At 43.5% G+C, this 72089-nt stretch overlaps 1 long non-coding RNA gene across 2 annotated transcripts; it reads right to left on the bottom strand.

Annotated features, from left to right (window-relative positions):
- Nucleotides 1-29000: 29000 nt before the first annotated feature.
- LOC141987585 (uncharacterized) lies at nt 29001-69045 on the bottom strand. 2 transcript variants are annotated; one of them, XR_012639582.1, is made up of 3 exons: nt 68982-69045; nt 68752-68837; nt 29001-29798 (listed from the first exon to the last, which is right to left on the bottom strand). It is a non-coding gene; the product is annotated as an uncharacterized LOC141987585 (long non-coding RNA). The 2 variants fall into 2 exon arrangements; XR_012639581.1 differs by lacking the exon at nt 29001-29798 and adding an exon at nt 47228-47339.
- Nucleotides 69046-72089: the final 3044 nt, after the last annotated feature.

Raw genomic sequence — 72089 nt, 5'->3', positions numbered from 1 at the left:
TTTTAAAGAAACATGACATAGAAATACCTACAGACGTGTCCTGTCTGATCCTGCAATGTAAAGTAAATGGCACCTCCCAGAAGTACTCAGCACCTTGAAGGATTGGTCCTTGGTTTGTATTACAAATCTTCTGAAAAAAGCAAACAAAATAAAACAAAATACTCTAAAATGGATTGATTCATTTTTGTTGTTGTTCAGAGTCCATGGAAACTCTGGCTTTCAGTTTGAAACAAACAATCAATAAATCAAATATAACATCACAAGTTGCAGAGCATTCCCTGGGAAATGTGCCTCATTGTTGTTTCTACCATGTCATTTAAAACAGAGTTCTTTGTCTTTGGCTTGATGAGTAGGTATAAAAGCAATTATTCCAAAGAAAACTGTCAGATAAAGCAAACTCATTTCATGTCCTATAATGACAAGGTCGAGCACCACACAGAACCACTTTTAGATTTGCTTTGAGTAAGCTCAGCTGAAGAAAAGCTTGCATCACAATAAAAAAGAGACATTGAAGGGTTTGGATGAGTCACATTCAGCCTCACCTGAGAATACATGTAGATAAAAGAGTGCAGCTTTGATGGAAGCACTGGTGAATTGGTTATGTTTTCATAATGACTTCTTTACATTATTGAATACAATGGGAACTTTAAAGCCAACTGAAATAACAGTTTCTCATAAAAAATTAACAAAGAATTTATGGAAATGTAGCAAAAGTCCCAAAGCAATTAGCTTAGATTTCTCTAGAGTCTGAGAAAAGCCTGGATAATTGCAGGCAGAAACTGCATAAAGTGGCTATTTTCATTATCACAGGATACAGAAAGTCCATTTTCATCACAGTGGGACATAATGATGTTAAAGCTAACATGGAAATATGTTTAAAAAGGTTGAGACATAGTTTACAAAATGGTTTGATTTATGTGACTTTTGAGATCCATATTAAAGACGCTTCTTAAAGGGACTATGAAGGTTTTACCTACTATTTTCAAAGACTCCTGCATATTAAGAGAAAAAAATAGATTGGCATTTCAGGAAGCCAATTACCAACAGGATGCACAAAAATAATTTAATTTGTCCTTGAATTGGAAAGAGCTGAATTGTACTGCAAATTAGCACATGAATATACATTTGAAAGCACCCATTATGTATGTTTATAGGTTCACCTATGACTTTTGTATTCTTGTGCTGAATCGCTCTGAAACAGCAATTCTGGCCCTGAAGGATTGCACCAGAAGTCGACCTTACAACCTTAACAATGCTCCACAGTGCACCTGTAGACATATCCTAAAATCGTCTATAAATAGTTGGTTGGTTTTATAAATAGTATATGCAGGGTATTTTTGTTACTGTTCTCTCAGTGTGTGAAGCACTCTCAGCAATCAATAAGAACTTTCCACATGAACGGGATAGCTATATTTTGGCTTGTTGCCTTCACTCAAATGGTTTATATTAGGTAACACAAGCAGCCTTTCATAAGTGCTCTTCGCTGTGTCACACACACTGATCTGGATAGTAGAAATTGCTACACCAATATTGCACCCGAGTGTAATATTTGCACCCCAGTGCAAATCTCTAGTGTAGACAAGCATAAATCACTGGTACAGTGGTTTTCCTCAGTGCAACACCAGTACAGCTACATCAGCGTAACAGCACCTGTCATTAATTTAGGTCCAGCTTCCCATGGAATAAACAAAGTCCTGTATATACTGATACATAACAATAGAAAATTTGTCTTATAATCAGCTTTGCATAAATTACATTCTCACCATGATAGCCTCTAATATATTTATGAACAAGAAGGCAAAACAAATAATATATTTTAATTTGGAGACAATTAACATGTCTCCAAACATGGCACATATATGTATATAAAAATACTCCCCTCCCCATTTATGTATATGTATGCAAGTGTATTTGTAGTGTCAAAAGAACATAGTATTTTAGTTAAATACATTGTGCTACCACACCGTTACCTTAATTCTTAAATAATATATAATAAATTACACTTATATGCAATGCTTACAGTATTTCAACATCTGGTTAATGTTTTGATATCTTTTTTAAATTAAAAATTGTTTTTTGGCCAGTTTATTTTTGAGAGACAATCTTACTCACTTAGGAAGGAGTTTGCTTGAAACCATTCTAAGTATCAGGCTTCAGAGTAGCAGCCGTGTTAGTCTGTATTCGCAAAAAGAAAAGGAGTACTTGTGGCACCTTAGAGACTAACCAATTTATTTGAGCATAAGTTTTCGTGAGCTACAGCTCACTTCATCGGATGCATTCTAAGTATGCTTCATTGACATTAAACACCCTTGGACCTGAAACTTCTGAATGTTTTAGATACTAGTAGGTTTGAATAAAATTATTGCTCGGGGGCGGGGGTAGTTTAAAATCTACTTGTAACATGTTTTGATTTACAGATTATAAATTCAGTTGAGCAGCAAAGGAACATATTTGGGGATTCGCATAAACAAATACTGTGGATTAACCTAAAGTGACACAATTAAAAATCTGCCTACTACTTGTCCTCATTGATTAAATGGCCTTAAGAAAGTGAGTCTGATGAAATGGAAGCCATTAGCATTCAGCACACCTCCTCCACTCCTTTTGATGGTTGACACATTCCCTAGAGTGGGAGATTGGACGGCTGATAAGCTAACACTGAATTATAAATACTTTGTGGAATGTCACTGGCAAACGAAAGATCTACTGTTTTGCTTGCAAAACAACAGTATGCCTTAACAGCACAAAAATGGGACACGGTGCAGAATTATTTCATCCTCTGTGCTCAGAATAGAAATAAATATATATATATCATGCATGCATTTTTATGGCACAGATCAGCTCATAGTGCAGCACATCTTGTTCTGAGGTACAGTATCATTGATCAGGAAAATAAAAGCGTCTCTCTAGGACTTTTTCAATGTTGTCAGAAACGCAAACAAGCATGGTGTGATATCTCCATTGTATGTGTTGGTGAGTGACTTTCCGAAGCTGGGTTGGGAAACAGGGAAAGGGCAGGGGAAAAGCCTATCTACCCTGGGATTCAAACTGAATAAAGAAACTGTGCATAAACTTTAGTAGTCAGTGTGGACTGGGTGAAAACATATTAAAACTGCTTTGAAAAAAATGTGTTCTCCTTTGACAACAAGCTGAAGAAATCCCCAGTTTGGAATGCATACCCTTAGATATCGACGCAAGTAACACATACGACACGAGATTGCTTGTGGCATTCACTGACATGCTCCCCACCATGGAATGGCACTTTTGGGCTCGGGAAACAAGCACTGAGTGATGGGAATCACATCATCATGCAAGTCTGGGATGACAAGCAGTGGCTGCAGAACTTTCGGATGAGAAAAGGCACTTTCATAAGACCGCATGAGGCACTCTCCCCCACTCCGCGTCATAAGGACACGAGATTGAGAACTGCCCTGACAGTGGAGAAGCAGGTGGGTATTGCAATCTGGAAGCTGGCAACTCCAGACGGCTACCGATCGGTTGCTAACCAGTTTGGAGTGAGGAAGTCGACTGTTGGAATTGTGTTGACACAAGTTTGCAGGGCCATTAATCGCATCCTGCTCAGAAGAACCGTGACTCTGGGTAATGTGCGTGGTATTGTGGCTGGCTTTGCACAAATGGGTTTCCCTAATTGCGGAGGGGCCATAGATGGGATGCATATTCCAATTCTGGCACCAGCCCACCTAGTCTCTTAGTACGTTAATCAGAAGGGCTATTTCTCTATGGTTCTCCAGGCGCTTGTGGATCACCGTGGGTGTTTCATTGACATTAATGCAGGCTGGCCGGGAAAGGTGCATGACGCACGCATCTTTCGGAACACTGGCCTGTTCAGGAAGCTGCAAGCCGGGACATTTTCCCAGACCAGAAGATCACCGTAGGGGAAGTTGAAATGCCCATTGTGATCCTTGGAAACCCCGCTTACCCTTTAATGCCGTGGCTCATGAAATCCTACACAGGGAGCCTTGACAGTAGCAAGGAGCGGTTCAACAACAGGCTGAGTCAGTGCAGAATGACTGTGGAGTGTGCTTTTGGCCGTTTAAAGGGCCGCTGGTGCTCTCTGTATGGGAAGCTGGACCTGGCTGATAACAGCATCCCCACGGTTATAGTTGTGTGCTGTACCCTCCATAACATTTGTGAAGGGAAGGGTGAAAGATTCACTCAGGCATGGAACTCAGAGGTTCAACACCTGGAGGCTGAATTTCAACAGCCAGAGAGCAGGGCTATTAGAGGGGCCCAGTGCAGGGCTGCAAGGGAGCAATTTGAGGCTGAAAGCTACCAGTAATGTCTGGTGCCCTGCATGGGAGTGAAGTGCAGTGGTTCCAATGTTAGTAGGAATCTGTGTTTGCTACATATGATACACTGACTTGCAGTGGCTGTTGCTTTCCTGGGCTACAGTATCTTTTATGTTACGCAATAATAAAGAATGTTTTCACTGCAAAAAAATCCATTTAATGAAAAGAAAATGCATTTATTGAAAAGAAACAACTGCTTGGGAAACACAAAGGGCAAAGGGGTGGGGTGGGGAACGGTACAATCACAGGTTTGCGTATGTCCTGTTATCATACTCAGCCTTCCTGTTTGGAGTGCTGTGCAATGATGGCTATACTGCATGGTGATGGGGGTTGAGTGCAGTGGGTAAGGGTTGTAGTTCTCAGGGCTGGGTGGTGAAGCTTCAGGTGTTGGAGGCAGCTGGTGGCGATAAGAACCCGGATGTTGGGGAAAGTGGGTTGGAGGTGAAATGGGAGCACAAGGGAAAGAGTTTTGGGACAAGGGCTGCAGGGGAGGGGGCAGCGGGCGCGGTAGTGCTCCACCTGTATGGCTACGAGCGCCTGGATCGAGTCCGCTTGGCGTTCCATGATGCTCTGTGCTTTGGTGCCGATGATCCGCATTCTGCTGGCGGACCCTCCTTTCACTCTCCCTCCACTCCTGCACTTTTTGATTTTCATTAAGGGAGTGCTACATGATTTAATTCAGCATGTCCTCTTTGCTTCTACGTGGCCTCTTCCTGATTCTTTGCAGCCTCTCGGCTGGTGATAACACGGACGGCTGAGATCTCAAGGTTGCATCTGTAAAGGCAAAATGCAGCACTTAACAGAGGCAGCATTGTTCACACCAGACAGAGCAATGATTCCCCTGTACTTAAGGAGGGCAAGCACAGTCTACACAATCGCATAATTTGCCTGTCCCAAAGTGAGCACATTTAACCACCCGGGAGCCCCAGAATGGTGAGTAAGCACAGGGTCAAGGGGGACTGATTCTTTCATGGCTGTACTGTCCTCTGGGTTTCTGTGCCTGGGGGAGAGCCAACAGCTGCAGGGGGCCCCTATACTGAACACTGTCCCCAGATTTTCCACAGGAGTTCGTCCTGGAAGATATCTCGCTGCTGAGGGTGACCTGGGAAGCAAGGGAGGGTCTTCTACTACAATGCGGCTTCCGCCCTGGCCCATATGCAGTTTGCCTGTGTGCAGCAATGGTGCCCCTGCCCCTCACGGCACAGTGGTGCGGACATGTTAGCCTGACTGGGACAAGGAACACAGTGGCTCTCCCACAAAAACTGCGCAAGTGCATTGCCCAAGTTCTGGATGAGACCTTTGAAGACATCACTGAGGCTGATTACCGTGATGTGAGAGAGCACATCAACGCCCTATTCCACATCTAGGAATGCATGCAGTCCTAACCCTCCTTACCCCAAGAGCCCGCACTGAATAATTTCCTTCCCAAAATAAAAGCCACTTACCGGGAACCTCCTCTGGTTTTTGTCCTTCCCCAAGCACCAGCCGCCATGACCGGCTACCTTTTATCCTGGCTTGAGAACAGCTTCCAGTCTTCATCCTCCTCAGCACCCTCGCTTCCGCTTTGCTCCTCCTCCTCCTGCCTTTTTGGACTGTGCTCTGAAGTGTCCATGGTGGTACTCGGACTGGAGGTGGGGTCACCCCTAAGTATCGCGTCAAGCTCTTTGTAGAAATGGCAGGTCATAGGGGCAGCACCGGAGCTGCTGTTTGTCTCGCGGGCTTTGCAGTAGGCATTCCGCAGCTCCTTCACTTTAACCCTGCTCTGCAGAGCGTCCCGGTCATGGCCCCTTTCCATTGTGTCCCTTGATATCTGCCTGAACGTATCGTAATTCCTATGGCTGGAGCGCAGCTGGGACTAGACAGCTTCCTCCCCCAAACACTGATGAGGTCCAGCACCTCGCCATTGCTCCATACTGGGGATCATCTGGTGCGTGGAGGCATAGTCACCTGGAAAGATTCGCTGAGAGCACTGGCTGAGCAAACAGTAAGGGGATTTTCAAAATTCCCAGAGACTTTAAAGGGCGGGTCTGATGGTTGGTCACCTAAGCGCAGGGCAGTAGAGTTCAAAGTGATGACCAGAGTGGCTAGCACAGGCATTGTGGGACACTTCTGGAGACCGATCAGAGCGCACTAACAGACCAGAGTGTCCACACTGGCGCCGTGGCGCTCCAGCGGGGGTGCACCAAATGTTATTCCACTCACCAAGGGGGAGTACCAGGAGCGCTCTAGCAGCGGAGTCAGAGCGCTCTATGTGCCTTGCCAGTGTAACCCTTCTGCCAGGCCAAGTTGATAGCAGCAAGGGCCGGGTTCAGTACACAGGGGTTCCCTCTCATCAAAGCAAATGCAAAACTGGCTCGAGCGTCCACCCAGTGACGTGGGAAAATCTTACACACACCCCTGGGCGCCTCAAAGAGGCAATACTTCCCCTCTTGCAAGCACAGAGTCTCGGTGTAGCAGAGAATCTTTAATAACATGAGGTAAACGACATCAACATTAAATTGGAAAAACACCACAACTAGGGTTCATCAACCAAACCATAAGCAAAGACCCACCCCAGCAAATTGGGCCATGTCCTTTCCCTCGGGTTCTTGAGTCTAACAACCCAAACATCTCTTGAGTCCAGCAACCCAAAAATCACCCAAAGTCCCAAAAGTCCAACAGCCTAAAAGTCCAGCCTCAGAGTTCAAAAGTTCATCTGCAGAGCGTTACTCCCCAGTCTGGGTAAAAATGTGTGTGTGTGTGTGGGAGGGGAAGAGGTAAGGGGCACCTTACATGATCCGAAGCTGACTGCCCTGCAGCTCCATAGGGCTTCACTCTGATCCACTTCGCTCTGCTCCACCAGCCATTCCACAAACCACTCCGCAAGCAGCTCCCACCGTCCCGCGAACTGCTCCGCTCCGCTCTGCAATAGATCTTCAGGCTCTCCCCTACTTAACACAGTGCTCAGTGATTTCAGCTCATAGTAATTTTAGCTCTTTAGTGATTTCAGCTTGTAGTAGTGGGAGCCTCAGTGCTGGTGCACCATAAGCCCAAAGTGAATTCAGCTCAGCACCTGTAGCTAGACTCCTAATAGACCCAAAATTAGCTCTGATGTTCTACAGTGGAGAAAGACAGCAGTGCAATTGACATTTCAGGTCCTCATAAAGGGGCCCACACCACCAGGTACTAATATCTATCCCCAACCTCTCTCCATTCACAGAGTTTTGGAACCCATGTCCCTTGCCTAGTGAGTGCTACTTAGTTGATGGCGAGTCCCTCCATCATAACAAAAGGCCAAGTACAGTTCCACTGTCCTTGATTCCCATAATCAGGATAATAACAATTTATTCTTCCTGCCCCAATAACAGTCTCTGAGGATCCCACAGCAGCCAAAGTGACCACATAGGCAGCTATGGGCTCATTCTAGGCAGGGAGGGTGTGCCTATGCAAATGAGATCAGCCCCTGAAGTTCTTTTCCACAACTTGTCACACCTTACCACCAGATGTCAGGGTGGAGCTCATCCTGACTCTGCTTACACCAGTGTGGACGTGTAGTGAGCTACTGCGCCCAGGGCTCCTTTAATGCACTGTAACTCGCAAGTGTAGCCAAGCCCTTAGTGTTAGCTTGTTGTGTAGTTCCTGGTAAAAAGTGTGTGTGTATGTGTCTGTGTATACATACGTACATACACACACACACACACACACACATATATATATATATACAGCACTGCGTTTTAATTGTAGTTAACTAGTTGTTGTTCCAATGCTGTGGTTAGATCTATGCATTGCCCAGTGCGGGTTTGTTCTATTACTGGTTATTAGAATCAGGCTGCTATATTTTCATGGTGAGGAGGTAGTCCAGGTAGCTCAAGATCAACTATGAAATATCAATGTTCATTCCTACTCAGGATATCATGTAATTGGGGTTATTTTGGACTCCCACGGAGAGAGATTCTCAAAGGTCTCCAGGCACCTAACTCCCACTGATTTCAAATACCTTGCGTTTCTGCCCCAAGTCTGTGATACATACCAATTGATATTTCTTCTTCTTCTTCTTATTGTTGTTGTGATTACAGGAGCACATAGAGATCCTAGCAAATACTAAGGCTCCATTGTGTTAGGCACTGTACCAATATACAATAAGAGACAGTCCCTTCCGTAAAGAGCTCACAGTCGAAATAGACAAGACAGACAAAGCAAAGGATGATGGGGGAAGGAAGAACACACAAGCAGAGTGAAGATGTGCAAATGTCAGGTCAGGGCCATGATTTTTGTTGTTTTCTTTCAATGTTGGGTTGCTGTTGTTTTAAAAAAAATTGGGTGGGGTTTTGTCAGGAAGGGCTTGGCTAAAGGGAGAGAAACAAACAAACAGAAAAAGAAAGCAGGGACATTGAAGGGAGGGGGCAAGGGTCTTAGGGGAAGAAGAGAGTATGGAATACAGGCAGAGCGACGTTGAACTGAAGAGACCATGATGGATGGGGACTGGGATGGGAGGAAGTTGGAGGGAACAGCCGATCAGCAGAGGGGAGAGAATGTCCAGTCTCAGAACAGTCAGGCACTGATGATATCATTGGAGTTCTCAGGTCCCAGTTACAGCTGTTTGTCTCTGCTTTTGCCAGCCCAGCTTCTGGCTGGCTCTTCCCTGCAGGTTCTCTTTTCCGCCAGCTCACATGGCTGGGGGAGGGATGGAGACATATGGGCCTTGATGCTTCAGAGTCAGGGTTTGCCCATCCCCAATTGTGGATCCAGGGAAGCAAGGTGAATCCCAGCGGGATCTCAGCTTCCCCTTCTCGGTGCAGCTATATAAGAACTCCTTAGTGGATTCTCTCCAAAATCTCTGATGTCAAGAGTAACCCAAAATAAATTATGTTGTGTTAAAGATAGGATGGACAGTTAAAACTGACATATATAGTCCCCACCACCTAACTGGTCCACTTGTACTTTCCACCCTATTGGCAGAATTACACTATCTGGTGCTCTACCATGATTTATTAAATGGATTTAAATAAAACATTTTAAATATCCTTTTGTCTTTATTGCGGTATTTGCAGATTCCCTCCCTCAGCTCCCAGCTGGCAATGTCAGGTCCCAGAAAGATTTGGAAAAAACCCAGCATCTCCCAGAGCATCTTCTAAAACAGGCATTTCACACAGATTTTATCCATCGCTTCAAGACAGAGCACTCGATAGTAGTGACATGGGGTTTCCGAAAGCAATCAGATAAACAAAGAATTAAAGAGTGGGAGGAGCTCAGCAAAGGGAATTGTATTTGATACTAATGGGTAGATGAAAAAAAATATTCATGTGCATTATGCAAACCTATGGGGCTTCATACCCAGAGTTTGAATCCTTGGAGAGAAGCCCCAAACCTCTCCAGTTATACCCTATGGCTAATTTGCATATAATAAATAAGCCTTTTGAAGAGAATTTCTATAAAACTGCTAAACATAGAGAATTTTTAGAGAGGTTTTTCTGCTGCTAGTGCCATTTCTAATTTAACAGCTGTTGTGCAAATGATTAAACTACTTTACAATGATTTTAGAGGAGCTGCAAGTGCTAGTTTAAAAAGCCCAGTTTAACCCTTTCTAAACCTCAAGTCTTCAGTGTCTAGAAGTTACTAACTAGTAATAACTGTAAGCATTTACTCCTTTTCTGCAGAAGAAATGATCCAGTGCACTAAAAAACAGAAAATAGCAGCTGTCATGACTCCAGTATTATGTCTACATTTTATGTTTGGCTGGGTTTAGAAAACAAAAGCTTTCAAATATAAAGAACCCCCAAAAATCTACGGCCATGAAATGACAACAAGATTAAAAAGAGTTGGAATTTCCTTTTTTCCTTGTACTCGGCATATTATCCAGTGCAAAAATAACTTCTTTTTTAACACAATACTAGGGCCATGCCTACACTATGAACTTTGGTGGGTGCAAGTTACATTTGCATAAAGCCGTCATAGTATATCACTCGTGTGCATGCACACTTGGCTCCTTGCATCAGCGGTATGCATATTCACCAGGAATATGTGAATAGTTTTGAGCAGGGCGGGGACAGGAAGAGATAGAGTGGAGATGGGGACTTGTGGGCGGGGATGGTGGCATGGGGACAGAGCCTGAGGTGGGATGGGTGCGGGAAGAGGAGGGGCAAGGGTGGGGGCTTGGAGGAAGGGGTGGAGTGGGCGGCAGGCCTGGGGCAGAGGGGGTGGGTGTCGAGCACCCCTTGGGTAGAGAGGAAGTCAGCACCTATGGATTGGACCAACTTTTGTTGGTGAATGAGAAAAGTTTTCAAACTTACACAAAGCTCGTCTTCAGGTCTGGGAAATGTACTCAGAGTGTCACAGTTAAGCACAAGGTGAAACAGATTGTTTAGCATAAGTAGTTAACACATATTTCAAGGGACCATTTAAGGTGAAGCAGCCAGTTAACACTCCTCCAGTCACCGGGAGTGGGAAAGAGGGGTGGGAAAAGCTGAGGACTGGGGCGAGGGGGGAGGGGTACTGGGTTATTGCTTGTTGTAATAAGCCATAAATCCAGTGTCTCTATTCAGTCCATGAGTTTTAGTGTCTAGCAAAGTTATGAGTGTCAGCTCCCAGGCTTGTCTTTTGAAGGTGTTGTGCAGGTTCCCTTTGAGAATGAGAACTGAGTGGTCAGATATAAAGTGATTATTTTGCGAAAAGTGTTCATCCACAGGTGATATGATGTTTGTGTCTTGTGTCATTTTTCTGTGTGAGTTCCTTCGAGAGCGTAGTGATTGTCTGGTTTCACTCTCATAGTTTTTATTGGGGCATTCAGTGCACTGGTTAAGATACACCACATGTAAAAAGAAAAGGAGTACTTGTGGCACCTTAGAGACTAACAAATTTATTTGAGCATAAGCTTTCATGAGCTACAGCTCACTTCATCGGATGCATTCAGTGGAAAATACAGTGGGGAGATTTATATACACAGAGAACATGAAACAATGGGTGTTACCATACACACTCTAACGAGAGTGATCAGGTAAGGTGAGCTATTACCAGCAGGAAAGCGTGGGTGGGTGGGAAACCTTTTGTAGTGATAATCAAGGTGGGCCATTTCCAGCAGTTGACAAGAATGTCTGAGGAACAGTGGGGGGTGCAGGGGGGGAAATAAACATGGGGAAATAGTTTTACTTTGTGTAATGACCCATCCACTCCCAGTCTTTATTCAAGCCTAAGTTAATTGTATCCAGTTTGCAAATTAATTCCAGTTCAGCAGTCTCTCGTTGGAGTCTGTTTTTGAAGTTTTTTTTTGTTGAAGAATTGCAACTTTTAGGTCTGTAATCGAGTGACCAAAGAGATTGAAGTGTTCTCCAACTGGTTTTTGAATGTTGTAATTCTTGACGTCTGATTTGTGTCCATTTATTCTTTTACGTAGAGACTGTCCAGTTTGGCCAATGTACATGGCAGAGGGGCATTGCTGGCACATGATGGCATATATCACATTGGTAGATGTACAGGTGAATGAGCCTCTGATAGTGTGGCTGATATGATTAGGCCATATGATGGTCTCCCCTGAATAGATATGTGGACACAGTTGGCAACGGGCTTTGTTGCAAGGATAGGTTCCTGGGTTAGTGGTTCTGTTGTGTGGTGTGTGGTTGCCGGTGAATATTTGCTTCAGGTTGGGGAGCTGTCTGTAAGCAAGGACTGGCCTGTTTCCCAAGATCTGTGAGAGTGATGGGTCATCCTTCAGGATAGGTTGTAGATCCTTGATGATGCATTGGAGAGGTTTTAGTTGGGGGCTGAAGGTGATGGCTAGTGCTGTTCTGTTATTTTCTTTGTTGGGCCTGTAGCAGGTAACTTCTGGGTACTCTTCTGGCTCTGTCAATCTGTTTCTTCACTTCAGCAGGTGGGTATTGTAGTTGTAAGAACACTTGATAGAGATCTTGTAGGTGTTTGTCTCTGTCTGAGGGGTTGGAGCAATGAGGTTGTATCGTAGAGATTGGCTGTAGACAATGGAACATGTGGTGTGGTCTGGATCAAAGCTGGAGGCATGTAGGTAGGCATAGCGGTCAGTAGGTTTCCGGTATAGGGTGGTGTTTATGTGACCATCGCTTATTAGCACCATAGTGTCCAGGAAGTGGATCTCTTGTGTGGACTGGTCCAGGCTGAGGTTGATGGTGGGATGGAAATTGTTGAAATCATGGTGGAATTCCTCAACGGCTTCTTTTCCGTGGGTCCAGATGATGAAGATGTCATCAATGTAGCGCAAGTAGAGTAGGGGCATTAGGGGACGAGAGCTGAGGAAGCACTGTTCTAAGTCATCCATAAAAATGTTAGCATACTGTGGGGCCATGCAGGTACCCATAGCAGTGCAGCTGATTTGAAGGTATATATTGTCCCCAAATGTGAAATAGTTATGGGTGAAGACAAAGCCCTGGTCTACACTAGGACTTTAGGTTGAATTTAGCAGCATTAAATCGATGTAAACCTGCACCCGTCCACACGATGAAGCCCTTTATTTCGACTTAAAGGGCTCTTAAAATCGATTTCCTTACTCCACCCCTGACAAGTGGATTAGCGCTTAAATCGGCCTTGCCGGGTCAAATTTGGGGTACTGTGGACACAATTCGATGGTATTGGCCTCCGGGAGCTATCCCAGAGTGCTCCATTTTGACCGCTCTGGACAGCACTCTCAACTCAGATGCACTGGCCAGGTAGACAGGAAAAGAACCGCGAACTTTTGAATCTCATTTCCTGTTTGGCCAGCGTGGCAAGCTGCAGGTGACCATGCAGAGCTCATCAGCAGAGGTGACCATGATGGAGTCTCAGAATCGCAAAAGAGCTCCAGCATGGACCGAACGGGAGGTACGGGATCTGATCGCTGTATGGGGAGAGGAATCTGTGCTATCAGAACTCCGTTCCAGTTTTCGAAATGCCAAAACCTTTGTCAAGATCTCCCAGGGCATGAAGGACAGAGGCCATAACAGGGACCCGAAGCAGTGCCGCGTGAAACTGAAGGAGCTGAGGCAAGCCTACCAGAAAACCAGAGAGGCGAACGGCCGCTCCGGGTCAGAGCCCCAAACATGCCGCTTCTATGATGAGCTGCATGCCATTTTAGGGGGTTCAGCCACCACTACCCCAGCCGTGTTGTTTGACTCCTTCAATGGAGATGGAGGCAATACGGAAGCAGGTTTTGGGGACGAAGAAGATGATGATGATAACGAGGTTGTAGATAGCTCACAGCAAGCAAGCGGAGAAACCGGTTTTCCCGACAGCCAGGAACTGTTTCTCACCCTGGACCTGGAGCCAGTGCCCCCTGAACCCACCCAAGGCTGCCTCCTGGACCCAGCAGGCGGAGAAGGGACCTCCGGTGAGTGTACCTTTTAAAATACTATACATGGTTTAAAAGCAAGCATGTGAAAGGATTACTTTGCCCTGGCATTCGCGGCTGTCCTGGATACTCCCAAAGCCTTTGCAAAAGGTTTCTGGGGAGGGCAGACTTATTGCGTCCTTCATGGTAGGACACTTTACCACTCCAGGCCAGTAACACGTACTCGGGAATCATTGTACAACAAAGCATTGCAGTGTATGTTTGCTGGCGTTCAAGCAACATCCGTTCGTGTGTTATCCTCAGGAGAGTGAGATATAATCCATGGTCACCTGGTTGAAATAGGGTGCTTTTCTTCAGGGGACACTCAGAGGAGCCCATTCCTGCTGGGCTGTTTGCCTGCGGCTGAACAGAAATGTTCCCCGCTGTTAGCCACAGGGAGGGGGGAGGGTTGAGGGGGTAGCCACGCGGTGGGGGGAGGCAAAATGCGACCTTGTAACGAAAGCACATGTGCTATGTATGTAATGTTAACAGCAAGGTTTACCCTGAAAGAGTGTAGCCAGTGTTTTATAAAATGTGTCTTTTTAAATACCGCTGTCCCTTTTCTTTTCTCCACCAGCTGCATGTGTTTCAATGATCACAGGATCTTCTCCTTCCCAGAGGCTAGTGAAGATTAGAAAGAAAAAAAAACGCACTCGAGATGAAATGTTCTCCGAGCTCATGCTGTCCTCCCACACTGACAGAGCACAGACGAATGCGTGGAGGCAAATAATGTCAGACTGCAGGAAAGCACAAAATGACCAGGAGGAGAGGTGGCGGGCTGAAGAGAGTAAGTGGCGGGCTGAAGAGAGGGCTGAAGCTCGAATGTGGCGACAGCGTGATGAGAGGAGGCAGGATTCAATGCTGAGGCTGCTGGAGGACCAAACCAGTATGCTCCAGTGTATGGTTGAGCTGCAGCAAAGGCAGCTGGAGCACAGACTGCCACTACAGCCCCTGTGTAACCAACCGCCCTCCTCCCCAAGTTCCATAGCCTCCACACCCAGACGCCCAAGAACGCGGTGGAGTGGCCACCGGCCAACCAGCCACTCCACCACAGAGGATTGCCCAAAAAAAAGAAGGCTGTCATTCAATAAATTTTAAAGTTGTCAACTTTTAAAGTGCTGTGTGGCATTTTCCTTCCCTCCTCCACCACCCCTCCTGGGCTACCTTGGTAGTCATCCCCCTATTTGTGTGATGAATGAATAAAGAATGCATGAATGTGAAGCAACAATGACTTTATTGCCTCTGCAAGAGGTGATCAAAGGGAGGAGGGGAGGGTGGTTAGCTTACAAGGAAGTAGAGTGAACCAAGGGGCGGGGGGTTTCATCAAGGAGAAACAAACAGAACTTTCACACCGTAGCCTGGCCAGTCATGAAACTGGTTTTCAAAGCCTCTCTGATGCGTACCGCACCCTCCTGTGCTCTTCTAACCGCCCTGGTGTCTGGCTGCGCATAACCAGCAGCCAGGCGATTTGCCTCAACCTCCCACCCCGCCATAAACGTCTCCCCCTTACTCTCACAGATATTGTGGAGCACACAGCAAGCAGTAATAACAGTGGGAATATTGGTTTCGCTGAGGTCTAAGCGAGTCAGTAAACTGCGCCAGCGCGCCTTTAAACGTCCAAATGCACATTCTACCACCATTCTGCACTTGCTCAGCCTGTAGTTGAACAGCTCCTGACTGCTGTCCAGGCTGCCTGTGTACGGCTTCATGAGCCATGGCATTAAGGGGTAGGCTGGGTCCCCAAGGATACATATAGGCATTTCAACATCACCAACAGTTATTTTCTGGTCTGGGAATAAAGTCCCTTCTTGAAGCTTTTGAAACAGACCAGAGTTCCTGAAGATGCAAGCGTCATGTACCTTTCCCGGCCATCCCACGTTGATGTTGGTGAAACGTCCCTTGTGATCCACCAGAGCTTGCAGCACTATTGAAAAGTACCCCTTGCGGTTTATGTACTCGCCGGCTTGGTGCTCCGGTGCCAAGATAGGGATATGGGTTCCATCTATGGCCCCACCACAGTTAGGGAATCCCATTGCAGCAAAGCCATCCACTATGACCTGCACATTTCCCAAGGTCACTACCCTTGATATCAGCAGATCTTTGATTGCGTGGGCTACTTGCATCACAGCAGCCCCCACAGTAGATTTGCCCACTCCAAATTGATTCCCAACTGACCGGTAGCTGTCTGGCGTTGCAAGCTTCCACAGGGCTATCGCCACTCGTTTCTCAACTGTGAGGGCTGCTCTCATCTTGGTATTCATGCACTTCAGGGCAGGGGAAAGCAAGTCACAAAGTTCCATGAAAGTGCCCTTACGCATGCGAAAGTTTCGCAGCCACTGGGAATCGTCCCAGACCTGCAACACTATGCGGTCCCACCAGTCTGTACTTGTTTCCCGAGCCCAGAATCGGCGTTCCACAGCATGAACCTGCCCCATTAGCACCATTATGCATGCATTGGCAGGGCCCATGCTTTCAGAGAAATCTGTGTCCATGTCCTGATCAATCACGTGACCGCGCTGACGTCGCCTCCTCGCCCGGTAGCGCTTTGCCAGGTTCTGGTGCTGCATATACTGCTGGATAATGCGTGTGGTGTTTAATGTGCTCCTAATTGCCAAAGTGAGCTGAGCGGACTCCATGCTTGCCTTGGTATGGCGTCCGCACAGAAAAAAGGCGCAGAATGATTGTCTGCCGTTGCTCTGACGGAGGGAGGGGCGACTGACGACACGGCTTACAGGGTTGGCTTCAGGAGGCTAAAATCCACAAAGGGGGTGGCTTTACATCAAGGAGTAGTTCAGGCAGGACTTCATGGAGGGTTCCAATAAGAAATGGTGCACCTAAGTTATTGTTCTTATTGGAACAAGGAGGTTAGCCTGGCCTCTGATTGATACATGGCTAGATCTACCTCGCAGCACCTTCTCTGTGAGTGACTGCAGTGTGACCTAGAGGAATGAGTCCCCTAGACAGGGGAGGAGGCAAATGAGTACAAAACAAATCTGGTCTATTTCTTGTTTTGATCCACTCCATCTATCTTTTACATCTTTGGCTGGCAGCAGACGGTGCAGAAGGACTGCAAGCCGTCCACATCTCATGGCTGCTCGGCAGAAGATGGTACAGTACGACTGCTAGCCATACTCATCTCTTGCCTGCCTGGCAGAAGATGGCACAGTACGATTGCTAGCCATCGTCATCTCTTGCCTGCCCGGCAGAAGATGGTACAATACGATTGCTAGCCATCGTCATCTCTTGCCTGACCGGCAGAAGATGGTACAATACGACTGCTAGCAATCCGTATTGCCTGCCTGCTCACCATTAGACGGTTCAATACAACTGACTGCAGGACTAAAGAGAATCACCTGGTCAAGTCACCAAAAATTTAGTCCCTGCGCCCATGTCTGCCCAGGCGCTCCCAGCCGACGTGGCCAGGAGCACCTCGGACATGACGAGGACGGCTACCAGTCATACTGCACCGTCTGCTGCCAGAAGGCAATGGGTTGCTGCTACTGTGTAGCAATGCCATACTGCGTCTGCCAGCACCCAGGAGACACACGGTGACGGTTACCTGAGCGGGCTCCATGCTTGCAGTGGTATGGCGTCCGCACAGGTAACTCAGGAAAAAAGGCGCGAAACGATTGTCTGCCCTTGCCTTCACAGAGGGAGGGAGGGAAGGGGGGGACTGACGATATGTACCCAGAACCACCCGCGACAATGTTTCAGCCCCATCAGGCATTGGGATCTCAACCCAGAATTCCAATGGGCAGCGGAGACTGCGGGAACTGTGGGATAGCTACCCACAGTGCAACGCTCCGGAAGTCGACTCTAGCCTCGGTACTGTGGAAGCACTCCGCCGAGTTAATGCACTTAATGCACTTCTGTGGGGACACACACACTCGAATATATAAAACCGATTTCTAAAAAACCGACTTCTATAAATTCGACCTTATTCCGTAGTGTAGACATACCCAAAGTCACAACGTTCAGCCACCAGGTTAGCCGTGACGTTATCAGGGATACTGTTCCTGACGGCTTGTAGTCATCTTTGTGTGGAATGTTGGTGTAGAGGGCTTCTACATCCATAGTGGCCAGGATGCCTGACTAATGCCTGACTAATCATGCCTGACTAATCTAATTGCCTTCTATGCCTTCTAATTGCCTTCTATGACGAGATAACTGGTTCTGTGGATGAAGGGAAAGCAGTGGAGGTGTTGTTCCTTGACTTTAGCAAAGCTTTTGACACTGTCTCCCACAGTATTCTTGCCAGCAAGTTAAAAAAGTATGGGCTGGATGAATGGAGTATAAGGTGGATAGAAAGCTGGCTACATTGTCGGGCTCAACGGGTAGTGATCAATGGCTCCATGTCTAGCTGGCAGCCGGTATCAAGTGGATTGCGCCAAGGGTCGGTCCTGGGGCCGGTTTTGTTCAATATCTTCATAAATGATCTGGAGGATGGTGTGGATTGCACCCTCAGCAAGTTTGCAGATGACACTACACTGGGAGGAGAGGTAGATACGCTGGAGGGTAGGGACCTAGACAAATTGGAGGATTGGGCCAAAAGAAATCTGATGAGGTTCAACAAGGACAAGTGCAGAGTCCTGCACTTAGGACGGAAGAATCCAATGCACCGCTACAGACTAGGGACCGAATAGCTAGGCAGCAGTTCTGCAGAAAAGGACCTAGGGGTTACAGTGGACGAGAAGCTGGATATGAGTCAACAGTGTGCCCTTGTTGCCAAGAAGGCCAATGTCATTTTGGGATGTATAAGTAGGGGCATTGCCAGCAGATTGAGGGACGTGATCGTTCCTCTCTATTCGACACTGGTGAGTCCTCATCTGGAGTACTGTGTCCAGTTTTGGGCCCCACACTACAAGAAGGATGTGGAAAAATTGGAAAGAGTCCAGCCAAGGGCAACAAAAATGATTAGGGGACTGGAACACATGAGTTATGAGGAGAGGCTGAGGGCACTGGGGATGTTTAGTCTACGGAAGAGAAGAATGAGGGGGGATTTGATAGCTGCTTTCAACTACCTGAAAGGGGGTTCCAAAGAGGATGGCTCTAGACTGTTCTCAGTGGTAGCAGATGACAGAACAAGGAGTAATGGTCTCAAGTTGCAGTGGGGGAGGTTTAGGTTGGATATTAGGAAAAACTTTTTCACTAGGAGGGTGGTGAAACACTGGAATGCGTTACCTAGGGAGGTGGTGGAATCTCCTTCCTTAGAAGTTTTTAAGGTCAGGCTTGACAAAGCCCTGGCTGGGATGATTTAGTTGGGGATCGGTCCTGCTTTGGGCAGGGGGTTGGACTAGATGACCTCCTGAGGTCCCTTCCAACCCTGATATTCTATGATTCTATGATGGTGTTTTCAGGAAGATCACCGATGGATTGTACTTTCCTCAGGAAGTCTGTGGTGTCTCGAAGATAGCTGGGAGTGCTGGTAGCGTAGGGCCTGAGGAGGGAGTCTACATAGCCAGACAATCCTGCTGTCAGGGTGCCAATGCCTGAGATGATGGGGCGTACAGGATTTCCAGGTTTATGGACCTTGGATAGCATATAGAATACCCCTGGTCGGGGTTCCAGGGGTGTGTCTGTGCGGATTTGTTCTTGTACTTTTTCAGGGAGTTTCTTGAGCAAATGGTGTAGTTTCTTTTGGTAACCCTCAGTGGGATCAGAGGGTAATGGCTTGTAGAAAGTGGCGTTGGAGAGCTGCCTAGCAGCATCTTGTTTATATTCTGACCTATTCATGATGACGACAGCACCTCCTTTGTCAGCCTTTTTGATTATGATGTCAGAGTTGTTTCTGAGGCTGTGGATGGCATTGTGTTCTGCACGGCTGAGGTTATGGGGCAAGTGATGCTGCTTTTCCACAATTTCAGCCCGTGCATGTCGGCGGAAGCACTCTATGTAGAAGTCCAGTCTGGTGTTTCGACCTTCAGGAGGAGTCCACCCAGAATCCTTCTTTTTGTAGTCTTGGTAGGAAGGTCTCTGTGGGTTAGTATGTTGTTCAGAGGTGTGTTGGAAATATTCCTTGAGTCGGAGACGTCGAAAATGGGATTCTAGGTCACCACAGAACTGTATCATGTTCGTGGATGTGGAGGGGCAGAAGGAGAGGCCCCAAGATAGGACAGATTCTTCTGCCGGGCTAAGAGTATAGTTGGATAGATTAACAATATTGTTGGGTGGGTTAAGGGAACCACTGTTGTGGCCCCTTGTGGCATGTAGTAGTTTAGATAGTTTAGTGTCTTTTTTCTTTTGTAGAGAAGCAAAGTGTGTGTTGTAAATGGCTTGTCTAGTTTTTGTAAGGTCCAGCCATGAGGAAGTTTGTGTGGAAGGTTGTTTTTTTACGAGAGTATCCAGTTTTGAGAGCTCATTTTTAATCTTTCCCTGTTTGCTTAGAGGATGTTGATCAGGTGATTCCGCAGTTTCTTTGAGAGCGTGTGGCACAAGCTGTCAGCATAGTCTGTGTGGTATGTCGATTGTAATGGATTTTTTTACCTTCAGTCCTTTTGGTACGATGTCCATCTGTTTGCATTTGGAAAGGAAGATGATGTCTGTCTGTATCTGTATGAGTTTTTTCATGAAGTTGATAGATTTCCACTCCATACGGCTAAATTCAGTGCCTTGCATAATGACAGGTTTCAGAGTAGCAGCCGTGTTAGTCTGTATCCGCAAAAAGAAAAGGAGTACTTGTGGCACCTTAGAGACTAACAAATTTATTTGAGCATAAGCTTTCATGAGCTACAGCTCACTTCATTGGATGCATTCAGCGGAAAATACAGTGGGGAGATTTATATACACAGAGAACATGAAACAATGGGTGTTACCATACAAACTCTAACGAGAGTGATCAGGTAAAGTGAGCTATTACCAGCAGCAGAGGGGGGGTGGGGGGACCTTTTGTAGTGATAATCAAGGTGGGCCATTTCCAGCAGTTGACAAGAACGTCTGAGGAACAGTGGGGAGGGGGGAATAAACATGGGGAAATAGTTTTACGTTATGTAATGACCCATCCACTCCCAGTCTTTATTCAAGCCTAAGTTAATTGTATCCAGTTTGCAAATTAATTCCAATTCAGCAGTCTCTCTTTGGAGTCTGTTTCTGAAGTTTTTTTGTTGAAGAATTGCCACTTTTAGGTCTGTAATCGAGTGACCAAAGAGATTGAAGTGTTCTCCAACTGGTTTTTGAATGTTGTAATTCTTGATGTCTGATTTGTGTCCATTTATTCTTTTACGTAGAGACTGTCCAGTTTGGCCAATGTACATGGCAGAGGGGCATTGCTGGCACATAATGGCATATATCACATTGGTAGATAGACATGTGTAGGACCCATGGATCATGAAAGATGTGCTGTAGGGATTGTTGATTATTGAAGCATGGTCCCTCTTTGATGTGGTGTGTCCTACTCTGTGGGGATCTTGCTTCTGATGATGAGCTTGGGGGGGGGGGTTGTTTGAAGGCCAGAAGAGGGGGTTCAGAAAACATTATTTTTCAGAATGTGGTCCCCATCGAGTATAGCTTGTAATTGATAAATGATAACTCATATGATTGCAGAGTATGGTGGTAGGTGACAACTAAGTCTATGCTGGCGGGGGGTTGGGGGTGGGGGAAGGGTTATTTCCACATTGAAGCAGGCTCCATGATGCAATGGCCCATTCCATGATTCAATCTGCTAGGGCTGTCAAGCGATTAAAAAAATTAATTGCGATTAATCGTGCAATTGAAAAAATTAATCACGATTAACCGTGTGATTAATCTCACTGTTAAACAATAATAGAATACTATTTATTTAAATATTTTTGGATGTTTTCTACATTTTAAAATATATTGATTTCAATTACAACACGGAATGCAAAGTGTACAGTGCTCACTTTATATTTATTTTTTATTACAAATATTTGCACTGTAAAAAACCAAAAGAAATAGTATACTTCAATTCACCTAATACAACCACTGTCGTGCAATCTCTTTATAATGAAAGTTGAACTTACAACTGTAGAATTATGTACAAAAATTAACTGCATTCAAAAATAAAACAATGTAAAACTTTAGAACCTAGAAGTCCACTCAGTCCTACTTCAGCCAATCGCTCAGACAAACAAGTTTGGTTACAATTTGCAGGAGATAATGCTGCCCACATCTTGGTTACAATGTCACCTTAAAGTGAGAAAGGGCATTCTCATGGCACTGTTGTAGCCAGCATTGCAAGATATTTATGTAGCCAGATGCGCTAAAGATTCATACGTCCCTTCATGCTTCAACTACCATTCCAGAGGACATGCATCCATGCTGATGACATGTTCTGCTCAATAACGATCCAAAGCAGAGCAGATTGACGCATGTTCATTTTCATCATCTGAGTCAGATGCCACCAGCAGAAGGTTGATTTTCTTTCTTGGTGGTTTGGGTTCTGTAGTTTCTGCATCGGAGTGTTGCTCTTTTAACACATCTGAAAGCATTGTCCACATCTCATCTCTCTCAGATTTTGAAAGGCACTTCAGATTCTTAAACCTTGGGTCGAGTGCTGTATCTATCCTTAGAAATCTCACTTTGGTACCTTCTTTGTGTTTTGTCAAAGATGCTGTGAAAGTGTTCTTAAAACGAACATGTGCTGGGTCATTATCCAAGACTGCTATAACATGAAATATATGGCAGAATGCAGGTAAAACAGAACAGAAGACATACAATTCTCTCCCAAGGAGTTCAGTCACAAATTTAATTAATGCTTTATTTTTTTAAAGGAGCATCATCAGCATGGAAGCATGTCCTCTGGAATGGTGCCTGAAGTATGAAGGGGCATATGAATGTTTACCATATCTGGCACGTAAATACTTTGCAATGCTGGCTACAAAAGTGCCATGCGAACTCCTGTTCTCACTTTCAGGTGATGTAAATAAGAAACAGTCAGCAGTATTTCCCGTAAACGTAAACAAGCTTGTTTGTCTTAGCAGTTGGCTGAACAAGAAGTAGGACTGAGTGGACTTGTAGGCTCTAGAGTTTTACATTGTTTTGTTTTTCAGTGCAGTTACATAACAAAAAAAAATCTACATTTGTAAGTTACACTTTCACGATAAAGAGATTGCACTACAGTACTTGTATGAAGTGAATTCAAAAATACTATTTCTTTCGTTTATCATTTTTACAGTGCAAATATTTGTAATAAAAAATAATATAAAGTGAGCACTGTACACTTTGTATTCTGTGTTGTAATAGAAATCAATATATTTGAAAATGTAGAAAAACATCCAAAAATATTTAATAAATTTCAATTGGTATTCTATTGTTTAACAGGGCGATTATCGTGATTAATTTTTTAATCGCAGTAAATTTTAATCGACAGCCCAACAATCTGTATCTATGGTGGACTGTCCTTGTTTGGTGAAGGCATTTTTAAGTGTGTTAAGGTGTCTATCCCTTACTTTCTCCCTGGAGCATAATCTGTGGTGTCTGAGTGCCTGGCTGTAGATAACAGAGTTCTTGCTGTGTTTGGGGTGGTGAAGATAGGTGTGGTAATCTGTAGGGTTCCATTGATGAAGCTGTTCCTGGAGTCCAGGAAGTTCATAGATTCATAGATATTTAGGTCAGAAGGGACCATTATGATCATCTAGTCTGACCTCCTGCACAACGCAGGCCACAGAATCTCACCCACCCACTCCTGCAAAAAACCTCACACCTATATCTGTGCTATTGAAGTCCTCAAATCATAGTTTAAAGACTTCAAGGAGCAGAGAATCCTCCAGCAAGTGACCCATGCCCCATGCTACAGAGGAAGGCAAAAAACCTCCAGGGCCTCTTCCAATCTGCCCTGGAGGAAAATTCCTTCCCGACTCCAAATATGGTGATCAGCTAAACCTTGAGCATATGGGCAAGATTCACCAGACAGATACTACAGAAAATTCTTTCCCGGGTAACTCAGATCCCACCCCATCTAATATCCTATCACAGGCCATTGGGCCTATTTACCATGAATATTTAATTACCAAAACCATGTTATCCCATCATACCATCTCCTCCATAAACTTATCGAGTTTAATCTTAAAGCCAGATAGATCTTTTGCCCCCACTGCTTCCCTTGGAAGGCTATTCCAAAACTTCACTCCTCTGACGGTTAGAAACCTTCGTCTAATTTCAAGTCTAAACTTCCTGATGGCCAGTTTATGCTGATATGGGAGTGTTTCAGAGAGAGTTAAACACTGGGCGTTCTACCATCAGTGTAGGTAATTCATGTCCCCGAGAATTCTTCTGTCAACCTAGTGCTGCCTACACCGGGGGTTAGGTTGGCATAGCTATGTCTCTCTGGGTGTGTATTTTTCACCCCTGAGAGACATAACTCTGCCCGTGTAAGTTCCCAGTGTAGACCAGCCCTCAGCTTGAGACCTTGTGTCTCTCACCAACAGAAGATGGTCCAGTAAAAGGTATTACCTCACCCACCTTGTTTTTCTAGGGTCAATATAGGTTGCACAGTATCTACACTTGCACTGCATCCATCACAGTACTTTGACCATGGTTTAACTCCATTTGAGAAGGTGGTGTTACTGTGTCACCATAGTGGGGTGCTTACATCAGCAGAAGACAAATTTGAATTTAGACACTTGCACAACTAGGTCGATGCAAGGTGACTTATGTTGACCTAACTTTGTAGTGTAGACCAGGCTCAAGTTTTGATCTATTTGTGAAGCCCTTACAGATAATGGTAATATAGAAAAAGAATAAACCCATTGTGATTCTGCTGTCTCTCATCTTATTGTTCTTTCACTTTTGCACACTGTTAATATGATAAGTACCCTTTACCTAGTGTTAAGTAATATATTTTCAAAATGGGAGCCCAGGTCCGCTGAATTATAAGATGTGGGGTTTTTTCAGGTTCTTATACCATACCAATAAACACAGGATCCAGGCACCGAATATCTAGTAGCTTTTAATGTCTACCAGGGTTTCTTACAATCCAGTAAGAATGTTCATACAATTATTATTAAATATCAAATAAATATTATTTATTGCTTTAGAATGTGAATATGAAAATATTAAAGGTAACATAGCAAGAACTTAATAAATTCACAGTCCTACTACCATTTTTTTAATTTGAGTTTTCTCCCATAAATATATCTATAGTTCCTGCTCATAGGGAAGTTTTTATAAAAAGTAGATATATTTGTTTGATAAAATATTTTGCAGTCTTTTACTGAACAGTATTCACATACATCATTCTCTTGTGGAGCTAACAAAATGTATATGCATTCATTATTGCACCGAGGCAATACTATGCGAATGAGACATCTTACTTTTGGTCCAATTTATTTTGTAGCCTTAGAGTGGCCCAAAATCTCCTACAATTTTCATCAAATCTTTGACAGATTACCTTGGATCATTCATTAGTAATAATATGTCATCCACTTAATACATCTTTTTATGTTCCTCTCCACCCATGTGAACTCCTTTGATAACTGGATTCAATTTTATTGCAATAGCCATAATAGAGAAACAAGGAGACAATACACAGTTCTATTATGTTCCATGTGCCAACTTTATTGCTCAGAGTTATCTGACAATTACAGATAGTTTTAGAAGATATGCTGCAGTAAAACAAATCAGCTCATTTAGGATCTGATCCAAATAAGAGTCTTTCCATTGACTTTGATTACTTTGGATCAAGCCCTTAATAAAAGATGGACAAAAATTGAACTGTTTCAAAACCTGAAATTTTATCCCACATATTTTAGTGAGGTCAGACAGAAGCTCGAGAACATAGCAAAAGCTAATTTTCAGTTACAGTTTATTTAATTCAGATTTTAGTGGCTAACAGGGATCTCCACAAACAGCAAATCTGAAATCAATGTAGTATGAAATATCTTAGGTAGCTCTTTGTCTTAACACTCCTGGGATATGGGGGTCTTGGCTCTATATTACATCCTGAGCTGCTCTAGAACCCAACGTTTCTCCATACAACTTACAACACTTGATTTCTTTGGAAGGTGCTATTAAGGGATGTACAGTGTATGCTAATGAGAGATCATAAACAAACGCTAGACAATGCACATTTTAAAAGAACATTAAATCAATTTACAGAAATTACACCAGTTCATCTCCTCCCATTATTTTTTAAAAAACTGCCAATAAGAAGCAACATTGTTGTATGGTTCTTAGGGTAAGCTTAAGTGTGGTATACGCTTACAGTTCATAATATGGACCGCATATGTAACTTTCCTGGGGTAGGCAAGAGTGCATTGTAGAAATCTGAGACTAAATTCCAAATAAACTATGCCATGCAGTTAGCTTTAAACCACCCTTTGTTGTACAATAGGACATTATTTAGAAATATGTTATATCAGTATGTGCTGGAGAATGGCAGACCAGATTTACATATTTCAAATATTTCTAAAGCTGAACTGGCTAATGTGAATCCTGTTACAAAGTGACATTGTTCCATTATTATAGTGCCTTTCTTTGTAAACACTATTTTTAAAGGGGTAGTAACTTGTCTTTAAAAACTCCCCCTAAGCTAAAGCTTAGTATAAAAGACTAGATTTCTGCCCATGAATGATGTTTTTTAAACTATTATATTTTATAAGCTATTTTGTCAGAGAAAGTATAACAAAATACAAATATGTTATGTGGTTTCACGTGATTTCTTGTGTTGCTGTTACTTTTTGTAGACTGTATTTTTTGTAGTCTGTTATCCCACATTGTGAGGTTTTGGCATTAAAAACCCAAACAAACCTAAAAATGGGACAAGAAATTGGGTTTTGAAAAGGAGCTAGTGCATATATTATCCTAGTAATCTGTCACTGATCACTGAGGCATGATCATACATGTTAGGCCAGTGGTTCTCAAGAAATTTTTTGGTGGCCTTAGCGTGCGGCCACCAATTCTTGCTGGTGGCCTCCCTGACAATTTTTCCTAAAATACTTTATTAACTTTAGGAAAAACAAAACAAAAAAATATCGCTTTTCACAGCAGACTTACGCAGTCCTGGCAAGCCAAATTAAGCTGTGAATGGAGAGGTGTGTAGGGAGGCAGTGGGGGCCAGAGGCAATGCAGGGAGGGATGAGCCTGGGACTGGAGCCCAAAGCCCCCCAGCTGGGAGATGGCACCTGAAGTCCTGCAGCTGGGGGATGGTGCCTGCCACACCAGAGATGAAGCCGGAAGCCTGAGCCCCATCACCCCTGGGAAGGTGGGGAACTCACATCAGCTGCCTGCTTCTCTAGCATTTGAGGCTCCAGAGGAGGGCAGGGCACAACCCCTGCTGGCAGCCCCAGAGAGGGGCCACTGCTTCCCTCTCCCATCACTGCCCAGGGAGCTGTGGCCACAGGAAAAGCCTCTGGTGGCCGCATGCAGCCACGGTAGCTGCATTTGAGAGAAACTGTGTTAGGCACATCCCACAGTAAGGGGCTGTGTGGAGCTGCACTGCCTCAGGGACAACACCAGGAGCAGTGCTTCACTTGTGTAGCACTCAGTCCCGGCATCTCCAGGCTTGGCAGTTCATAGTCCCAGCACCTCTGGGCTTGCTGTGTCAATTATGAAAGTAAAACAATTTCTTGAGCCCCGGCACCTCTTTCATTATAAATTAAGCACTGACCAGGAGACAGTGTGTCTGCTGGAGCCCCAGGGCACACAGACTGTATGTGCCTGCCTTTACACCTTTTGTGGGAGGCAGCTTATTCCTTCCCAGATCAGTCAGTACCTATCACATTAGGGTGGGTGGAGTTCTATGCTCCACCATGGAAGCACGGATGGCTCAGCTCCTGTACTCGCCAGAACACAGGGGCTGCAGTTCTAGCTGGCCTTTATGCAGGCCAGACAAGGAGAGAAAGGGCTCCTACACTCTCTACACTTACTGGGCCTCTTCATAAGGGCCAAGCAGAATCTGACTCTCAGTAAATAATATGTGCTCTTTGAAAATCAGGTGTGCAGGTCATACTTCAATGTAATAGTGAGATTGCTCTAAAGCAGATGAAGAGCAGCAATGGATCCTGGTACTACTCAATAACACCCTTGAGCAAATTCTGAAAAACACGTTCTGTGAGCATTCACTCAAGTTGTTTAAATGATTTAACTTTGGCCATGTTCCACTCCATTTGTTTTCCTTTTCATGCGCATTAATGCAATCGAGTTGTATGTCCACAAATATTAGTAGAAAGAGAATTTCAGAGACACTTGCATGAATTTTGGAAAAAAACAGCATTTACATTGGCACACCCAAGTGCTCATGCAAAAAGTGCTTGCACTCTGATCCAGAGAAGAAAAACCATGGCATGCAACTACTAACCAATGGAACTACTCACACGTGTAATTGGGGGTGGGGGGCAAGAGGTCAGGGTTTGCATCTTTTAAATTCTCCATTTCACCTGTACTTTGGGCCAGATCGTGCCTATTATGTACAGGCCTAGATAATGTGGAGTCTGCCCCGCGTGTGCCCCCCCGCCCCAAAGGGAGCTCGAAGAAGCTTTATGTTTCAAGGATACACTCTGGAATACATGCCCACAACAGCAGGCCTTGTCCCCTTCTTCTCCTCTGATATTTGCCTCATTTACAGGGGAATGCAGCAAAGGAAGTTCTTCCCACTCTCCTCTTTTGTGCACCTGGTCAAATACTAGTTGGCCTTTAGATTCTTTAGGATCCCACATACACTAAAATAAAAGGGATGAGTTTAGAATGGTTTCAATAAATGTTGAACAGAGGAATTTTAATTGAGCAAAATGTTAACCAATGATTATATTAGTATTTGTACACATTATATACATCAATGTCTTTTGTTAATGTATGATTATCTTTAGTTTATACAAACTGTAATTTGATTACATATTTTCATTCTTTCCCCCAGTCTGCAACAATAGATGAGTTCAATATGCTACTTTGTGCTGCTGCTTGCCATTTAATTAACTATAGGGAATATTTTAGCTATTAAAATGATGAAAAGAATTTTGATAAACATGTCAGAAATGTTTGGAAAGGCTGAATTCTGTCATTAATATCAGCGAATCTGTGAGTAGCTGGTTGCCAATTTTTTCTGATTAAAATGTGAAAAGAGAAGTTCTTTGTTATAAACAATGCAATTATTATCTACCCTGTTCCTTTGCATCTTATCAGGTTAATGAGGCAAGTTTCTCCATGATGGGAACCATAAACAACAAGATTCACTTTGATCTCACATTTTATCCTAAATAATGTGAAGGTTATTGTTGGTCAAGACTTACGATAAGTTCAATGAGTCGCTTTGGAACCCCATGTCTGCCATTATTCTCCAAAGACAGTTGTGTGGGAAGGTATCAAACGATTTTGAGTAGTCAATGAAGCACATGATCAATGGATGGTTGGATATTTGTGATTTGGTCACCTGTTCCTTGGCTCTTCTAACAAACCTTATTGGGGAGATAGTTCCGCTTCTATCCTTTGTTGCATGCAGTCCTGGATGATGTAGAGCTGAACTTTGCTCATGTGCAAAGTCTATACTAAACTCCATTGTGTCTCCCTTCTTCAGTAATGACAGAAAAATTCTTTTTGTACAGTCCTCCAGCCAATTTCTAGTCATCCATACATCATTACAAATTTTCCACCTAAGATCAGCACCGTGTTCATCAATCGCTTTTAACAGTTCTCCAGGCACATTTTCTTCCTCTGGTGCTTTTCCAGGTTTCATTTTCATAATAGCATTTACCATTTTTTCTTGCAGGATTGATGGCTTGGGCTCTGTACTTTCTTTTCTGTTGTCCTGTATCATGAGTGGCTTTACTGAGGAATACAGACTGGCACAATAATCTTTCCATCTGCATTTAATATCATCCCCTCAGTGAGGACTCTGGCATCTTGATCTTTTATTATATTTGATTGCAGGGAAAATCTTTTGCTGAGAAGTCTCACCGCTATGAAAATGCTTTTTACTCTCTTTATAATTCTCAAGTTCCATACTATCTGCTCAGTTCCTTATATTCTCTCCATCTCCAAGCCATTCTCTTTCCCTCTGAATTATTTTATTGCCAGCTCAAACACCTTCTCAGTTAACCATGGTGTGATCCAACATTGACTTTTCAGAAAGTGTGCTTTGGTGGTATTGAGCATAATAGTTTTCATTATATTCCAAAGTTCATTGCGGGGGGTGGGGGAGTCTCCTGTTTCACCTGTGCCAATGCCTCAAACATATTCTGGACAGAAGTTGTATAATGTTCATTGATTCAGAACAAGTCCAAGTGCAGTGGACTCTGTAAAAAACAGTTAGTGAGAAGTATGGATTATTACTGAATGTGATAAAGCTAAAATGCATGTATGATGACACAACCAACAAAAGCAGGGGGGATAGTTTGAGGCAGATCACCAGAAAGTCAGCTACTTAGTGCTCAAAATTAGCAATGGATTTTGAAGACTTCTAAAAATTCTGCTATGATGTCACTGATATCCATTGTGGCAAAGCTCTGTCCTTGCCTCCATGGGTCCCACGTTTCCTGGCGGATTTCGTTAGCCTCAGAGGCTCACTGTGACCCTCCACGTAACCCTTCTTTCTCTAGAGACAAGGGTCACAGTCTACTGAGCCATTTTCATCATAAGCCAGCAAGGGAGGTGAGGAGAAGTTATCCTTCCTTGCACAGTCTCTGTTGTCTCCCAGGCTCTGTGATTAATCAGGAGGCAAATGTTGGGGGAGGGGGCGGTGGGCCCGGGCCCACCCTCTACTCCGGGCTCCAGCCCAGGGACTCTAATAGTATCAGCTATGGTAGCTGACATTTAGAAACATGACATGTACAATTCCCTGGGCTACTTCCCCGACAGCAGCCCTCACTTCCTCAAGCTCCACTTCACCCTTACCTCAGGGCCTCCTTCCTTGTGCCTGATATGGTGTGTACTACTCAGTCTCTCCAACAGCACAACTTCCTTCCACAGCTCCTGACATGGACACCCACCTGACTGGCTGGGAGGCTTTTAACTAGTTTCAGCCAGCCCCTGATTGGCTTCAGGTGTCCCAATCAACCTAGCCTTCTCCCTGCCTTCTGAAAAGTTCTTAATTGGCCCCAGGTGTCTTAATTGACCTGGAGCAGCTTCCATTTCACTTAACCTGGTACCAGGGATTTGTTTAGCCTGGAGCTAATATATTTATCTCCCACTACTTTTCTATAGCCATCTGGCCTTGCCCCGTCACACCAGGCATGAATAATTGGATTTATTTAATTACTTAGTTAACATCAAGGTAGGTTTTAAAAAAACAAAGCTGAAGCCCACTGAACAATACTTAGGGGCATAGGCCTCCCTTGTCCCATGCATAGAGTTTCCATAGAGGTTAATGAGAGCTTTGCACAAATAGAACCAAGATCTGACTCTGATCTCTTCTGCATCTCATATCTTTTAGGACCTCTGCCGTCCCCAAGGAAAGATGAAATCCTGAAGGGAGAACCAATACAGATGCAGCTGAACATAGCCACATCCCTCAGATGCAAAGACCAAGACACTCCTTCCAACTGCCATATATGGGAGCGAGGATGCTGAGGAGTGATGTTGGGGAAGGCAATGTCCCAGAATGGAGGACAATATTCCATCATGGGGGAGGCTGCCAGGGGAGTGAAGGCCTAAGTAGTTTGCAACTGCAAGTGCTGAATCACAGTTCCATTACACAGCTATCAGATGGAGAGGAAGAGCCCATCAGGGCTGAAATTCTTTTCTACAGCAAATATGGGACACTACCCTCCTCCCTCCCGCCACAAGCACCCCACTCACCAGGGCCGTCCTTAGGATTTATGGGGCCCTACACAACACAAACATAAGTTTACAGTATTGGAAAACTTGCCACGTGCACTTTAATAAAAACAGTTTAATTGTGCCACCTTCACCCCAACCTCTGCACAGTGCCACCTTCACTCCTAACCCCTGCCCTTCCCTCCCACCTGTGCCCCCAACCCCAACCCTGCGCTGCCAGCGTGCTCTGCCACACTGCCCCCCTGCCCAGTACCTCCCACTCCCTTATGCCCAGTGACCCCTCACCCAGAGACAGATCCCTATGCTCAGGGATCTCCCGCCCACAGACCACCCCACTGCCCAGCTCCCCTCGAACAGCCCCCCCCCAACTGCCCAGCACCCCATATTCCTGAGGGAATTCAGCACCAAAAAATTAAATTCTGTGCACAATATTTTAAAATTCTGCAAAATTCTGCAAATTTTGTCAATAAATAAATGCGGAGGCTCCAGCATGGCAGTGGCAAGCATAGGCCACTGGCTGCATAGAGGTGGGGGATCACCCTAAAGCCTTCCCCCTCCCTTCCCCAGATAAGGACTTGGCAGTGAGATACCTCTGTGTGAATGTCAAATGGCCACAGGGAAGTGTTTTACATAATGGCTGGGATGTCAGCCGTGACCCAAAATTTATTTGAATGACAAAAAAGAAATAGCTGATATCAATGGCTGAGTCCAGCCCCCATCCAGGCTCTTTCCTGCTACGGCTCTGGGTCATCAACTCCCAAATGGCCTTTCATTCTTCCTAAAATAGAGCATTTCCCTCTAATCCTGAAAAGTAAAGAGGTGCTTGGGATGTGCAGTTTAATAAGAAAAGGAATTATATTTAGGCACCAGTCTTTTTTTCTGCCCTGATTTACACACCTGGTTGCCACACATGGCTCAGTGGGATTGTACTGGGTATAACTCAGCATGCAATTTCAACAATGCTTCAACAGTGAGGCTGGAGCCATAAGCAGCCAAGTCTCATTTGAACAGTGGATCTTGTTTAAAAACTGCCTTAAATAATCCAAAGGTCTTTCCCATGGGTGAGGAGGAAGGTGCTTCATTCTTGAAGGAACCTTTAAAATCCCACTCAACTCTGCACTGTTTAGAATGCTCCCTTGTTCAAAATGCTACCAGCTTGAGAGACAGCCCTGGAGATACTTGGATCCACAAGAAAAAAAAATCATGTCCATTTTCCCTAAATAAAAGTTTCAGCTACTCCAGCCTTCTCAAGGTGAGTCCATCTTCCTTCCCTGTTAAGAGGTCACTCCCTCCCTTGCATTCTGCATCCCTGATTGCTGCTTTTCTGCTCCAGGTACAGCCCCCTCAGGAGGTCATCTAGTCCAACCCTCTGCTCACAGCAGGACCAATCCCCAACTAAATCACCCCAGCCAGGGCTTTGTCAAGCCTGACCAGCCTCCGGGTATTCTCTCTCCCCACCCCCCACAATTCAGTTCCCAGCCCTGCCCTCCCCCACCTGGCCCTGTTCCCCCTGCTCACTCACATGCAAAGTTTCACTCCTGGCCCTGTGAGGCCTCACCAGAGCCGGAGCCCTCAGCCCACTCGCTGAGGAGTGAGTGAGTGGAGTGGAGGGGGCAAGGGGTCGGGTCTGGAAGAAGCCTGCTGGCCCAGCATGGGGGAGGGGGCCAGAGAGGAGTGGAGTCCGCGCCGCATGGTGCCCCAAATTTTCAGGTGCCCTACGCAGCCACGTATGCTGCATTTGCCTAAGGATGGCCCTGCCACTCAGATGGAACAGCGTTGACGCCCCATCCTCTTTCCACACATCTGCCCCATAGGTCCTCCAAAGTTTGCTTCTCACCCCCCACTACAGTAGGCTTTATGGGATGCTCTGTCAGGTGAAGAGGGGTCAGGATATGGATAGGGTTGCTCCCTCCAGCAGTTGTGACAGTCCACATTTTGGAGCTGCTGCAGTTAAAGCCTGTGTCCCTTCTGAATTAGCTTGACCATCCTCAGCACTGGCCAGGCTGGTGTGCTGACACTAGACAGAGGTGAAAGTAAGCCGGTACGCCCCGGTACGGCGTACTGGCAAGAGCCAGTGCGTTGTTCCGGGGTTGATCGGCTTCCCCAGGCACAATTTAAAGGGCCTGCGGCTCCTAGCAGCGGCTGGAGTCCCTGGCCCTTTAAAGTGCTGCCAGAGCCCCTCTGCCGGAGCCCTGGGGTAGCAGCGGCAGGGCTGGGGTGGCGATTTAAAGGGGCTGGGGCGGTAGCGGCAGCCAAGCCCTGGGCCCTTTAAATCGTCCCCGGAGCCCCGCTGCCACTTCCCCAGGCTCCGGCAGGCTCCAGGGATGATTTAAAGATCCCGGGGCGGTAGAGGTGGCCGGAGCCCCATCCCCGGAGCCCTGCTGCTGGAGCCCTGGGGAAGAGGCGGCGGGGCTCTGGGGATGATTTAAAGGGCCCAGGGCTCCAGCCGCCGCTGTCGCCCAGGGCCCTTTAGACCACTGCCAGAGCCCTTGGCTGCCGCTGTTACTCCAGGAAGGGGGAAGGAGGCACTTGCTGGTACAGGGTGGGCCAGGGCTGGCTCTGACCTCCGCAGCCCCACCCCTTCTGCCTGAGGCCCCGCCCCTTCCGGGGGCCAGAGCTGGCCCCAGCCCCATACCGGTAAGTCCCTAGACTTACTTTCACCCCTGCCACTAGACACAGGAGTAATGGGTGAACATGTTTATTACTCCCACAGAAACGAAGATCAAGACTTGGCCCATGCTCAAGGTAGAATATGTTTTTCCAGTCCCAAAGAATGCCTGACCATGTCAGCAGTGCAGGCCTATATCATTCAGAATTATAAGGAGCCTAGCTACCAATACACTCATGTATTTTACAAAGAATACAATTGTTTTAAACAAGGCTAACCAACTGGAACTATATGGAGCATATCCTTTGAATACCTTGGGCTCCCCATCACATACATCTATCGAAAGAGCAAGGAATAATGTGGCAACTAAAAAACAGTTGACAGTGGAATTCAGACATGTGGGAATGTAGCAGCCCTGCATATTCACAATTCAAGGCCAGTATGCACTGTACAAAACCTTAAGATTCTACATATTGTTATAGAAAACTGTTTTCTAATCTTGTCATCATGTATAGCTGAATTTGTCACTTTGCCAAGAATACAACTAAAGAGGCCATTTTAGCAGGAATGTATGAGAGCATAATTTTAAAAATAAATCTTTAAAGGTGTAGACTGCTTGCTTGGTATTCTTTGTTTCCCCTGAATGACCTTCATTATGAATTACCTTCCTCACTTTACAAACAGTGACTATCACAGAATGGCGAAGAATTAAGGAATTAGGCACTTCCAGCTGGTATGTTAATTGTGTGCTGTTTATTCAACAGCAACATTACAAATACAAAAACCTCATCACGTAGTTCTCTGTGAAAGCCTTTACAAATAACCACACTCATGTAAAACTTAAGGTCTGAATGTTACTTGTTTATGAGTAACTGAATATTATCATATTAAAATCATTACTAAGCCAGTGCCTGAATATTTGTTCCGAAGCCTGTCAATATTCTAATGGCAGTAGTCTTGGAAACTACACATCTGCCACAGGATTAATTACTCACATAAAACATTATCATTTCCTCACATCTCCTGTGAGGTAGAGAGGCTGCTAGAATGATTAATGCCCCTATATGACATACAAAGGAATACATGTAAATGTTACCCAGTGGATAGAAAAATCTGTTCTTGATTCATATTAGACCAAGTTGAAGGACCTTAGTGGTGCAACATTAATTCTTAAGGCCTGCATGTAACCTAAAACTAAATTAAAAAAAAAATAATTGAAAACAAATTCTGTAAACTTGTTGTTACACCAGGAAGACCTCTTATCCCACAAGGCGTGTGTGTGTGTGTGTGTGTGTGTGTACGTGTGTACGTGTGCATGTGTGTGCCTTCGCGCACATGCATATTTATCACAATTCTGTACCAGATAAATGAATGTGACTGCTTATAAAAGTCAGTGCTGGTACTTCTTGGCAGACCTTATCAGTTAAAAACCTCTTCATTTTTACTTAAAGCGTCTGTACCAGCATTGGTAGGGGGTTATACCTAAGTCAGGGAGCACATCATTGAGACATTGGCTCAGTTTTGATAGAATAGAGAGAAAAGGGGAAGAAGTATTTTGGGGGCAGTTTATTGTTTACTATTAAAATTAACAGAGCAGCGTTCAAAGGTGAAATCTCAGCATGCAGTTAAGGCCAGCGGGAAGGCCTAAGCAAGCAGTTAAACAACAGTTATAACAAATATAAAGAGGAGCCAATCTATTGGTTATGTCACTGAATGTCATTCTCAGCTGTCCTTTATTTTTGAGATATCCCTTATAAAGACCTAAAATTTATTTCCACTGCCTAGAGTTTGCCTTTTCCTACTATTTGTTACTGTAAATCACTGAGATCAGAAATGCTATTTTACAAAGGAAACGTCCTTGACATGTTCATGCCAAGACACTTGTTTCAATGTCCATTAAGTCATTGTTGTAGGTTTTGGCTTTTATTTATTTTGTTGCCATTTCCTTAATTTTGGGGGTCAGTATCCCACATACAGGACTTGGCAGACAGAGAGCTTTGCAGTATGTCACAGATATAGATACTTTGTCACAAGATGGCAGGCGCCTTTAGGTGAAGTCGGTATAGTATCCCTATGCCAGCACAGGTGCAGCTCTGATTTGACCTGATTAAGAAGATGAGGCAGCATCTCGGGTTGATAAATGAGAGGAAGATGGCTGTGATTGGGAAGGAGGTGCCCAGAAGGACCTGCAGGCGTTCCGTGGGGAAGGCTGTGGAAAGGAGAGAGAGATTGAGTGAAAGAGTGTGTGCGTGCACTATAAAGCGGGAAGGTGTAGACTCCAGAGCAAGACGAAGGCCCAAGGGAATGCTCCCCCCTGCCCCTTTGGCCATTGTCCTATACAAGAGGCAGGAGCTGGGAAAGAAACCAGAAAGGCTGGGAGACCAGTGGAGGGGCTAGCCTGCTCACTTTCCTGAGCTGGAGAGCTGGGGCTGGCAGGCTGAAGAGGACTGCAGGTTAGGAGATCAGTGAAGGGACTAGCTTGCTGACCTTTCCTTGGCAGAGCATTGGAAGCCAGGAAGAATCCAGGTGAGGGGTGGCTATTATGATAAAAGAACAGGTGGGGACTGAAGAAAAGCCCAGGTGTTTACAGAAGATGCTGGAGCTGGGGTATGAAGTGTATTTCTGGAATTTGTTTCAGGATGATGGACTATGTGCACAGTGTTTGGGATAGATGGACTGTGTCTGGGGCTTTCAAGGACTTTTTGCACTGTGATACAATAACAAAGCCCTGGCTGGGATGATTTAATTGGGGATTGGTCCTGCTTTGAGCAGGGGGTTGGACTAGATGACCTCCTGAGGTCCCTTCCAACCCTGATATTCTATGATTCTATGATTCTAACCTGGCCCTGGGTAGGGGCCATATTAGACCCAAGAGAACTTGTGGTGGAGTTTTTCAGGAACCTGAGAGAAGGGGAAATGGAGGCAGGGTTCCATCAAGCCACACCAGGCTACAAGGACTGCTCAGGAGGCAGCCACCCCATTATAGACACCTTACCAGGAAAAAGTTAATCATTCAGCTAAATCTCAGGCTGGATTTGTACGTTATATTTGCTTCAATATAAAATTATATGCTTTTTCCCTGTGTTAGGCACAGAAAGGTTTACAACTTGTGAGTAAATCAGCAGACAACAATCTGTACTATCATTGTTACGGAGGTAATCACAGTGACGCCAGAGGCAATTAAAACTGTTTGGCAAAACTGGCAAGTTTTTTAAGGCAAACATCCACTAAAAGAAATGTTCAATTTGTTTCCTACCCTGCTGCCATTATATCAAAATAGTGATGTGAATTTAGCTAACATAATGATAATGATGCCAGCAATTATTTATATCGGGGTTGGAAAGCGACCTCTATCAAGTCAGGAATACCCTAAAAGAATTGCAATGAAGTACAAAAGGGATCATGTGTTCACCCCCTTAATCTTATTATGGCCCATTTTTTCCAATTTCCCTCTCTCTCTTCTAGCCCAGATCTCATGAACTAATTCCTGCATTTGATTCGTTCTGGGACATAGGATGGGTAGTCCAGAGCCAAAAGTAGGGCAAATAGCAATGAGCCTCAGGAGCCATGAAAAGTTTTCAGGATTCCCCTGTCCCCAGAGATTAAATATGATTTACTGCTTTCATGATGATTCCATACTTCTTCCTCTCTCTGCACTTTTCACTCTCCCTAAAGCATTTTCTGTGTCCAGCTGCAAGATCATTTTCTACCCCCCTGAAATCATGTTCAGAATGAGATTAGTACACTGAAATTATTTTCTAAATAGGGTCTTGCATTTCAGTAGCTCCACTGGCTCCTGGTATCACTTATTTGGTTATGGCTAGGCTTCTGAAGTATAGTGAACCAACCTACCAGCTGGTTAAAAGTTTGTTTGCATGTGTTTTTTAATGGGGTGAATTGTTTATTATAGCTTCACTTTAATTCTGTTCTCAAATCCTGAATGATCTAAAAAGGCAGCCGTGACATTTTCACAGTACTGTACAATTTTCTTTTGTGATTCCAGTTATTGGTTACATTCCTGTAATAACGATAAAAAAATTGCCCCAAAATGTGGTTCTCCAATCACACACCATTGCTACTGCTGCCAACTTGATGTACTTATTCCCACCCGATTTGTTGAATTTTTGCGAGAAGCAGGAACTAAAAATTGAGTGCCTTACTGGAAATTATTTACTGTCAGTGGTCACGGTGATCAAGATTGCCTCACTGATATGACTAAGAAAGAAAAATCAATAATCCTCAAATATGGTGCTCTTCTCTTAGAAGATCATCAGTTTTACTTAAAATTATTTCTTGTCCCAGATTATTCTGCTGAATAAGAAGTGGGTACTCTTTATCACAGTTCTTTGTTCAGAAGATCATTAATATTACAATTTCATTTTAGTTTATGGCACTTTCAGAATTCAAAAAAGGTCCAGTCAGAAAATGAAAGGACAGAGGCCAAGGAAGCAGAACGGCTAGTGATTGTTTCAGCAAAAGTTGTAGTTTTATAAAAGACTAGTTCTGTATGGTGAAAGGACCTAGAATATCTGGATCGACTATCAATATTTGGGAGCCCAGATAAGTGCCTTTCACTTAAAACATCAAATTCTATCTTCCTACAGTTCTTCTGCCTATCACTATGGTATCTAAGGGCTTGTCTACACTGGCACTTTACAGCGCTGCAACTTTCTCGCTCAGGGGTGTGAAAAAACACCTCCCTGAGCACAGCAAGTTTCAGCGCAGTAAAGTGCCAATGTAGACAGTACACGAGCACTGGGAGCAGAGCTTCCAGCACCGGTAGCTATTCCCCTCATGGAGGTGGGTTTTTTTATAGCACTGGGAGAGCTCTTTCCCAGCGCTATGCCACAACTACACAAGCCACATTAAAGCGCTGCCCCGGCAGTGCTTTAAAGTTGCTAGTGAAGACATGCCATAAGTGCCATTCAGTGTTGCATACTGTGATACTTAATAATTATCAAGTGAGGTTCCTTCTCTATTCTTTTGCAAATGATGGTTTTATTTTGATAGGAATTCTAAAATGATGTGTGTTGTATTAATTTCGATGGAATATATAGGCTCAAAGAGTCAAAGGCGTTAACAGGGCCCTGAAACTGTCCAACACTAAACAGTTTTAAACCAAATTCAGGTTTTGATGTACTGAAACCTCAGCCTGCTTAGTAACTTTGCAAATACTCAATTAAAAATCTTGTAACCTTTTATTAAAGATACAGAAAAGAAGGAAAAACAGGTAAATCTTTTGAAATATAAACTTTTAAGTTTGGCGTTCATTTTAACGACATCCCTTTTGCCTTTCCCTTTAGCCAAAGAGTTTTTAGAAGGAAACACCCCACCCCTACCCCAACACACATTTGACAGTCTTTTAGATGATATTAAAGATGTCCTCTTTGGGGAAAACAGAAGTTAGTTGAGATGTGCTGCTGCTACTGTTACACTCTAATTCCATTTTCTAAAAGACAAAACAAGACAAACACACACAAGAGGGAAGAGAAAAGAACAGCAAAGATAGAAATGCAGCTTCTGTCTCTGAGGTTGAATCTCACTTGCAACCTCACTGCTGGAGAAACACAGGCATGGCATGCAGTCTTATCAGTCACTCTGAGATCTCTTGTACCAACCGTGCCGTTACACTCCATAGTCTTTATGAAAATATGCTTATGATATGGATATGACATAACTGAGATATACTTTATGCAAGATGGCTCATGTACAATGTCATTAGAAAGGTTATGATTTACTGAATGTGATTATCCAATGTGTATGCATGTAGCATTTCTGTATTTAAAGTTAGGAATATGGACTATGTAACAATTACAACTGGGTGTGTGTTGGGAAGACACCCACCAGACGACAGGCCATCAGATTTGATGGGCCATTAGGAAGAAACAACAAGACTGTGAAGATACTAATCTCCCTCCCTCCTGGGAGGCATCCTGGGACGTAACTGTGACACTAATAGGTCAGGTGGTCTTGCCACCTGATATTAAACATTACCTGGGACTTTTTGTAATGTTCCACTAAAAGGAAAGGGGGGTGGGGGTCAAGTTTGGGAAACAAAGGATTCCTGCCTTATGTAAATCTTATTTAAGGGTGGAGAGGAAGGCAAATGGGTCTCTCCTCCATGGACTACCCAAGAAGGACTGCTGAAAGAACCTGAAGGGACTACAGTTGCCTACTTTCACCTGGTAAATAAGTACCCTGACTTTCACAATAAGCCAAAATTCAAGCTAATCCCATTTCAAATCAAGGCCAAAAGAAGCCAATCCCTAAGAACCCCAACACTCTATGTGACTAGATCACCCTGGCGTGCAGTCTGGGACTGTGGTGGGCCCGCTGTGCACCCCTGACTCTCTCCCCCCCTTGCCCCTGCTTGCCGGGAGATGATCAAAAAAAAAGAAGCAACAAGCTACAAGCCCAACAAGCTACTAGCCAATAAGCAACTCACAAGCCAATTAAGTCAAAAACAAGCCCAATTTCTGTGTTTTTTTTCTGCGGGTTTGGCATATCTGGAAGGGACAGAAGAAACTAACCTGAAGGGAAAGGCAGGGGTAAGTCCAGACTGAGACAGGGGTCCAGTCTGTAAGAAGAACTCTGAGCTACAGAAATGCTGCATCCTGCCTAATTCAACATTTAGGGTGAGAAATTACATTTTGTAACCTGTTTCTTTACTGAATCAAGCTTAGTTTGTGAGTTTTGTTTTATTTTCTCAGTAATCTGCTTTGTTCTGCTTGCTACCCCTTTAACCACTTAAAATCTGCCTTTTATAGTTAATAAAATTTGTTTTGTTTATTATTAAATATAGTTTCTGTAATTTCTAACAGGGGGGAGGGGAGAAGTTGTGCATATCTTCCTCCACATTGAGGGAGGGGGCGAATTTATGAGCTTACGTTGTATAGGTTTCTCTACAGCGCAAGACAATATCCCTTTGGATCTGTGCTCCAAGGGAGGTGGACACCTGAGTGTTGGGGCAAGTCCCTTAAACTGAGTCTTCCCAGAGCTGATCTCAGTGTCTGTGTCTTTCAGCAGCGGGGTGTGGCCATGCCTGTGTGTGTGCTAGAGGAGGCTTAAGATCCTGGCTCAGCAAGACAGGTTAAAGGGGGGCCCATGCTGGGAGTTAGATGGAAGTTAGGTACTTGGATGCATTTGATAATCTCATAAGGCATCTATCGGAATCTTCAGGTATCTCAATACCATTAAAAATCTGGCCCTAAATCCCACATTTTTGAACCAGGGCCCAAGAATGCTCTATTTTCTACCAAAGGTATTACAATGATTGGCACCCGAGGAATATCATAGACAGAAATCTCACAAGAGAGCCTATTCCTGTGAGATTTCCAGTTCAATTTTCCAGAATCAAGAGATTTGGATGGTTTTTAAATAAATGCTAGATAAAAATTTATTTGAGGCTAGATCCATAAAGGGATTTAGCTACTTAACTGCTGCTTTAGGCACCTAAGTAAAAAATTTAGATACTTAAAACCACTGCTCAGTTGCTGGCTAACCCTGTAGGTACCTAAATTCCCAAGGTGCCTATTTCCATGGGTAGAGTTACCTAGGAACCTAGATTTCTGATGGTGGGTGTGTGCAAAGCTTTCTAAATTCTGACATAGCCAAGGGGCTTAGCACCTAAACCTGGAAATCCTCAAACTAAGGGTATGTCTTCACTACCCGCCGGATTGGCGGGCAGCTGCAACACAATGCCATCCAGAATCGCCTAGTCAGAGCCATCCCACCACCCATGGGGAAGGTGGCCATGAACTCCGCCATCCCCAGAATGGACAGTGAAGCGCAATGGTCATCATCGTCACCAACGAGGAATAGAAGAAGATCATCATGCTGGCTGTCACAGTTCCCTTTGAAAACAGGACCCTGGCCTTCCACAACACCCAATCTCAAAAGCTGGAGAAATACACTCCTCTGGCCCATATCTTGAGAGGTAGAGGCTACGATGTTCAAACTCACATGCTTATTGTTGGATCTCTGGGCACGTGGGACCACAGCAACAAGTGAGTGTTGAGAGAATGCAGAATCGGTCAATGCTTGGCTGATGCAGCAACTCACAGTGTCAGACACCATGAGGTGGTCAAGGGACAACTATCTAGAACACTGGAATTTTGGCAATACCAGGAGCAATGAGCAGGAGTGCTGATGAGAAGTGAAATTGGAAAGTAACAGAAATACTTCTCTGATGGATTATATCTACTAAGGGACAACTATCCTAAATGCTCAATTACTGAGGGACAATTTATACTCATTCCTATATTTGCTTTCTACAGCCAACTCTCTGCATAACTTTTCATGAGTGATGTACCTGAGTATTCAGATTCTAATATCTAAACTGTACCATTCAACTTACCTAAATTTGGGTTATTGCAGATTATGTTCTATAGGTATTTTATAACGTTTAAAGCCGATTTTGTACTTTTGGATAATTTAAGTATCCAGATGTACAGACACTCTTTCTTAACCTATAATTTTAATATTATATAATTTTAAAATTAGCTTTAATAAAAATGTTTTAAATCTGTTATAAAAAAGGTAACCATAAGGTGTCTTTGAATGCATTAGTTACCACTACCACTGAGAGACTCAAGAAATTATTTTCCCCGTAGCGTAATCTTAAAATGGAACAGTCCAATGGGTAAAAATTAACTGTCTCTGAACAGTAGCTGTCACATCATGAAGTTCTGAATAATGCTAGTTTGATTTCCTTCACCATGCCAGTTGGAAGTCTTATTATGAAGTTTTTAAGTTTACATCACTGTACTTTTGTTGCCAACAATAATTGAACAAGTGGGTGGAATTTGAAGAAAAGATTTTGGACCAACCGTTGCCCTGCCACCAATTTAAATCTGGAGTAACCCCTGTAACTTTTGAGAGCACAAGTTATTTTTGTTTCAACATTCGTTTTTGAGAAGTAGAAAAGTTAAATATAAAGGTTTATATAAATGTACAGTGAAATATTTCAAATAGGCTGAAATAAGCAAAAGTTGAGTGTACTTGAACAGATATTCAAAGACCCTGATTAGATTAACTTTCTATACAAATGGCACACAGGTATGAACAGAGTTCTTCACAATGAAGCAAAAAGGATTAATTATCCAAACTAGTTAAGGTCTGTTGACATCTATGGTTATATAAATTTGAATAGAATCATTATAAAATGCTTCGCATGGCTAGATATATACAACTGCCAATGATACACTGAACATTCAACCATTCAATATAGTTTTCACATGTATCTCTTTTTAGGCATTGAATTTTTGAGGCTGCATCATTCTTCTGAAATCCTTTTAGTACTCATATATTATTATGCTCTTTCACAATATCTGTTATCACAACCATCCCCCAACGTCTCTTTCCATTACAAAATGTCAGTGTATGAGATGTGCTGGCAGATGAGGTCAAAACAACAGTGAGGTGAAGATGAGTGATTTCTGCCTCAACCAAATCAAAAATACAAAGATATCCCTAAACTTATTGGCCAGATGCCTCTTTGATCTCAAATGTTGCTTGCTAAAGCAATTTTTAGGACAAGGACTGTCATATATTATGTTTGCAGAGCACAATTGGGCCTCAACTTGATTGAGGCAACTAGATCCCAGCACAATATCAGTGATAAATAAAATCGTAACAATAACAATTAATATATTATTTGTCCCATGAAGTACGTTACATTTTCCAGGCCAGGATATAAGATTATCTTTATTATAGGGTATAGATAGAGCCCTTTTTAAAAAGAAAGAATGACAGAAACTAGCATTTAAATCTATCTTCTCTAATCTCAGGTAGAGCAGCAGACAGATTTCATTCTCTTGAATACTATATACACACTATAGGCTTATATTCTAAAGCACATTAGATTCTAGCTGAATGTGTCATAGCCCTGGTCTACACTAGGAGTTGAGGTCGAATTTAGCAGCGTTAAATCGATTTAACCCTGCATGATGAAGCCCTTTCTTTCGACTTAAAGGGCTCTTAAAATCGATTTCCTTACTCCACCCCCAACAAGGGGATTAGCGCTGAAATCGGCCTTGCCGGGTCGAATTTGGGGTACTGTGGACGCAATTAGATGGTATTACCCTCCGGGAGCTATCCCAGAGTGCTCCGTTGTGACCACTCTGGACAGCACTCTCAACTCAGATGCACTGGTCAGGTAGACAGGAAAAGGCCCACGAACTTTTGAATTTCAATTTCCTGTTTGGCCAGCGTGGCAAGCTGCAGGTGAGTGCAGAGCTCATCAGCAGAGGTGACCATGGTGGAGTCCCAGAATCGCAAAAGAGCTCCAGCATGGACTGAACGGGTGGTACGGGATCTGATCGCTGTATGGGGAGAGGAATCCGTGCTATCAGAACTACGTTCCAGTTTTTGAAATGTCACAATCTCCCAGGGCATGAAGGACAGAGGCCATAACAGGGACCTGAAGCAGTGCTGCGTGAAACTTAAGGAGCTGAGGCAAGCCTACGAGAAAACCAGAGAGGCAAACGGCCTCTCCGGGTCAGAGCCCCAAACATGCCGCTTCTATGATGAGCTGCATGCCATTTTAGGGGGTTCAGCCACCACTACCCCAGCCGTGTTGTTTGACTCCTTCAATGGAGATGGAGGCAACACGGAAGCAGGTTTTGGGGATGAGGAAGATGATGATGATGAGGTTGTAGATAGCTCACAGCAAGCAAGTGGAGAAACCGGTTTTCCCAACAGCCAGGAACTGTTTCTCACCCTGGACCTGGAGCCAGTACCCCCCGAACCCACCCAAGGCTGCCTCCCAGACCCGCCAGGCAGAGAAGGGATGTCTGGTGAGTGTACCTTTTAAAATAGTATACATGGTTTAAAAGCAAACATGTTTAATGATTCATTTGCCCTGGCATTCGCGGCTCTCCTAGATGTACTCCCAAAGCCTTTGCAAAAGGTTTCTGGGAAGGGCAGCCTTATTCCGTTCACCATGGTAGGACACTTTACCACTCCAAGCCAGTAGCACGTACTCGGGAATCATTGCAGAACAAAGCATTGCAGTGTATATCTGCTGGTGTTCAAACAACATCCGTTCTTTATCGCTCTGTGTTATCCTCAGGAGAGTGAAATCATTCATGGTCACCTGGTTGAAATAGGGTGCGTTTCTTAAGGGGACATTCAGAGGTGCCCGTTACTGCTGGGCTGTTTGCCTGTGGCTGAACAGAAATGTTCCCTGCTGTTAGCCATGGGGAGGAGGGAGGGGCTAGCCACGTGGTGGGGGGAGGCAAAATGCGACCTTGGAACGAAAGCACATGTGCTATGTATGTAATGTTAACAGCAAGGTTTACTGTGAAAGAGTGTACCCATTGTTCTATAAAATGTGTCTTTTTGAATACCACTGTCCCTTTTTCTTTCTCCACCAGCTGCATGTGTTTCAAGGATCACAGGATCTTCTCCTTCGCAGAGGCTAGTGAAAATCAGAAGGCGAAAAAAACGCACTTGTGATGAAATGTTCTCTGACCTCATGCTGTCCTCCCACACTGACAGAGCACAGACGAATGTGTGGAGGCAGACAATGTCAGAGTGCAGGAAAGCACAAAATGACCGGGAGGAGAGGTGGCGGGCTGAAGAGAGTAAGTGGCGGGCTGAAGACAGGGCTGAAGCTGAAAGGTGGCGGCAGCGTGATGAGAGGAGGCAGGATTCAATGCTGGAGGATCAAACTAATATACTCCAATATATGGTTGAGCTGCAGGAAAGGCAGCTGGAGCACAGACCGCCGCTACAGCCCCTGTGTAACCAACTGCCTTCCTCCTCAAGTTCCATAGCCTCCTCACGCAGACGCCCAAGAATGCGGTGCGGGGGGCCTCCGGCCACCCAGGCACTCCACCCCAGAGGATTGCCCAAGCAACAGAAGGCTGGCATTCAATAAGTTTTAAAGTTTTAAACTTTTAAAGTGCTGTGTGGCCTTGTCCTTCCCTCCTCCACCACCCCTCCCGGTGCTTCTCTCCTCCACCACCCCTCCCGGGCTACGTTGGCAGTTATCCCCCTATTTGTGTGATGAATGAATAAAGAATGCATGAATGTGAAGCAACAATGACTTTATTGCCTCTGCAAGCGGTGATCAAAGGGAGGAGGGGAGGGTGGTTATCTTACAGGGAAGTAGAGTGAACCAAGAGGCGGGGGGTTTCATCAAGGAGAAACAAACAGAACTTTCACACCATAGCCTGGCCAGTCATGAAACTGGTTTTCAAAGCTTCTCTGATGTGCACCGCGCCCTCCTGTGCTCTTCTAACCACCCTGGTGTCTGGCTGCGCGTAACCAGTGGCCAGGCGATTTGCCTCAACCGCCCACCCCGCCATAAACGTCTCCCCCTTACTCTCATAGATATTGTGGAGCGCACAGCAAGCAGTAATAACGGTGGGAATATTAGTTTTGCTGAGGTCTAACTGAGTCAGTAAACTGCGCCAGTGCACTTTTAAACATCCAAATGCACATTCTACCACCATTCTGCACTTGCTCAGCCTGTAGTTGAACAGCTCCTGACTACTGTCCAGGCTGCCTGTGTACGGCTTCATGAGCCATGGCATTAAGGGGTAGGCTGGGTCCCCAAGGATAACTATAGGCATTTCAACATCCCCAACGGTTATTTTCTGGTCTGGGAAGTAAGTCCCTTCTTGCAGCTGCTCAAACAGCCAGAGTTCCTAAAGATGCAAGCACCATGCACCTTTTCCGGCCATCCCACGCTGATGTCGGTGAAACATCCCTTGTGATCCACCAGTTCTTGCAGCACCATTGAGAAGTACCCCTTACAGTTTATGTACTGGTTGACAAGGTGGTCCGATGCCAAGATAGGGATATGCGTTCTGTCTATCATCCCATTGCAGCAAAGCCATCCACTATGACCTGCACATTTCCCAGGGTCACTACCCTTGATATCAACAGATCTTTGATTACGTTGGCTACTTGCATCACAGCAGCCCCCACAGTAGATTTGCGCTCTCCAAATTGATTCCCAACTGACCGGTAGCTGCCTGGCATTGCAAACTTCCAGAGGGCTATCGTCACTCGCTTGTGAACTGCGAGGGCTGCTCTCATCTTGGTATTCTGGTGCTTCAGGGCAGGGGAAAGCAAGTCACAAAGTTCCATGAAAGTGCCCTTATGCATGCAAAAGTTTCGCAGCCACTGGGAATCGTCCCAGACCTGCAACACTATGCAGTCCCACCACTCAGTGCTTGTTTCCCGAGCCCAGAATCTGCGTTCCACCACATGAACCTGCCCCATTAGCACCATGATGCCCACATTGCCAGGGCCCGTGCTTTGAGAGAAGTCTGTGTCCATGTCCTCATCACTCTCGTCATCACCCTGATGTCACCTACTCGCCCGGTTTCGCTTTGCCAGGTTCTGGTGCTGCATGTAGTGCTGGATAATGCACGTGGTGTTTAATGTGCTCCTAATTGCCAAAGTGATCTAAGCGGGCTCCATGCTTGCCTTGGTATGGCGTCTGCACAGAAAAAAGGTGCAGAATGATTGTCTGCCATTGTTCTGATGGAGGGAGGGGCGACTGACGACATGGCTTACAGGGAATTAAAATCAACAAAGGGGGTGGCTTTACATCAAGGAGAAACAAAAACAACTGTCACACAGAATGGCCTGCTCAAGGATTGAACTCAAAAGCCTGGGTTTAGCAGGCCAATGCTCAACCCACTAAGCTACTCCTCCCTCTGGTATTTCAGGCAGGACTGAATCTCCATTAAAGTTTTCAAGGTGCCCCTGACAGACCTCACCAAAACGATTGTCGGCCGTTGATTTCACAGAGGGAGGGAGGGGGAGCAAATGAATACAAAACAAATCTGGTCTATTTCTTGTTTTGATCCACTCCATCTATCTTTTACATCTTTGGCTGGCAGCAGACGGTGCAGTAGGACTGCTAGCCATCCACATCTCCTGGCTGCTTGGCAGCAGATGGTGCAATAGGACTGCTAGCCATCCTCATCTCCTGCCTGCTCACCATAAGAAGGTGCAATAGGACTGCCGGCAGGACTAAAGAGAATGACCTGGTCGAGTCACTCCTAATTTAGTCCCTGCGCCCATGTCTGCCCAGGTGCTCCTAACCGACCTTACCGAGGCAGCCAGGAGCACCTCGGACATGATGATGATGGTTTTCAGGCCTATTGCACCATCTGCTGCCACAAGGCAATGGGTTGCTGCTGCCGTGTAGCAATGCAGTACCCCGTTTGCCAACACCCAGGAGACATACGGTGACAGTGAGCTGAGCGGGCTCCATGCTTGCCGTGGTATGGCATCTGCACAGGTAACTCAAGAAAAAAGGCGCGAAATGATTGTCTGCCGTTGCTTTCACGGAGGGAGGAAGGGAGGGCCTGACGACATGTACCCAGAACCACCCGCGGCAATGTTTTTTGCCCCATCAGGCATTGGGACCTCAAACCAGAATTCCAATGGGCGGCGGAGACTGCAGGAACTGTGTGATAGCTACTCACAGTGCAACACTCTGGAAGTCGACTCTAGCCTCGGGAATGTGGAAGCACTCCGCCAAGTTAATGCACTTAATGCACTTAGAGCATTTTGTGTGGGGACACACACAATCGACTATATAAAAATTATTTCTAAAAAACTGACTTCTATAAATTTGACCTAATTTCGTAGTGTAGACATACCCAAAGGCTTCCTATCTCATCCATCAGAAAATGGCTTATTGACTTACAAGTTAACACTACTTATCTTTTTAGATAAAATATTCTGTACAGTTTGAGAGTTTGACATGTAAATGTCAAGGAAACCCAAAATAAAGAGGAACAAAATTAAGTGGAAGATGAAAGTCAATGCAAAGGTACTAAATGCTATGTCTAGGTCATTGCACACATGGAATAATCACTAAAATAATAGAGTGAATATGTTGAAAATACCAGTTGGAAATCAAGGGTGGTTTTATTGCTGTGCAGCACATTAGAAGGAAAATTGTTTAATCTGAAGTATTAGTCTCCTGTGTGGTTTACCACAAGTGGGTAGATCATAAGCTATGAAAACAAATTCATCAGTGGGTATGTTTATTCTTTGCTATGTACAGCATTGCACACTAAGGAGGTGCCTTATGAGTGATTTTGTCTTTCCTCTGAGGTACACATAGTAGCAACTGCCAGACACAGGAAACTGGACAAGATGGACTGAGGGTCTGTGTGACAGTTGGGAGAATTGGTCTGTGTATAACTTACAAATGCTGGACAATTTTGTGCTATTGCTGTATCACTGAATGCCTCAATGTATAGTGCAGCCTGGTCACATATCATCCATCCTATAGGGCAGAAGCTACAGAGCAAACAAAAAAGTGGTTAACCTTAATGGCTGTGCCCTGACCGGACAATTGGTATGAGATGCAGAAAGCCTCAGCCAGAAGGTAAATTGTGTTGAAATTGTTTATCTACAGTGAGTGGAAAATTCCCAAACAGGAGAACAAGAGGTAGAGGTGTGAGAGCAGGGGGTTAAAGACACAGGGTTTGGAAGGAGGGGGACCAGTCAATGTCAAAAGCAGCTAAGTGGAAGGGAGAAAGGGCACACTCCCTGTTCCAGAGGAGAAGCCACAAGGAGAGAGTTCCAGGAGATGGAATTTGGAATCCTGAAAAGACACTGACCCAAATCCTGAAGAACACTCCAGAGTGGTGAGGAAACGGAGTCAGGGAATAGTTTTTATTGTTTTGCCTAGATATGTATCTTTCTCTTGCTGGCTAAAGTAAAAAGTGATTTGGTTTTGGAAACTTTTGCAAAGTGTGTATTATGTGCTTCAACTTTCACATGTCCCTGGAAAAGTAAACTGTAAACCAGAGTACCCACAAAGTTGGCTCTGGGAAAGAGGATGCTTAAAGTACTGATGATTCTGGGGGGAATTGACACTAGTTTCAAGGCCTAGGCAGTTGGACCATAGGGTCTTAGCACTCAGAAGGGGTTGCTAGACAGAGGAGCTACACTCCAAGAATGTGCCCAGAAGAAACCCAGAGCCAGAGGCAGTGCCTGGACTGTGCGCAGAGTCAGTAAGCTTAAAGCACATAGTCTGAGACTGCCCAGAAGGGGGAACTCAGTTGGGTCTGTGACAGCCTGATATAAGGATCTGATTCAGATCCATGCATGCAGATTCTTTTGTCCAGGCAGATTTCCCCTGAAGTCAATGGGATTGCACGCACACACAAAGGTCTGGCCACACTGATCTAATTGGAAGATCGGGACCTAAAATAGCAACACCTATATTCCATTTTTTTCCAGATTACCTTTGCATCTGCAAACTGTAGATCTGTTTGTGGTGGGTGTGGCCAGGGTAAGATCTAAAGCAAATGAAATTCGATTGTGCTTAATCCTAGAAAATGAAAGGAATAAAGATCTTTATCTTGGTTTGAATTCTTCTCAGAGCCACAAATTTACTTATGACATTTCCCCCCTGAAAATGATACAGGAGTACAATGGTGCCATGGGCCAATGTAAACTAATGCACATAATTTCATGTTAACAGCAGGGTAACTACACTGGTAATTACATGACAACTCATGCTAATATTACCATGTAATTACCAGATCATTGTGGAGTTAACTTATTATATTCCTGCAGATAATAGACAACTACTAATACAATTCTCTTCATGTCTTCATGAATTGCATCATAATTAGCTATTAGTTTAAAGAGAAGCTATGATTTCCTCTCATCACAAACTAAGAATAACAGAAAACCTTTTGCAACGTTTGTATGCCAAATTAATAGGGTGTGAAGGTGGGTGTGGTAATATCTTCTTGGACCAACTTCTGTTGGTGCGAGGGACAAGCTTTCTAGCTTACAGAGATCTCTTCTTCAGGAGCTCTGTGTAAACTCAAAAGCTTATCTCTCTTACCAACAGAAGTTGGTCGAATAAAAGATATTACTTCACCAGCTTTGTCTCTCTCATATCCTGGGACCAACATCGCTACAACAACACTGCATATAAATTCACAGTGTTGCAGTATTTAAGGCTAAAATGTAAAATAAGAGGTACAGTATAATATGGATATATTTAAAAGTATTGTGAGTTTCTCAATCCCTCCCTTACTTTTCACATTTCAATTTGCGTGTATTTATTATTTGTCATGATACTAGTAGTTGCTTCTTTTGCTCATGCAATTTAACAAAGACAGAATGGCGGCAAATAGTATATAGAGATGGCCTCAAAACTGATTTCATAATCCTTCAAGTTTCTGTGTGAATTGTGGGCCATGTTCGCACAAGGAAAGTCACTAAGTGCTTGGGGCACGGGAGAACAGTTAGTGGTTGAGAAACAAAGTTCCACTCAAAGCAGCAAGAAAGATTTCTCTTTGAAATATTTTAGTCTGTGCATGTATTGCAAGAGTCTTCAAGGTGAGAGTAGGTGAAACTGATGAAGGCAAAATTACATTTGAACTACAACAACCACTTTTTAATTTTAGCATCCATGTGAAAAGGAGGAAGTCATTTTAGGCACTTACAACTCAATGAGCTGCTGAGCTATAGATTCTGCATAGAACAGCATTCACAAGAACACTGACTCATAATGGAACTCAAGAACTGTTAGCACAGCTAATATCAGTGAGCACCCCCCCCCCCCAAAGCTACAGTCTGTTTTACTCTCACACACCTCTATTTGCCATCTGTTCAATACAGAATGTAATATATCCCTTTTGATGTGTGTTAACACCATCCCTGGATCAGTGAAAAAATGGGGGAGAAAATGGATAAAGACATAGGAAAAGGAAACTGTAACACAGTGTGAACTGCAATTTGATAATATGAGTGGTTATGGTTGTGAAATTTTATTGGCACCATTGGCAGGGCTGTGATGGAAGAAGTACACACATTTGCCATTGAAAAAAAATATGCAGCCATAGTTATTTTTTATTCTGCTAATATATTTTAAGGAAACTTACTTGCCAAAAAAAAGTCAAGAGGGTGATATTTAAGTAACTGATGAATAGAAGATTAAAACATGCCATTACTCCAAGAGTGAACAAGGAAATCATCTGACTGACATCACAGCTGAGGGGCACATATTTTCTGGGCCAGCTAGCTCATTTTTAAAAATATAAAAATCTATTTAAAAGCAGCCAACTCAAAATGTCACCCTGATGTAAAAAAGAAACTGTAATTAGTCGAGTAGTATTAAATAAAGCAGTGTTTATGGTGTTCAGGCCACACTCAGGACCATTAAAGAATAATGTTTAATTGAAACTGTGAGAGTTTGGACTACCTCTCCCTCCTGCCTGTAGGCAAACAGTTTCTTTAAAGAATTCTCACACCAAGCTCACCCAATACGTAAAGTCACTGGAAAAGGGTCCAAGTAAAGCAATGAAGCAGTGGAGCGCTGCATAAGTGTGATATTTATGTTCCAAGATCACTAGGTTTTTCTAGTTCTCTGACTGATACTGCTCTCAGACACCTGAAGCAATTGACTGAAATAGAGAAGCATTCTGGTAGTGCTTACTTTTCTTAATCATCCTGAGCCAAAATGAGATAATGGCAATTTGTTTGCAAACTTTTGTTGGATGAATTTGTTTAACTCGTTTGCTTGTGTCAGAACAGAAAACCACACCTCCTACACCTGTCAAAATATTGCTACAGAGGGTGTGGGAAAGTTCAGGTCCTAGACAAACCTTCCTGTTTTTTCTTTGGTGCGCTTTCTTTACCATATATCCTTTGCCCTATAACACTGCGGCTGTTTACGATGTCCCTTTTAGGCCACCATACAGCTGTAAGCTGCAAATCCCATGCCTGTGAGATCAGTCAGTAGAGATATGCTGTTACAGAATGTAAAGTAAACTGCTGGAGTTCTGGCAGTAAAATAGTTTGGGGCTGTTTGTGTGTGTGTGACTGGATTAACTTCACACAGCTAGCGCGGAGGTCAGCTGTCTATAATTCACTTGAGGCCTTGTGTACAGTAGGACTAAAACTGTGTTACCTGAAGCAATTTAAAGTGTGGTTTAAAATCATTCAGGCTGCTTCAGTTCACAGTGGATGGGGCCAAAACTGTTAAACCAACTTTAGAAAGTAGGTAAGGGTTCCTACATAGGCAGTGGGCATAGTCCTGTAAGAAAACTGAATTTTAATTAGCACATGCAAGTATTCACTTATGCCCAAGTGGTCATCCAGTCAGAGGACAGAATCAATATCATGTGATTTATCTGACTGATCACAGTTGGGCAATACAGATGGAATTTTCAGTATTGAATACACACAGCAAACTCCACAGTGTACATTTTTTGAATAAATTAGAATAATGAATACATTAAAAGAAATCACGCTCTGCTCACAGATATTCCACAAGCAGAAAGAGGCTAAATTAATCTGATAAATTATTCATTGCAAATTATTCGCTTAGCTCTAATTATGTTTATTATTACTCATCTGATCTAGAAGAACAGCAAAAAGCCAAGGCAATAGACAAGATGAGGCGGGAAGTGAAAAGAGGTACTATTGCTACCTATGTGAATGAAAATAAATAACTACCAACATGGCCAGAGTGTGACTGCCCCTTGTGCACCCCACACAAGAGCAGGCCTATGGGTATAGAGTGACCACCCATCCCAGACTGGGCAAGACAGTCTTGAAATGTAAAGTTTAAGTCCCAGTCCCTGGCTGAATGACTCTGGGACAGCATTTGTCCTGGCGTCCCTGTGGCACCACTCTGTGACTGCCCAAGGCTCAGGGGCAGTGCCAGTCTGTTCCTGGTGGGGGTGGGGTGGGGACTGAGGTCGGCCTTAGCCCCTCCATGCCATGAAGCTGAAGCCGGGCAGGAAGAGCTGCCCAGAGAGCCCAGGCCACTGTGGAGATCCCCAGACACTTTACCTGCCCTGGTTGGCGTGCCTCAGGGGGCAGGGACATGGCCTGGTGGCTTCTCTCAGGGCCCCTCTGGCCCCCCCCACCCAGAGCAAGTGGAGAATCTAGGGCTCCCCACAAAAGTGCAGGCTCCCTGGGGTGCGTTTACGATGGCCCAGGTCCAGCTTCCAGCCTGCCTGGGGGGGGGGTCCCTGTGGGGAAGAGGAGGAGCAGGGGTGGGGCTGCAGGGGAAGAGGTGGAGCAGGGGGGCAGGCCATGGAGGGCAGCAGGGTGCCTACATGTGGCCTGCTTTTTCCTTTTGAAAAGGTGGTCACCTTATATGGGTGTTCCCCATAGAATATGGTTTTTTTCCACATCCTCCTGTGGTGGGAAACTGTTAGGCTATGGGAAACTCTCCATCTCATTGCCTGCTTTTCAGGATCAGCCAGGAGCTGCTTGGGTTCTTTCCCACTCCTCTTCCTTCTTGTGTAAAAATGGATGGGTCTTCACTGCTCCTCCCTCCCTCCCTTCCTCTCTACCCCTGTAACCCCAGGGCCTGGAGAAGGGTGAGAAGCCTGTTTTGTACCTACCATCCCAGGCCTGCGAAGAGGAAAGAAGTTTCCACTGGCGCTACCACACTCTTCAGCTCTATGAAGGAGTGGGGAGGGAGAAGAGCTTCTGATCCAGCCAGGCTTGGGAGGGTTGAAGAGCTAGCTTCTTCCCTAGAAATCCAGCAGGAGCAGGGGATGCATGGGTGGGTCAGAGTAAAATGCTGCGGCTGGAGAGGGCAATGAGAGAGAGAGAGAGAGAGATGCATGTGCTAGGGAGCGTGAGGGCCCCTTGCACTCTCCTGGCAGGGAGGAGCGACAACCCCCTCAACCAACTCTCGCTATACCCCTCTCCCCCAAACACACACACAGACACTCAAATGAGTTCTGGCTTCTCCCCTCCTACAATGAATCACTTCTTCCTCTTTTCTTCATTTCTATGAATTAGAGCTGCTCCCTGCCCCCCCCAGATTTCTCTCTCTCGCCAATGCCTTCTTTACATCTCTCTCCGTCCTCCGTCTCTCCCATTGGCACATCTGCATGCATCTGTACCATTTTTTTTTCAAATTATGCAAATGTGAGATGTAATGGTTTTGCCCACACGATATTTGTAGATTACAAGGCCAGGAGCAACACAGTCTCCAAGGTCTAGGGAATGGGCAGGCATAATAGCGGAGCAACTCATGCCATTTTAAAGGCAAAATCACTCCTCAAGCTTCATTTGAGGTGATGCAATTCCCCACTGCTCCTAGTGAATGGCTGAGCCCTCAAAGCACAATCTAGGCATATCATTGCAAAATACATTGATTAATTTTCTTTGGGTCTCAGGTTTCTGAGGAGCCAAGGAAATCAATTCCCAGACAATCACTGTCTTCAAGAAACATGATGCCTCCACAAACTGGTGTGCATACTGAATAATGCTGCCTAAATAGTGTTGTGTATCTTCCATTGCCTGTCTTGAATAATTCTTCCAAATTTTGTTTTTATGTTGGGACTATCAAATGGTAATCATGAAATTTGCAATACAGCAAAATTAAAGTGCTCTATATAACCATGGTAACACCTTACATGTCAGATAGGCTATTTTATTTCAGCATCTGAGCCAGTAAGGCTCCTTTTTTTCATATTATAGTGAGACAAGAACATTTTTTTTGTTTTGTTTTTACTTTCTAGAGTGTTTTTCTACATAAATGTGCCTTGAGAAGGGTGTAAATTTTGCCATGAGCATAGTACTAAAACTCCCCAGAGTGAGTTGGCTCAGGGTTGCTGTTCTCAAGTGTAATTATGTTTATTGAGTCCCAGTTCATTTCCTATTCTTCTGAAAAATGCCACCCCCAAAGCATTATATAACCATACAGTAATACGAATGAGTGAAATGATTCCAAAGCTTTCAATTAATTGTGTAACAACAAATGTTTGATGAAGCCAATATTTTGGGTACAGTTTATGGGTCCAACATGAATACCAGCAGTGTATTACACACACACAAACACATTCATATCGCTATATATAGCTATATCGTTAAAATTAATTCATTTTGTTTCACCTTTTGGGAATCATGTTTACATGCAACTGTACTGTAATAATCTACTGAGAATTTTTCTATGCCATAGTTAATGTGTTTTTCATTTGGAGATCCAAAGTTCTTGTTTTGTTGTGCACTCTATTCATGCTTTCTATTATCCCTCCAGCTTTGTCTTCAGCTGAACACATTTTTTTTCTTTTCTCCTCCAAGTGATTATTTGCAAGAGGATTTGCATTTAAATGGATGCGGAAAGTGCATTAACAACACCTACACTAACAAAGTGAAAGCTGCTCAGTATTTGTTGCTGCCAGACACGAATGAAAAAAAATCAATTAATGTTTTGTGAGAGGAGTTCTCAGGTATCCACATATTAGGCACAGGCTCTTCATTAGAATGTATTTAATACAAGCTGTTCATACAGCATTATACAAGCATCAATAGCCTGATCAGAAAAGAATGGTTACCAAAATATAATAGTGTTGTGTGACATCTATTTTCAGCATTTGGGTTAGACTCTGAGAACCTCAAGCAAGGATAGTCTTGAGGATTTGTTCCTAAATTTTGCCTACTTTACACCTCAGTTCATTTTCTAACAGAATTAAGTTGCATGAATTTTGAAAAAAAAAAATACACTGAACTGACTGTAATGTATGTTTTTTGTTGTACAGCCTCAGACAATGGGAATTTTGCAATAGCCTGAATATATGCAAGAGAGAGAGAGTGTATAGTTATGAACAGAACTGTTGTGACTTGCATATAAAGTACAAATGTAAGATTCTCATTTAGCTTTATGAGTGAGAAAATTAAATTGGACTTGGCAAAAGGATTCTATTACTGAATAACATTTTCCCTTTACTGTTAATTATTTTATGTTTACAATAGTCAGTTTAAATGTATATTATTTATACAGTTACACATGATTTAACATAAATAATTTACACATAATATGGAATTAATGTCTAATTAACTTTTAGCTCTGTTGGCTTGTAAAGCTGCTTTAGATTAAAACCCTCTCTCTTTTCACTGAGTCCTTGAAGGGTAGCAACTGGCATAATTGCAAACGTTCATTTGTGGCATATTTATATTTAGCACATTTTAGTAAGTACCACTGATCACAGAATAGAGAGAGAGAGAGAGAAAGCAAAAAGGTAGCCTTGGAGCATTGTTTGTCTTTGTATTTTTATGTCTGCACAAGAAAAATAGACCAGAGACATTTACCAGAATTCTGAATATAATATGGCACTAACATCTCTGTATCCTAAAATACAGTTATTGTATATTGCCTAAAAACAATTTGCCGTATACTGTATGCGTTAAAAAGAAATCCATAAACATCAGAGGTAAATCACTAACAAGTCTTTCTTGTTTATAAGGATGAAAAAATCTATAGTCCCCTACCTATTAATGTGGAATAGGTCTAAATAAAGCAAATTCATTGCTTCCAATGAGATTTGTAATGCAGCAGTGAAAGAATCTGATTTCACTTATTATGGTTAGTGTCCTCCATATCCATGCCATAATAAGTGTAATAAATAAGGCAGATTCTAAAGCCAGATACATACCTTCAGTAATTGACATGCAGTCTGCATGAGAAACAGTGATTTCCAAATGAAACAACCTAAGTGGAATCAGAGGATTTACAGATATTCTTTGCAGGTTGTATTATGTAAAATCTTCCCTTGAGACTATCTCTCGTACCTCCCACCCTCCCAGGATGCCTTTTATAAAGGGGAGGGGAAAGATAGAGTTCATATCTGGTACTTCCACCACAAATTAAGTGGACCTATATTAAATCTGAACCTCCATTAAGTGAATTAACAGTGGGGTAATATTGATGTAAACCCCTAATACAGATGTTTTTAACTGGTCTTACACTAGTGCAACTTAATCGAAACAGTGGAGTAAGGAGTAAACTCTGCTCTATGTTGGTGCATTCACTACATTAACATTGGTGGGCAATCCTCTACTGGTGTAAATTGTCAAATTCCATTGAGGTGAATGGAGTGATGATAATTTACACTAGCTGAAGCTCTGCCCCTGGATGTTTGCACTGGTGTACTTACATCATCATTTCCTTAGCACAGAGAGGGCCAAACTCTTCTAAATTCTTCCACCTCCAGATCTGGTATCCTGTCAATGAACTCATTTGGACTGAAATGAGATTTGTGCTTTACTCTTAATGTGCACTCACAGAAGGCACTGAACTTGCTCCTATGGAGCCGTTAATGCTTTTTTATTCCTTAAAAACAATTTTCTGTATTATATGTGGTAATATAATCATTGATTTATTCTGTGAATATGTCACTACATATACTAGGCCAAATTCTTCCCTTGGCTACACTTCAAGGAACCAGATTCTGTTTCATTTACACCAGTGTAAAATGGAAATTGGTAGAAGAAATTCATGGAGTTTCTCTGGACTTATCTTGGAACCTAAGATTTAAATTAGGTCTTGTCTACACTGGTGGCAATGTGTAGGGTATCTGGAGCTACATGCTGCAGTGAAAAGCAGTCTGCATCAACACTGAGGAGTGTGGTTACATATGGCAGTAAAAGGCTCTGGCAAGTGGGTGAGACAGAAGGGAAAGACTCTGGCAGTCATGAGCAGCCAGAGTCTTTCCCTGCTGTCTCCCTGCTTCCAGATCCTTTCCCTGCTGCTGGAGCCTTTCTCTAGGGCAGGGGAAGGCTCCAGCAGTGGGACACTACACTGCTAAAAACAGCAGCATAAGCACTGACTTCCTCTCTACCAAGAGGATACTTGACACCTCCCCACTACCCCTGCTCCATCCCTTCCTCCAACCCCCACCCCCACCTCTTCCTGCCCCCTCCTCCAAGCGTGCCCTCTCCCTGCTCCTCCTCCTTCCTCCCAGAGCCTCTTGCTTGCCACTGAACAGTTGATCTGCAGTGTGCAGGAGGCGCTGGGAGGGAGGGGGAGGAGTTGATCAGAGGGGCTGCTGGCGGGCTGGAGGCGCTAGTGGGAGGGGGGCAGCTTGGCTGTCGGTGGGTGCTAAGCACCTGCTAGTTTTTTTCTGTGGGTACTCCAGCTCTGGAGCATAGACAGGTGAGGGACTGCTGTGCAGAGAGCCATATAGAGTACATACTTACCTAAGCAGAGCCTCACTGTCTACACTGCTATTTATATCCAGGCTATGGGGGCGTGCAGTGTATGTCTTTACATGCCATAGGCATAGGCTTAGGTTGACAAAACTACAGCACTCAGAGGTATGAAAAATGCACACCCCCAAGTGCTGTAGCTATGCTGAGCTAACCCATGGTGTAGATGCAACTAGGTCAACAGAAGAATACTTCTGTCAGCCTAGCTACTGTTGCTTGGGGAGGTGGTGTTCCCACAGCAATGGAAAAACCCCTTCTATCACTGTAGTCTGCTTCTACATTACGATGTTTCAATGGCATAGCTATAGTGCCATAAGTACGCTGCTGTAGCACCCATAGTGTAAACATGACTTGAGACCACAACTTGGGCAATATGGCCTGTTATTGGCTTCTGTGCTGTTTGGAAAAACATAGCAACTATAGTGCATGTGAGAGAGATGTGAGAGAGTTTGTAGGAAACTGCAAGAGAAAAAATTGATGAAGAGTTGTGGACTGGAAGGTTATAGAAGAGATATCAAATAAATAGGGAGATGAAAAAAATTCTGCAGAAATGAAAAGAGACGACTTTTGAGGGAAAGAAGAGAGAGACTAACAAAGGGAGAAAATATAAATGTTTTAATAAGCCTCTGAAGATTTTTAGCTGAAAAAGGAATAGATCATAAAGCAGAGGAAGATGCGACACTGGCAACAGAAAAATTTCCTCCTCCTATTCACCAAACTTATTCCTTAGAAAGTCCATTATCTTTTTTGCTTCTAATACAGAAATGCAGTGAAAGGGCCATGAGGGAAAAGTAGTGTTTGTGCAATCACAGCGGAAGATTAAAAAAAAGTGTACTGTATTGTTATCGATTGTGCCCTCAGAATATAGCTACAGCAGGATTTTTGTAGCACAGAACTCATCAGAGAAACCTAAAGAGAAGGACGCTTTAGAAAAACATAAATAAAAAGCAATAGATTGCCCTAGGCACATGCTTTGACTAATTTTGGTTTTTTGTTGTTTGTGTCAGTTAGGTTCAGTGAACGAGTTCTCTGGTAATGCTTCACTTGCTTGTGTGACACCTCAAGAGCCAACTGACAGTTTCTTGTGTTGTTGTTTCACTTATAGTCCTATATGGAAGGGGAGGGTCCAGCTTTTCATATCCATTAGATTTCTTATTTCTTATAACTGGTTTCAAAAGATCATTGAAGGGAGGCCAACAGCAGACTCAGTTATGTGCAATACACAGAGCCCTTGCTGTGCAGGCATTAATTTGTGTGTTCTGCCTCAGGAAATACTCAGAGGGATTTTGAAAATGTTGCCTGTTGCATTTATTTGTGGAAATATGTTAGGAGCTGGTCAAAGTGTGACAAAAATTTCAGGAAGCGACAATAAAAAAAAAACCCCAAATGACCTGTATTTTGAAAACATTTTTATATGCTTCATTCTTATGGGATTAAGCCCAAGTTATCCAAAAGCAGTAGAGACTGTGGAAGATCCCTTGCTCAGTAGTTATGGAGGCTGTTTCCCCTACTTAGGAGGGTCTTTCCTCTCAGAGACAGTTGCCTAAAGCTGATTTCAGACATATGAATTCTTTATTCAGCCACTTCTCCCTAGAGCCAAGTCTTTGTGTGAAATCCAATGTGTGTGAAAATTTCCCAGTGAAATCAATGAGAGTTTTGCCACTGATTTCAATGAGGCCAAGATTTCACTCTGTGAGGCTAACTTGTTAGACTGCCAATGACCTTTTGGGTGCAATCCAGACAAGCGAGGGGCAGTCGCCGCTTGCTTGCAACCTTGGATGCCTTACAATGCCTTCCTGCTGTAGCCCCCACCTGGGTCACTCACAAACAGCCTTCAGGCTAGCAAGTCACATCCTGAATGTCTGTGTATAACTGCAGCCTGCCAGCATGCTGCAATCACACTCTGCCAGCCTTGGTTACCAGCCTTGGTTACCACATGCAGAGTGACCCCAAGACACTCCTCCCAAAATGTGTATTCTGTACTGCACTGTCCAGCCCTCTCCCGGACAGTTCAGATAACAACTGTAAGTTGATAGACAGATAGTCCCTGTAAAGGAACAATAAACAGTACCTTGCCACCTTAAATGGAGTTACCCATACAGTTCACAAAACCAGATTAATTTTGATTAAAGAAAAAAAAATATTTAACTACAGAGACATGTTTTAAGTGAGTACAAGTATTAAAGTGTTAAAGACAGAGATGGTTACAAGAAATATAAAGATAAAATGCTTCCTAGTACTAAAACTTTACAAACTGGGCTTGTTTTAAGGTAAAATTCTTACCACTTGCTGAAATCCTTGCTAAAATTCTTACCACTTGCTTCCAACTGAATTACTGACCAGTCTTCAGGTCAGGATCCCTCCCAAAGTTAAAGAGCTGGATTCCTTTGTTATGTTAGGTAGAAAAGAAAAAGATGGATAGGGAGAGATAATTTGGGGTGTTTTTCCCTTCACTTTTATAGTTCAGTTACCCTTTGAAATGCCTTTCCCTGGCAGCAACGCCTACATAAAGTTCTTTCCATCTGAGAGCAAGGAGACTGGGAGAGAGGGAGAGAAATTTTCTAAATTGTTTGCTAAACTGCAGATCTGTTTGTTTCTGCCCCTTTTCCTTGCTAAAGAATGGACACTGGATAGGTGATGTACCATCAGCTTTGATGACACCTGGGACTCAACTGAATAGTAGATAAAGGAAAACTGGCATATATGTATTTGAACTTTAAAAAATCATTTGATTAAGTCCATCACAACAAGCACTTAAGGAAACTAAGTAGTAATGGGGTGAGAGACAAAGTACTGCCATGGATCAGACACTGGCCTAGAGTAGAAAACGAAGAGTAGAAATAAATGATAAATTTTCAACATGGAATAAGGATAATAGTGGGTTGCCCCAAGAATTTGTACTAGGACATGTGCTATATTTATTAATGATGTAGGACAGGGGGTAAACACCAGCAAAAATTATACAACATTTTTTGATTACTTCTGATTAGAGAGGATAGTGTGGGATTTCTTAACACCCAAAGAACAGTAGGCAATAAAAGTAAATCTAAGGTATTTGTAAATTGGAAAAAACTATTTGAAATACCCATGTAAATTAATGGGAAACCACTCAGCAAGAAGTCCAATTTATCAGAGTCAGGAATTCAATAAAAATATCTTGCCCATATGCTGCACTAGCCAAAAAGAAAACAAAATGTTAAGATTGTTTTAGGCAAAGTACAGACTATAGCACTAATAATGTTATAATGTCATTTTATAAAGCAAATCCCTGGAATGCTCTCACATTGAATACAATGTTTTGTTGCCAACCCATCTCAAATGGGAAAATATCAGATGATATAGTAGAGATGAAAAAAGGGCAATGAAAATGATTATAGATACAGAAAATGGCCATTGGAGGAGGTATTTAAAAGAGTAGGACTATTTAGAGCAGGAAGAAGATGAATAAGAGCTGACAAGATAGGGATATATCACAAATTAAATAGCACAGAGAGGTCAGTTGGCTACTCCACTTTAACAAAAAATGGAGAATAAATTGTTACTGATCAATTCTAAACTCAGACAAATTGCTAGGAAGAGTTATTTTGCTTTCTAGGGTAGCTAAACCGACCTGATTCAAATCTACCATATGTGCAGGCGGAGGAAGGAAGGAAGGGGATAAAAATCACATATGAATCAGGAGCGTATTATCAGACCAGCATATGCTATTCTCTTCTCTCAGCTGTCTCCTTTCCAGCACAATGTTTCCAGAGGAGGCAACTCTTCAAAAGATTTCAAGATGTGTTATTCAAAACAACAGCCTTTGTTAAACTTGGAATGCTTCTCCCCAATTCTCTGCTTACCAAAGGATTACATTTTGAATCAGCACTGCAGCCATCTTCACAGTTTGCAGTCCATGTTTCTGAATAGCTTGGACCAATGAGAAAGGCTGAAGTGAAGGAAAAGTAGAGTGGTTCTTAAATTAGAGCTTAATAACTAATGGAACAGACATTACTGTTGTTTAGGTGCCCAATCCTGTAAACCTCACTCACCGGGGGTGCAGAATCAGGTTCTATTTATTTATCATAGTTTCCCCTCACAGTAAAGTAAACAGCTTTTTATTTAACTTACATTTATTTCTTGTCACAGCATCGTTTTGAGATATCTTCTCTACAATTTTAAATAGAAGGAAACCTCTGAATGGATGAGGAAAATTCCTCTTATTTACAAATGTCTGAATTCTCTCTATTAAAAATATAGTCAATGTTTTTGGCTTGAAAATGGTCAGTTACTTTAACATTTCACTTTGACTGTTCCCATTTTTGTAAATTATCCTATATAATCGAATTTTTAGTATTTTATTTTTTTGGAGTTGTTAATAATAATAGCTGATTAATTTCAGATCCTCATTAGCAATACTATTCATTTCAGCTCCTCATTGACCTATCAAATAAGAGCTTTGGATTCATCTTTGTTAGAATCAAGGCAGGTTCTAATGAGCTCTAATTACAGTGGATGAGGTGTCATACTTTATCTCTGATGGTGTTTGTATGTTAGTGGCTTGAGAACATTCTGCTCAGATTCAGTCTCAGATATGTAATTTTCTGGATTTAGCTGGGTTTAGCACTATTTACAGAAAGAGCAAGAATAACACTATAGTTGGTGAAGATCTAATTTAGTATGAAATAGAATCCTATGCACCTCATTCAGCTGAGATGCAATTGCCATGGATAAGTCCCTGACAGTGTGTATTTGGAACAGCTCTTTTGTAAACATACACACTGTGTATTTGTGTACATCAGCAATATGGTATCTTCAGCCTACAGGAGACTACAGATTTAGATTAAGTAGTGAAGAGGTCATGGTCATAAACATAGATACACAAAGAACCAAGGTCTGAGCTCTTGTACTGCACGGTAACAGAGTCAGATTTAAAATGCCTAATGACAGCCATCTGCTTTTGATCCGTGAGGCCACAGAGAAACATTTAAAGACTTTGTCAGAGAGCTTACTGATAAACATTATAAGAAACTTTCTAAAGTCCACTGAAGTGTCCTATTTAATGTTTCTGTGATCAGATACAGAATAAGATGCCTATAAAATCTAATTATGAAGTTACTTTAGAGACAGATTATGATTAATTTTTGTTTCTGTGGGTAGCCAGCACACTGCAAATATAATTGTTGAGCTTCCATACAATTTTAGACAAAAGGGGAAAACTAAGGTGGTCTATGGTTATTAGGATCATTCATGTTTCCCAATTCATTTACTAGGATTACTATGGTTAATTCACCGGAGGGGCTACCAGGGAAGGGGAGATAAATTAATGGTGTGTAATTGGCAAATTAATTATAGATACGCATTTTGGGAAAATATATAATTCACGGGATTATGTATTGCCACCCATGGCCTTTCCAGGACATACTGAGTTCAGATGGAATTTATATTCCAAATACTGCTCCCTTCCAAGCTCCCTTTTCTCTTTCCATAACTCTGTTTTGCCTCACTCATCTCTAGCACAGGACCAGTCGAGATAAAAAGGATGTATTTTTAAAAGACGCTGAACAAGTGATTTATTATGAAGTCACAGCAGACATTCTGGGAGCCAAATTCTGAGTATAGATGCACATGGGAGGTCTCTCCTGAAAGTAATAAGAGCTCAGTGTGTGCATCCAAACAAAGAGTTTCATTTATGGGCATAAATCTCACCCCAATGTCGCCAAAGCTTGGGATTCCATGAGTGCCAAATAGTCACCCTAACTTCAGCAAGCTCTTACTGCTATTGGAGCTGCAAAATGCAGCTAGAAGCACCCTGGAAGCCTCCCACTCATTAATCAGCTTATTGTTTTCCTGCAGAGGCCCAATATCACGTCATAGAAGCAACACAAATAAAGATATACCCATCTGCCCAGCCATGGAAGTAAAAAAGAACCGTGGTCTCTTGCCAACCCTCAGACAATGTAGCATGTGAGCAGAGGTGGAGGGAGAAAAGAAAGGCACTTAAAGCTGTGGAGAAAGATCAGAGTGGCAACTCTAGAAGCTTAGGATAGGATCCATGAAGGGACTTAGGTGCCATATCTCTCAGCGTTGAAAAAAAAAGCCTAATTTTTAAATGCCTAGAAAAATCACAGGAACACTGCAGCGATCCATAAAGTTGAGTTAGGCACTTGGGCTGCCTATACAATGAATTGGAAGAGATAAGCATCTAAGAATATGTTTCACAAAAGCCAGCACACAAGGAAGGGAGCCAGCTAAGTTAGCCAGTGGGAAACGCTGAGGAAAGGGATATGTACTAAGCCCCACAACTCCCTCAGAGATAGGCACTCAAATTGGGCCTGCAGGGAGATGACTACCTGTGCTTAGCGATCCACAAATGGGAAGCCACCGCCTGGAGTCAGGAGGCTGAAATGCCTCAGATGTTTCTTGAAGGAATGATTAGGCACCTGCCCCTCTCCACACAAAATGGCAGCAGCAAGAGGAGGTGTGGCCCACCTTATAATTTTTAGCCCAGTGTTTAGAGAACCTGGGATGTAGGAGACCCAGGTTCAGTTCCCCACTCTGTTGAAGGGGCAAGAAAGGATTTAAACAGGGGGCCACCTACCTGCCAAGAGTGCTCTAACCACTGAGCTTTGGGACATTCTGATGTTGGGGCTTCCTCAGTCTCGCTCGGTGAAGCTGTTTCATTGTATATTAAATTATGAAGGCATGATTAAAGCAGAGGACTGGACCCAGGTTCTCCTACCTCCTGGAGGTGTGTGTGCCCTAACCCCTGGACTACAGAGTGCCTTTCCCCACTCCTGCCACCCGCAATGACTGTTCCACTGTGAATAAATCATTAAATAGTAATTAGGCTAGGCAATAGTTTTCACCATAGAAATGAAGATGTTGAGATGGTGAATGGTTGGACACACCATAACAGGAAATGAAATGAAGTTGTAAGGGACCCAAAGCAGGTTGCTCCAGTTAAAGGCAAGATGAGGGAGACTAGGCTATGTTGGTATAGGCATATCCAGCAGAGCCATGTATAAGGCTGTGTCTACACTGCAAGTTAGGAGTGTGATTCCCAGCTCCCATAGACATACGTGTGCTAGCTCTCATCTGAAGTAGCCCATTAAAAATACTAGTGTCACTATGGTAGAATGAGTATGTCTGTTGGAGCTGGAAATCACTCCCCTAGCTCACAGTATAGACGTGGCCTAAATGTATTGCAGAGGAAGTCATATGGTCTATTACTGAATGGTTAAAGATTACCTCATGATTCAGGGGGTTTCAGACTTTTTAATAGTATGTTCCACACCTAAACTGAGAGACAGTGTCTCAAATACCTTTTCCCTTCCTGTTCACAACTGTGCAGACCATTCCCATTGCCTACTACAGAACTTTCTTACAGGAAAGGAACATTAGAAAAGTATTTAATTTGCTTTTACAGTGGCAAGCATATTGCCCTTTTTGAAAAAAGTTAATTATACACTCTCTCTCTAATCATCATTTCAGCTTCCTCTCCCATATGTACTGTCCCCTGCTCCCCTTCTCCCACACATGCTTCCCTTCCTCTTGGTCCCCCTCTCCCTCTGTAAATACTGGAATCAAGAAGAAGGAGCCAGCACTGTACGACTGTTCAGCTCACTGTAGCCCACCACCTCACGCAGGTAGACAATATCCATTCTCCGTTTAAAAAGTGTAGTTGGGATGTCTCCCATAGTGTTGCACTGGGATGAGAACTGATAGCGTAAATCAACACTGCCTCTGGGAGTGAGCCTGCCAGACCTGGGCCACAGACTTGTGCTGGTGAGGCTCATGCAAGCTCTTTAAAAATAGCTGTGTCATAGGCGCTGAGTTTTTCTTTACCCAGGGGATTGCTCCACCCCCTGCTCTGCTCTGAGGCCCCGCCCCTACTACACCCCAGCCCCTGAGGCCCCGCCCTCTTCCCCAAGACCCTACCCTTGCTCCGCCCCATCCTGAGGCCCCCACCTGCTCGCTGCTCACCGCCCTCCCCCTGACCCCACCCAGCCACCAAACAGCTGTTCGGCAGCACCTCCAATCAGCTGTTTGGCGGTACCCTGATCAGCTAATTAGAGGGTGCTACCAAACAGCTGTGGCTGGTGGGTGCTGAGCACCCACTATTTTTTTCCATTGGTGCTCCAGCCCTCAAGCACCCACAAAGTCGGCGCCTATGAGCTGTGTGGGCTGGAGCTCAGACTCTGAAGTTGGGGATGGGGGAGCTTGAGACCCTGAGCTTCCAGCCGAGCAATAGTTCCAAAGCTCCATCTACACAGCTCTTTTTAGAACACTAGCATGAGCCTTGCAAGCATGAGTCTGTGGACCCAGGGTGAGAGGCTCACTCCCAGCTGCAGTGTAGACATACCCATTGTGACTGCTAATGACAACAGATGCATTAACTTGGCTAGGATCTGTCTGGGAAGCCAAGGTTAATTACTAGTCCTTCATTCACTTCAGTAGAGGAAAACAAATGTGAAATATTTACTATTCATGTGTAAATATTGTAAAATGATTCATTTTGGTAGATGATTTTGTAAAAATATGTTGTTGAAAGATATTTTGATGTACTATGCACCTATCCTATTCTCACTGAAGTCAGTCGGGGGCAGGATTGAAGGCTATTCCAATAACATGAAAATAGTGACAAAATTCTACATGTCTGATAAAGGTGAATGAATTGGAATTACCCCCTAATAATTTACCTCAATGTGAATGAAAATTCAGTGGGAAAAAATAGCTAATTTTGAGAACAAATCAGTGTGTGTGAGGGTGTGTGTGTCTGTTTTTCCTTAGCTTTCCTGGCACAAAACCCTTTCCCCTATTTGTATGCAGCCAGTCCACCTTAAACTACCAAGATTTTACAAGATAATCTGTCTTGGGCCTGGCTCTTAATTAGATGGAAGGTTTCCAAGGAAAATCCAGGTGCTATAAAACAGGATGCAGATAAACCAGCAGGTGGCATGCTTCTCTGTAAGTATGGCTTAAATTAATGCTCCAATTTAGGCCCTCATCAGCAAAGCGTTTACGCACATGCTGAAATTTAAGCATAAGTAGTCCCTATAAAGTAGAACCTCAGAGTTACGAACACCCAGAGTTATGAAGTGTGTGATCAATCACATACCTCATTTGGAACCAGAAGTATGCAATCAGGCAGCATCAGAGACAAAACAAAAAACAACAACAACAAAAGCAGCAAATACAGTATAGTACTGTGCTAAACATAAAACTACTAACAAAAAATAAAGGGAACATTTAAAAAAAGATGCGACAAGGTAAGGAAACTGTTTCTGTGCTTGTTTCATTTAAATTAAAATGGTTAAAAGCAGCATTTTTCTTCTGCATAGTAAAGTTTCAAAGCTGTATTAATTCATTGTACATTTGTAAACTTTTGAAAGAACAACCATAACGTTGTGTTGCATGGTTTTTTTCATTTCATGCTCAATATAGTCCTTATGACATTTATCACAATGTTCTAAGCACTTTTAGCTGTTTGTTATTACATTTACTGTTATTAGTAGTACATTTTAGACAGGTTACCCCATTTTCCAAAATGGACTTCAGGTGTCCATCATGGCGCCTGAAGCAAAGGATAACTCAGACTCGATATTGGGGAAGCTTCTTTACAGAACTTTGGCAGGAAAGAAGCCAACAGACATTTGGAATGAGTTCCAACTGGCTCCGGTAGAGCTACTTCCCTCAGAACTTTGGCGCATGTGTCTTTAAAAAAATTAAATTAGTCTGAGCACCCGTTGCTTGGGGGCTGTCCATATAGAGACAGTCAAGGTGCAGTCTTTTTGCGTGGCATTGGATCTTCGGATCAAGACCACCAGATCAGACCAAGATCACCAGCAGGTGTAAAGTCATTAAAGACTGTTAACGTCTAGTCACTTACTTTAAACATTGTGGTGTTCCTGAGTTCAAGATCTTACCTTTGGGACCAGTCGCCAGGATCCTGAGGGTCTCACCTTCAGGTCCCACTACTTCAGCTTCCAGATACTGTGAGCCTGTGGATCACCTGTGAAGACAAATGCATCTTAACCTCATTCCTGCTGGTTAAGAAAACCTAGAGACAGTAAAGTGTCTTGGGGTATTCGTTTGTTCTCTTTTGTTTAGTTGTTGCCAAGGTTTGGGTTAGTTGGGGCATGAGTTTTATACTCACCTTTGTTAAACCACAACTCACTTGCTATTTGTTTATAGTTCAACATTTTCCCCTGTTCCTGTTGTTACTTCCCTTAAATAAATCTGTTGTTGTTTCGGAATTGTCTAGTGTTAAGCCGATGAGCCAGTCCAGTAGAAACTAGATGTTCCCAGAGGCCTAACTACAGTGGATGCTTATTCATTTAATAAAAGTGCTGCTTCTTCCTTCCAACCACCTGAGCTCCTGAGTTCTCACTGAACAGTTTACTGTATCCTGGCTAGATTCCATTTGGCTAATATACTGCCTCTCGAAATTCCATCAGCAACTGCGTCTGGGTCAACAATTTTTAATTTCTTGCTGTGTAATATTGGTGCAAAATTGCTGCAACCTTTGTTCTTATGAGACTGCAGAATTCCACCCCGTGGCGGCTCTCTTTGAGGACTTAGCTATGTGATCCCAGTACACAGTCTGTAGAGCACTTTGGGATACTTCAACATGAAAGGCATTGTATTGGCATTAATGGGATTTACCAATGTAAATCTCTAATGTCTCCCTGGGAGAACAAATCCAAGTGAGTGTTTTGCTGTTTTTTTTCCAAATAAAGATTTTATATTATCCTGGTATAGCTTCTAAATTAAGCTAAAAAGTCTCTTTATTTCTGCCCTTGTTCTGTGGGCTTTTGATATAATGCAGTTTCGCTTGGCAACAGCCATGGCTTAAAATGGTATTCCATGTATATAATTCTGTGTTAGAAAACCCAAGAGCATACTTTTTCAGTACATCTGTTTTTGTTGTTGCTTAAAATGTGTGCATTTGGAGAGCAATTTGGAGAGAAAGAATGTATCTGAACAGAGTAAGCTTCAACATACTATAAATTATGCTGCAAAAAAATTGCAATGAGGAGTATTTGCAGAAGGAAGCTAGCTTTTTTTTTTTATCATGGTTGCAAAATGAGTAATGTTCATTGATTGGCTGTGTTTGATACAATACAGCACACAAGATACTGTTTGAACAAAGACAACAGAGAAACATCCAGTGTTTTGACTTTATTAGGGTTGTCTTGATTACATAGCACAAGCAATGATAAGCTTGATTAAGTGACTTTATTTCATTGGTCTTTTAATAGCCGAATACACAACTTGTAGCTTAACCTACCCAGTTACCTGTATGTTGCCATGGCAATAAAATATACACTGGAATGACATTTGACAGTCTTTTAATTTTTATAATTTGCAATCAAGAGGGCTCCAGAAGTATGCTTTTTTTTAAGATAGCTTAGGAAAAGCAGAAATGTAAATAACATCTTCTGATCAGCTATGAATCCTAGAAAAGGTACCCACGCTAAGTCAGTTACATAACTCTATTGAAAAACAGGTGTCTATCCCTTTAAAGTTTGGTCAGAAGGAAGTACTGTCAGATGGCAAGGCACCATTGCTTATCCAAAACCAGACTTCTTTAGCTAACCATTTAATAGGAAGATTTAGGTACACTGACTCCTAGACAGGGAAAGCTGCTGCAGTAGATAAACATAAACAATGATGTTCTCAGAGACTTGCAGAAGCTCTTTGTTCAAATTCTGCTACCATACTGTAGTGTCAGAGGAAAAACAGTCAGTTGCAAAATGCTTTTGCCATTGATATTCAATAGAATTACAATGAGGAAGGGCAGGGGATCCTGGCAGCTGTCACTCTGACGTCTTATTGTGGAGTCAAGGGGAAAAAGTTGATGGCAATGATCCTTATCTTAGTACAATGCAGCTATGTAGTTCCTTGCTTCTGGAGTCACAGATAACATTAATGAGGAAGGTATATATGAGACAATGGACAAAGATGAAGATGAAGTGTTCAATAGCTATAATAGCCAGTCTGACAAATCAGCAACCATGTGCCACATTCACACCCTTTCTGTGTTCAATTTTCATTAACATTTGAATGAAGGAATTTTGTTTATACAGAAGTTCACAGAAAATAAATGTCTGAACTGTTGCCAACACTCATTTTGTGATTAAATAAAAATGGCTTCTGATGGGAGCAGCAGATTGCTATGGTCTGCATCCAGTAAAAGTAGAGGTTGTGATGACAAAGCTATGCTGTTGATGCCCATGTTATGAGGCTCTCCTGGTATTTGCATAGTGCCTAAATGTGTTTTTTGACAGACCCATTTCTCCCTTGGCCGATACCTTTGTTGCTCATTGTGCGAATTGAGGATCAATAAGGACAGTTACAAATAGTAATATGTTTAACTAACACAACCAAAGATGGACTTATTGAATTGTTCCCCTGATTAGATCCTTGATATGGAGGCTATTGTGGGGCTCCTGACATACCCTACCCAAGTAGGGCGATGCACATGCATGAACCCCGTAATTACTGCACAGCAGTAACTATGGTGAACTGTGGTGGAGGACACAAAAGTAGAGGCCAGGACTTTCAGACACTGACCATGGTATGTTATATATGAAATGTTCTATATGGTCCACCACTTAACAACTACACGGCACTAAGGGGATGGATTTGTTTCCCAGTCATCTTGACCAGATCTCTGATTTGGTGGCTATTGCGGACATGCAGCCTTCCAACGTAGCTGAAAATACATACCTGTGTACCACAATTACTAATTTTTCTCTGACAATGACTGTGACGAATATTGATAAGTTACAGAAAACTGGAGACGAGGAAATTCAGTAAATTAACTTGGCAGATATATGAAATATTGCTGAACTCTGGTTCATAACAGTACAGCACCATGGAGACAGACTGTATTCCCAAAAGCCCAGGCCAGGCCACCCTGATGTGGACACAGGTAAACAAGACAACTGGACCATACCCTTCACAGCTAAGGATTCACAAAACCCCTGGCCAGAGCCTTGTTACAGAGGTAGCTAAATAAGCCAAACCAGACAAAATTCTACAGGAAACCTGTATAACCATGCCACACAATTACTTTGTGTCAATGTGTTGAAAGAATATTAACCATAGCCTATACTATTGCAAATAGCATGGTTTTTTAAGCAACAACTTATCAGACAAACTAAACTCAAGTGGCTCATAAAATAACAGATTTAAACTTCTATAATAATTACCCTATCTCCTCCAAATTACACAAACTGCCCCCACCTTCTCCCTGAGC

The sequence above is a fragment of the Natator depressus genome, chromosome 5 (assembly GCF_965152275.1).
Source record: "Natator depressus isolate rNatDep1 chromosome 5, rNatDep2.hap1, whole genome shotgun sequence".
Taxonomy (NCBI): Eukaryota; Metazoa; Chordata; order Testudines; family Cheloniidae; genus Natator; species Natator depressus.
The sequence above is the reverse complement of the archived record's forward strand: the minus strand, read 5'-3'. Positions and strand labels throughout refer to the sequence as shown.